General features: G+C 45.2%; 1 protein-coding gene across 1 annotated transcript; it reads left to right on the top strand.

Annotated features, from left to right (window-relative positions):
* The first annotated feature begins 45,111 nt into the window (after positions 1-45,111).
* Positions 45,112-47,754, top strand: LOC109775387 (F-box/kelch-repeat protein At1g23390-like). Its single transcript, XM_020334137.3, has one exon. The coding sequence runs from the start codon at positions 45,159-45,161 to the stop codon at positions 46,371-46,373; it is 1,215 nt and encodes a 404-aa protein (XP_020189726.1). The 5' UTR covers positions 45,112-45,158; the 3' UTR covers positions 46,374-47,754.
* Positions 47,755-72,089: the final 24,335 nt, after the last annotated feature.

Raw genomic sequence — 72,089 nt, 5'->3', positions numbered from 1 at the left:
CAGTTCATGGAAAATATGATGGCTCAGTTTCCTCGCCCCAATATGAACCAGCAACCAGCCCAAGTGACTCTTCAAGATTTCATACGCCTCAACCCAACCATCTACCGCAGCTCAACTCAGCCTCTGGATGCTGATGACTGGCTCCGTGACATCACCTATGAGATGGAGTCTGCTGATGTAGCCCCTGCCAACTATGTCACCTTTGCTTCCTTCTTCTTGAAGGGACCCGCAGCTCAATGGTGGGACAGCCACAGGCGTACTCTGCCAGCTGGAACAATCATCACATGGCCAGACTTCCAAGCAGCTTTCCGTGCCCGCTTCATCCCTCAAGGAGTCATGGACCAGAAGAAGCGTGAGTTCCGCAACCTCACCCAAGGCAACAAAACTGTCGAAGCTTATCAGCGGGAGTTTCTGAACTTGTCCCGCTATGCTGAAGAGGGCATTGCAACTGATGCACGCAGACAGGAGAAGTTCTGTGATGGCCTTCAAGCTGACATCAAGCTCGCACTTCTAGTGCATGACTTTGCTAATTTCGCCACCTTGGTGAACAAGGCCATCAATGTCGAAACTGGTCTGCAGGAATACCAGAGCTCTCACAGGCGCAACCGTGACACGGGCTCATCTTCGGGCCCGCCCTCACAGAAGCGTAAGATGTGGATCCCGAACAGCATGTACCGTCCAAATGCATCTGCCTCAAGGCAGACCTATGCTGCACCTCGTCTGCCTCCACCACCATCTAGGCAGTCAAGACTTCCAGCTCCACCATCCCAAGCTCCTGTTCCCACTCCGAATAATGGCTTGTGCTTCAGGTGTGGTCAACCAGGGCACCGTGCCAAAGAGTGCAACCAGAACCAGAATCAACTGGCCCTTCCAGCAACTGGCCGTGGTAACAATCAGCCCCGCAACAACAATACTAAGTCTTATGGTCGTGCTCATGCCAACCACGTTGATCTCAACGAAGCTCAAGACCAGCCTGCTACTGTGATGGGTACACTCCTCGTAAATTCAGTACCAGCATCCGTTTTATTTGATACAGGTGCATCGCATTCATTCATGTTAGAGGATTTTGCATACAAGCACGACATTAAATGTGAGGAGATGAACACCTCTGTATTGGTCAAAACACCCGTGGGACAGTGTCAAACCTCCTTGGTTGGCATCGATGTCCCCGTGGAAATCGAAGGGCTGGAATTCTATGCCTCTCCCATTATCCTGAAGTCGTCTAACATCGACCTCATTTTGGGTATGGATTGGCTGAAAGCGCATACTGCTTCTATAGTTTGCGCCACTAAAACCGTCCATCTGCTACATCCTTCAGATGAAATCGTTACTTACCAAGCTATTCTGGTGCAAAATGCCGAGGCAAGACTCTATGCATTGAATGCATTGAACGCTGCACCACTCGAGGGCATTGAAAACATTCCCGTCGTGCGTGAATTCCTCGACGTGTTTCCTGAAGAACTTCCAGGGATTCCCCCTGCTAGAGCTGTCGAATTCATCATCGACTTGAAACCAGGCACCACTCCTATAGCCATGTGACCCTACAAAATGCCGCCGCATGAACTCCTTGAGCTTAAGGAGGAAATCGACAAATCTCTTCGCAAAGGATTCATTCGCCCAAGTTGCTCGCCTTGGGGAGCACCTTCTCTCTTTGTCAAGAAGAAGGATGGGACAAACCGATTAGTACAAGACTACCGTCCTATAAACCAAGCTACCATTCAGAATAAATACCCTCTTCCTCGGATCAATGATCTATATGATCAACTGGCGGGTTCGTCAGTGTTCTCTAAGCTCGACTTGAGGTTGGGCTACCACCAGATCCGTGTTCGCGAAGAGGATATCCCAAAGACCGCCTTCGTGACTCGCTATGGTTCATACGAGTACACCGTCATGTCTTTCGGTTTAACCAATGCTCCAGCCACCTTCTCTCGTCTGATGAACTATATATTCATGGATTACCTCGACAAGTTCGTCGTGGTTTATCTGGATGATATCCTGGTATTCTCCAAGAACGAAGAAGAACATGCTGAACATCTTCGACTTGTGCTGGAAAAGCTACGAGAGCATCAACTATATGCCAAGTTCTCTAAATGTGAATTCTGGCTACCGGAAGTAACCTATCTTGGGCATGTCATCTCTAAGGATGGTATTGCCGTCAACCCCGAGCGAGTTCAGGCTATTCTTGATTGGACTCCTCCCAAGAACGTTAAGCAAGTCAGAAGTTTTCTCGGTCTCGCCAGCTATTGCCGTCGATTTGTCGAGAACTTCTCCAAGATCGCCAGGCCTCTGACTAACCTGTTACATAAGGGCGTCAAGTTCCAATGGACAGACAAATGTCAGGAAAGTTTCCAGGCACTCAAAGACAAGTTGACCTCTGCTCCAGTTCTAGCTCCACCTGATACTAAGAAGGATTTCGTAATTTACTGCGATGCTTCCCGTCAGGGATTAGGCTGTGTCCTAATGCAAGACCGCAAAGTGATTGCTTATGCCTCTCGACAATTGCGCCCTCACGAAGAGAACTACCCAGTTCACGACCTCGAACTTGCTGCTGTCATTCATGCGCTGAAGCAGTGGCGACATTACCTTCTCGGTAATCGTTGCGAGATCTTCACTGACCACCAAAGCCTGAAGTATCTGTTTACTCAGCCAGATCTGAACCTCCGTCAGCAGAGATGGATGGAGCTTGTCGCAGACTTTGACTTGGGTATTTCCTATACGCCAGGCAAGGCTAATGTAATGGTTGATGCCTTGAGCCGCAAGTCTTACTGCAACCACCTCCAGGTTCACAAAGTTCAGCCCTCGCTTGTTGAAGAATTCAGGAAGCTGAACCTCCATATTGTTCCTTCGGGTGCACTCGCTCCCCCTCCTAAGGAGTTTGGCAAGGTGAACCTCCACGTTGTTACCCAGGGTTCCCTCAATACCCTAGTTGCTAAACCAGATCTCGAGGACATCATCAAAAGGTTACAGAAGTATGACTCTGGAGCCCACAAGATTAAGCGCTACCTCGCAGAAGGAAAGCCCTCATTCTTCACCATTGCTGAAGATGGCACCCTATACTTCAAGGGCCGCCTAGTGGTACCATGTACAGAGAAAAACCTGGATATGACACAGGAAGTTATGAAAGAAGCTCATGATACGCCTCTATGTATCCATCCTGGTAGTACAAAGATGTACCAAGAAATCCGTCAGAGATTCTGGTGGTCTAATATGAAGCAAGACATTGCTCGTTATTTTGCCGAGTGTGACGTTTGCCGTTGTATCAAAGCAGAACATCAAAGGCCTGCTGGAACTCTGCAACCTATCTCTATTCCTGAATGGAAATGGGACCATGTTGAGATGGACTTCGTCACTGGATTTCCCAAATCACAGAAAGGTAATGATGCTATTCTTGTCGTCATTGACCGGCTTTCCAAAGTTGCACATTTTCTGGCAGTCAAAGAAACGATCACTGCTAGCCAGTTGGCAACGCTCTATATGTCCAGGATTGTTTCACTCCACGGTATTCCATTGGTTATCAGCTCAGACTGTGGCAGCTTATTCACTTCAAGATTCTGGGCAAGTTTCCAAGAAGCTATGGGAACTCATCTGTCATTCAGTACTGCGTTTCATCCTCAATCGCAAGGACAAGTTGAACGTGTCAATCAAGTTCTCGAAGACATGCTTCGAGCTTGCGTTATTTCCTTCGGCAAGAAATGGGAGGAATCTCTCCCGTATGCTGAGTTCTCTTATAATAATAGCTATCAAGCTAGTCTGAAGATGGCCCCCTTCGAAGTGTTATATGGACGAAAGTGCCGAACCCCTCTGAACTGGTCAGAAACTGTGGAACGTCCACTCTTCGGTCCGGATATTATCCAAGATGCCGAAGAACAAGTCCGCATTATTCGCGAGAATCTCAAGACTGCTCAGTCACGTCAGAAGAGTCAGTATGACCGTCATCATAAAGACATGGTCTATCAACCTGGCGAAAAGGCTTATCTCCGAGTCACACCTATGAAGGGTGCTCACCGCTTCGGGATCAAGGGCAAACTAGCTTCTCGCTATATTGGCCCATTCACTATTCTCGAAAGGCGTGGAAAAGTGGCATACCAACTGGAACTACCGCCGAACCTTTCTCAGGTTCACGATGTGTTCCATGTGTCACAGCTCCGCCGTTGCTTCAAGGACCCAATCCGAGCCGTGGATCATGAAGTGCTCGAATTGCAGCAAGACCTCTCCTATAAGGAGCATCCGGTCCGCATTCTCGACCAAGCTGAACGCCGCACACGTCAGAAGGCGATCAAGTTTCTCAAAGTCCAGTGGTCGCACCATTCTGAAGATGAGGCCACTTGGGAACGAGAGGATCGTCTGCGCGAAGAATACCCCGCACTGTTTCCTTCTACCTCCTAAATCTCGGGACGAGATTTCTTGTAGTAGAGGAGATTTGTAACACCCTGAGGATCATGCTACAGTAACTCTCTGTGATTAAGCTAATCATGTTGCTAATTAGGGCTTGATCACATTTGAAACACATTTCTTTTCAAACTCCTAATTCAAACTCCAATTTAAAAATTAAAGTGGAAAATAAAAGTTTTCAAAAAAAAATTGAACAAAAATGTTCGGTGGGTGCCAAATATTACACTGGTAATTATGGTGGAGAAAACACATTTTTATAAAATACCTAAATACTTTTAAATAAAGTAAAACAGAAAAGAAAGTAAATAAATAAAAAGAAAATACAACAGAAAACAGAACAGACAAAAGGAAAGAAAAAAAGAGAAGGCCCTTCCCCCCCCCCACTGGACCCCCCGGCCCAAACTGGGCCGCCACCCCCGACCCCCCCGGCCCAGCCCACCTCTCCCCCGCGTCCCCTTCCCTGTTCCCCCGACCGGGGTCGGAACAGGGGCCGTCCCCGCCGCACCACCTCGCTGGCGACGGGGAGGATAAGGGCGCCAGCATCCCCGCCTCCTCGGGCCTCTCTCCCACTCACCCCCCCCCCCCCCCCGCGCTCCCTCTCGGCCTCTGTGCCTCCCCCCCCCCCGTCAGATCCACCTCCCTCTCCCCTTCGATCCCCACTGCCCGCGCGTGCTCGCCGCCGTTCACCGTCGTACTCGCGGCCACCGTGCCCCGATTGCCCCGACGACTTGCCCGAACGGCTCCCCGCCGTCGACTACGTCGACTACGCCATCGGGAACGAGCCGAGCGCCTCTGCACCGCCCTCCACGAGCTCGTCTTCAACCTTCGGGTCGCCGGCGTTCGTCGCCGATTCCGGCTACCCCGCGCCCTCCCCGAGCTCACTGCCACTCCCTACGGCTCCGCTGTGAGCTCCCGCTTCTCGTCCCCCTCTCCGTTAGCTCGCCCCCGTTCCCTAGCTGCTCCCCCACGCGTGCCCGAACGCCGCGCCGCGGAGCTCGCCGCCGGCGGGTCTCCGGTGACCAAATGGTCACGGGCGTAGGCCCGCTAGCTCGACCGCGTCGTGCCGCACCCGCCTAGCTAGTTAGTTCGGCCGCTCGCGCGCTCTAACGCCGCACCCGTCCCAGCCCGAACCTCCTCGCCTCCGCCGAGCTCGTAGCGCTCGCCCCCGCCCGTTCTAGCCCCTCCGGCCACCCCCGTTGGACGCGCGACGCCGAGCCGCGTCGAACGCGCCCAGCCACGCCCCCGCAGACCCCCTGTGCGTGAAACCCGCGCCCCTCCCGAGCCGCGCCGCCGCGTTTGGCTCGTCGGAGTTGCTCCGGCGCCGGCCGCCGATGTGGCTGGCCTGGGGCCACCACCAGTGTCACTGCCAGTGGGCCCCGTGGGCCCCGTTGACTGGGTCCACCCAGTCAACGTGCTGACTGGGCAGGCCCAGCCACTGACATGCGGGCCCGCTGCAGAAAATAAAAATAAAGAAGAAAAGAAAATGTTTTTATAATTAAAACTAATTAATTAATCTAATCACTCACTGATAGGTGGGCCCAGTAGTTAATTAACTAAAAATTAATTAGTTTAATCTTCTGTTAACCCACTGTCTATGACAGGTGGGTCCCCCGTGTCAGTTTTGACCAGTCAACCCGGACTGTTGACCGCTGACGTCGCTCATACGTCATGCTGACGTCATACCCCTCTTTCTGTTAATTAAATAATTCCAGAAATTCAAATAAACTTTGAAAATTCATATCTTTTAAACCGTAACTCGGATGAAAATGTTTTCTATATGAAAGTTGCTCAGAACGACGAGACGAATCCGAATACGCCGTCCGTTCGTCCACCACACCTCCCTAACCTATCGAACTAGCAACTTTACCCCTCCGGTCCGTCTGTCCGAAAACGCGAAACATCGGGAATACCTCCCGGATGTTCCCCCCCTTCACCGGTACCACCTAGTGTCGCGTTAGGACACTCCTAGCACGGCTCATTGTCATGTCACGCATCGTCATGCTTATGTTTGCATGGTATTTACTGTTTCTTCCCCCCTCTTCTCTCCGGTAGACTACGAGACCGACACTGCTGCTGCCCAGTTCGACTACGGAGTCGACGACCCCTCCTACTTGCCAGAGCAACCAAGCAAGCCCCCCCCCCTTGATCACCAGATATCGCCTATTCTTCTCTATACTGCTTGCATTAGAGTAGTGTAGCATATTCCTGCTTTTCGATATCCTATCCTCATGCATAGCCTATCCTTGCTACTACTGTTGTTACCTTTACCTGCAATCCTACATGCTTAGTATAGGATGCTAGTTTTCCATCAGTGGCCCTACATTCTTGTCCGTCTGCTGTGCTATACTATCGGGCCGTGATCACCTGGGCGGTGATCACGGGTATATACTTATATACTATATACATGACACCTGTGATGACTAAAGTCGGGTCGGCTCGTAGGAGTACCCGCAAGTGGATCTTTGTGGCGGAGCGGCAGGGCAGGTTGAGACCGCCTAGGTGAGAGGTGGGCCTGGCCCTGGTCGGCGTTCGCGGATACTTAACACGCTTAACGAGATCTTGGTATTTGATCTGAGTCTGGCCATTTGGTCTATACGCACTAGCCATCTACGCGGGAGTAGTTATGGGTATCCCGGCGTCGTGGTATCAGCCGAAGCCTTCTTGACGTCAGCGACTGAGTGGCGCGCGCCGGATTGGACTGGAACGCCACTAGGCTAGGTCTGCTTCCGGCCGCGTACGCAACGTGCAGGTGTGCATAGGGCGATGGGCCCAGACCCCTGCGCGCATAGGGTTAGACCGGCGTGCTGACCTCTCTGTTGTGCTTAGGTGGGGCTGCGACACGTTGATCTTACGAGGCCGGGCATGACCCAGAAAAGTGTGTCCGGCCAAATGGGATCGGGCGTGTTGGGTTATGTGGTGCACCCCTGCAGGGAAGTTTATCTATTCGAATAGCCGTGTCCCTCGGTAAAAGGACGACCCGGAGTTGTACCTTGACCTTATGACAACTAGAACCGGATACTGAATAAAATACACCCTTCCAAGTGCCAGATACAACCCGGTGATCGCTCTCTAACAGGGCGACGAGGAGGGGATCGCCGGGTAGGATTATGCTATGCGATGCTACTTGGAGGACTTCAATCTACTCTCTTCTATTTGCTGCAAGATGGAGATGACCAGAAGCGTAGTCTTCGACAGGACTAGCTATCCCCCTTTTATTCTGGCATTCTGCTGTTCAGTCCACTGATACACCCCTTTACACCTATACCCATGCATATGTAGTGTAGCTCCTTGCTTGCGAGTACTTTGGATGAGTACTCACGGTTGCTTCTCTCCCTCTTTTCCCCCTTTCCTTCCTATCTGGTTGTCGCAACGAGATGTTGGAGTTCAGGAGCCAGACGCCACCGTCGACGACGACACCTACGACACCGGAGGTTCCTACTACTACGTGCAGGCCGCTGACGACGACCAGGAGTAGTTAGGAGGATCCCAGGCAGGAGGCCTGCGCCTCGTTCGATCTGTATCCCAGTTTGTGCTAGCCTTCTTAAGGCAAACTTGTTTAACTTATGTCTGTACTCAGATATTGTTGCTTCCGCTGACTCGTCTGTGATCGAGCACTTGTATTCGAGCCCTCGAGGCCCCTGGCTTGTATTATGATGCTTGTATGACTTATTTATGTTTTAGAGTTGTGTTGTGATATCTTCCCGTGAGTCCCTGATCTTGATCGTACACATTTGCGTGCATGATTAGTGTACGGTCAAATCGGGGGCGTCACAACGCCCGTCGCCGCCATCGCCCTGCCTCCGCCGCCGTCGCCGTGCCGCCCCTGCCGTCGCATGTGCCTCATCATCGCTGTCGCCGTCGCCGACGTCGTCCCCGAGCCCCCGCGCCCCTGCCCCTGCCCCGCCCCCGAGCGCGCCAGCCGGCTACTCCCCTGCCGTCGCCCGTGCCTCGTCGTCTCCGTCGCCAACGTCGTCCCCGAGCCCGCGCGCCCCTGCCCCTGCCCCGCCCCGGAGCACGTCGTCCGGCCGCGGCCCTGTGCCTCGTCGTCGTCGGCGGCGCCCCCACCATCATCGCTATCGCCGCACCCGCCGTCGCCCTCGCCGGCCACCCCCGTTGTGAGCCGCCGCCGCCCTGGCTCTCTGTATATGATTTTTTTTGTTCATATATATAATGTATATATGTATGTGGATATAGGTATGTATGGACGTGGCTATGTATGTATGGATATAATGTTCATAGCATTTTTTTGTTCATGTATGTTTTTTCATATATGTATTAATTTTTTTTATTTAGGTTTGTTAGTAGATATCGATTTTAGGTTAGTGCATTTTAGGTTGTTAGTACATATTGGTGTAAGAAGAAAAAGAAGGAGAGGAAAAAGGAAAATAATAAGAGGAAGAAGCAGAAGAAGAAGGAGAAGAAGAGGAGAAAAAAATAAGAAGCGGAAGTAGAAGAAAAAAAGGAGAAGAAGAAGGAATAGAGGAGAAGAAGAAAAAAAAGGAGAAGAAGAAGGTTGGGTTTCCCGACGCAGGTGGTTAGAAAACCCAAGAGAAGAGAAGGAAAGTGGAGCAGAGCGAACTGTAGGAGCTTAAGGCAAGGGTAAGAAAGCTAGAGGAACAAGATGTTGAGAACCAGCAGCTGCGAGATCTTACCAAAGATTTTACCCCAGAAGTTACCCCGCCATCTCAGCGGAGAAGCAGCGTGGCTTCCACCGAGCTCGTTCAGCAGGCTGACTTGACGGGTCCTAGCTACCCGATGGATTTTATCACGGATTCACACCAGTGCGACCTTATGACGCAATGGGATCAGCTCAAAGGCAAGGCGGTTGTCGGCTCTGTGTTCCCTCCTTCACCCGGAGCAACTTTTCACTGCCGTCCGATTCCACAAGGCTATGCTGTTGTGATGGTGGACGAAATAACGGAGGGATTTGAGGAGCTCCAGCTTGACCACCCTACAGGTGATGGGGAGACTCAGCTGGGTCTTGCTATGCATACTCCGCGTCTATGGTGGAAGGAGCACATCAAGCTTTTGAACTTCACGGCTCCTACTAGTCAGTTGGGCACTCCGCCTCCTCCGGCGAGTGATGAGGGCACTCCGCCTCCTGCTCCGGCGCGTGAGGGCGGCAGTACTCCGCCTCCTTCTCCGCCTGCTCCGGCGCGTCCGAGCAGCCCGCCTCCTCCTTCGCCTACTCGTAACCGACGGCGGAACACAGACGCCGCTGCTCCGGCTGCTCCGGCGCGTCATAGCTGTCCGCCTCCGGCTGCTCCGCCTCTTCAGCAATGAAAGAAGACAGCCGCAGCCGCTTCGGCTGCTCCGGCATCTAGTAGTACAGCTAGAGGCGGAAGAAAAGGGAAACAAATTCCCCAGCTCAGCGAACAAGCGAAGCAATCATGCCCCCCGCTCAATGTGTCTAGCGATATCATCGCTAATCTTTCGGGGGTGCTGCTCGGTACCAATCCTGGAGATTACATGGCCGATGACGATGCAATAATTTTTGGAACAATGGAGGTGGCCGCATTAAGATTCGAGCACGGGAAGCCTCTCGTCAGACCTGGTACTTCCCTAACAATGAAGATGCGAAGATTCCATGATTGGTACATGGACATCTGCAGGAAGTCTGGGAAAAATCCTTTGTCGCTATCGGTTAAAGAGGAGCACAACCTCGTTGGAATTGATTTGTTGTTAGTTCCATATGAGGAGTTCATCCAGTTTTTCAATCAAATAGCCCTCGATAAGACAATCATCACTTGCTACTGTCTGTAAGTACTACTTCTCAGTAATTAGTTAAGTCTCTATATATAGCTCAGCTCTTTCATTGCATGTATATATAATTATCCTCACGATATTATGCAGATTGAAGATCGCCGAATTGAAGAAAAGACAAGAAGGTGATATTGGGTTCATTAACATAAATCTCATGGATTAATGGAGTGTTAAACATGATGCCAGACAAACCGAGGCCAACTTGCTTGCATCGTTACATCGAAATCAAAACAAAGCTACAATACTCATTCCTTACGAATACAAGTGAGTGTTACTGTCTTGTGCATATTCGGTATCCCTTATTGCTCGAGCTTATAGTAATGAAATTGATGAGTGATGCATGCATGCGCAGGTTCCACTTTATTCTGCTAGAGATTAATCTTGAGCAGGGACTAGTAATCGTCATAGACTCCAACCCAAAAAATCCGGAGGAGTATGAGACCATGACTAAAATGCTCGAGAAGGAAGTTCAATCGATCATTATCGCACCATATTGGCAACTTTTTTCATTTCCTGATATCAAGTTCACCGCACAAGCTCCGGGACTGCCGGCGGAACTGTGATTTGACCACCCGAAAGTAAGTACTAGCTACTAGCTAGTTCCGCGCATCTCCCATTGAATCTATCTAGTTTCATCAGTACCATTTAGCATGCTTGCTTATCAGTTTGATTGGCCTCTATTTCTTGTAAAGTGGTTGTGGCAAGAACCCGGGAATGATTTGTCTGGATACTACATTTGCGACTTCAGCCACCACACCACCTATGAGCGGGGCTACTCTAAACAACAATATGAAATGCCTAAGCAATAATATTCACAATTTTATTTTATTACCATCATTTGTGTTCAGTTTCATTCATATATATGTATTGACCCCCTTCTTGAAATCAGATGTGGCAGACGCAGGATGAACTCCTACCACAAGATCGCATATGAGCAATTCAAGAGGTATTGGAGGGATTCTTTCTTGACCACGTCATCGACAAACATGGAGAATACCATGTGGAAGTTGAGTTCAGATGTTAGGGGACGTAAGAGATCTTATATTGTATATATATATATATATGTAGCCAGTAGCGTCGCATAGATATACGAAAACTTGTTGTTCGACCAATCTATCATAGAAGGAGAGGTCGATCACTTCTCTCTCTGTATATATGTTCATGACAATCTTCTGTACTTAATTAATGGTTTCCTTTATTTGCTTGTTAGCTAGCTAGCGTGTCGAGTTCTCTCTATACGTAGCATCGACCAAGCACGGAGATAAGAGAGGACACTCCTCTCTATTAGCTAGCTAACAGAATATATGAAACCCCTAAATTAACCCTACAAAACCCCCAAAACCCCCTACCCCCCTCCTTTCAGAAAAAAAACCCAGCCACTGAATTGCTGACGCGTGGAAGCCTATTGGTCCCGGTTGGTGACACCAACCGAGACAAAAGGTCCCCCTGCCTGGGCAAGCCGCTACGGCCACGTGGAGCCCCATCTGTCCCGGTTCCCGATCGAACCGGGACTAAAGGTAGAATGCTTTAGTTACGACCCTTTAGCCCCGGTTTGGGAACCGGGACAAATGGCCCTCACGAACCGGTTCGAATGGCCCTTTTTCTACTAGTGAGAGGGTCGAGGGTCGCCGAGAGGTCGAGGATCGCCGAGCGGTCGAGGGTCGGGAACTAGGGTAGAGGGTCAAGGGTCACCGAGGGGTTGAGGTTCAAGGATCGCCGAGGGGTCGAAGGTCGTCGAGGGGTCGAGGGTCATCTAGGGGTCGAGGGTCTCCGTTTAACAAGAATGCCCCCATTATGGATGTGCACAAGTTGATCCATTTTTTCTGATCTCATCTACGTAACGTTCTATATGTCACGTTGTCTTGTGTCAAAATATTGAAGAAAACCATGGCTTCGTCATTAGCCGGAAGTAACAGGGGCATGATGGTACAAAACTCACCAAAGTTATTTTGGAACGGAGTACCGGATAGGATAATCTGCTTTTTGCTATGAAGTTCAGCAAAGGCCTTCCAAATAGCGATATTCAGAAGGCTGTTGTTGAACTTCGTAACAAAAAGTGAATTATCCTATCTGGGACTCCTTTCCAAAATAACTTTGGAGAGCTTCATACCATCATGTCCGGGTTACTTCAGGCTAATGATGAATCCATTGTATTCTTGAATCCTTTGACACTAGACAACATGACATATAGAAGGGTAGATGAGATCAAGAAAAATATGGACCATTTTCTGCACATCCAGAATGGCGGCATTTTGTTAAATCCCTTGTTTGACATTCATGGGAGAGGCGGTCCGGACGTCGGACGTTCATGAGATAACTCCGGTAACTCTTCAACATGAGGGGGACCGTCGATCAACCCCCTCTCGCCCGACAAAACCCTAGAAGTGTCGAGGCCACCCCAAACCCTAGAAGCATTGCCGAGGGGTCGAGGTTCGAGGATCGCTGAGGGGTCGAGGGTCGAGGGTCGTCGAGGCGCCGAGGGGTCGAGGATCGCCGAGGGGTCGAGGGTCGTCGAGGGGTCGAGGGTCGAGATTTATCAAGAATGCCCCCATTATGGATATGCACATGTTGATCCATTTTTTTCTGATCTCATCTACGTAATGTTCTATATGTGTTGTCTTCTGTCAAACTATTGAAGAAATCCATGGCTTTGTCATTAGCCGGAAGTAACCGGGGCATGAAGGCACGAAGCTCTCCAAAGTTATTCTGGAACGGAGTCCCGGATAGGATAATCCGCTTTTTTGCTATGAAGTTCACCAAAGCCCTTCCAAATAGCGATATTTGGAAGGCTCTTGCTGAACTTTGTAGCAATAAGCGAATTATCCTATCTGGGACTCCGTCCCAAAATAACTTTGGAGAGCTTCGTACCATCAGGCCTCGGTTACTTCCGACTAATGATGATGCCATGGTTTTCTTGAATCCATTGACACTAGACAACATGACATATAGAAGGGTAGATGAGATCATGAAATTATATACTATTTTCTACACATCCAAAATGGCGCCATTTTTTTAAATCCATTGTTTGACATTCATGAGAGAGGTGTCCAGATGTCGACATTCATGAGAGAACTCCGGTAACTCTTCAACATGAGGGGGGACGTCGATCAACCCACTAATTAATATTCCTTGTTGTGTGATTAGCTAGCTGTCTATGTTTGCCACTATTAATATATCCATCTCTCATGTTTGTATATTAATTTTATTGTTGTAATATTTGCAGAAACTATGGATCAACAAAGAGACTTGGAACAAGAAGAGATGTTGGGGGACATAATCCGTGACGGACGTGATGTCTTGTCCTTTCTCAACGGCACCGTTGGTCTAGAAGGAGAGGAAGCTGGCTACCGTGATCGAACAATGGAGGAGGAAAGTAGTAATCATGATGCCTCCGGCGACCGAATGTCAGTGGAAGAAGGAGACCATGATGACGGCTCCGGTGACCGAACGGAGTCGGGATCAGCTGTTGCAAAGTCCAGCGAGGTATATATATACATATATTAATTAAGCCTGTGCTGACTAGCTAATTGATGCATTAATTGTTTTCATATGTACATATATTAACTCTTCTTTCTTCTTTTATAGCCCTCCGGATCGAGCCAAACTTCGGTAACGAGACGAGACCCGGAGAAAAGGTTGCGTGTGGATGAAAGGTTCATGATCACAGCAATCGCGGGCGATGGCCAACCGATTGAACCCACGCAGACCAAGGATGCATTTTCTGCTCAGTGCGGAGCTATTGCTAGGAACAGCATCTCGACCAGCCTCCAGCTATGGAATAATCCTAAGAAAGAAGACCCTCAAGTTTCTGATGTCACCGATAGAGAGAAAGATGATCTTTGGACCTCGCTAAAGGCAAATTTCACCCTACCGCCACAGGAGGATCCGAATAATCCAGTTATAGAGCCATTGATCAAGTCGTACGCTCTTAAGAAGATGGCAGAGCTATTCAGGAGGTGGAAGAAAGAGCTGAAATCAAAGTTTGTCGACAAAAAGAACACTCCAGGATTCGTCGGCCGATTTGAGAAGATAAGATATCACTGGCCCGCATTTGTAGCCTACAAGACATCGGACAAGAGTAAGAAGATGTTAGAGATAAACAAGATAAATGCTGCAAAGAAGCAGTGGCACCACAGCACGGGGTCAGGCGGCTACCTTCAAGCCCAGCCGTCGTGGGACAAAGCTGAGCAGGACATGAGTGCTAAAGCGGTCGAACCAGAGACATTGAAATTGCCTGACCATTCGAGGACTTGGTTCTTGGGGGTTGGGGGAACTTTGGACCCTGAAACAGGGAAGTGCCGTTAGACGGACGAGCAACTTGCAACAACCATCACGAAGCTTCAGGTAGCAATCAAGGGAGAGCAGGAAGGGACGGTCATTCGACAGAGAGAATGACTAGCTGACTGAGGCCCTCGGGAATCCTGAGTACCCTGGACGAACACGAGGCACGCCAGGCTCCGTTTCGTGGAAGATTGGGTTTCCCGACGTAGCCGGTTACAAAACCCAGGAGAGGAAGAGCAAACAAGAGCTGAGCGATATATAGGAGCTCAATGCAAGACTACTGAAGCTAGAGGACCAAGTTGAGAGCCAGTGAGCTACTGACCAACCATCTCAGCAGAACGAAGCTACCCCAGAAGCTACCCCGCCATCTCAGCGGAGAAGCAGCGTGGCTTCCACGGAGCTTGTTCAGCAGCCTGACTTCACGGCTCCTATCTACCCCGTGGATGCAATCACGGAGGCTCAACACTGCCAGCTTATGACTAAATGGCAAAACATCACCTTGAAGGCGGCTATCGGCACTGTTCTTCCACCTCCTCAACCAACGTAACTTTTCACTGCCGTCTGATTCCAGAGGGCTATGCTGTTGTGATGGCGGATGAAGTAATGGAGGGAGTTGAGGAGCTCGAGCTTGACCACCCTATAGGTGAAGGGGAGATTCAGCTGGGCCTTGCTCTGAAGTCTCCATGTCTATGGTGGAAGGAGTACATCAAGCTTCCAAACTGGACGCCTCCGCCTCCTCCTCCTCCTCCTCCGGCGAGTCAGGGCACTCCACCTCCTCCTCCGCCTCTTCCTCCGGCGCGTGAAGGCACTCCGGCTCCATCTTCGCCTCCTCCGGCGCGTCGGAGCACTCCGCCTCCTCCGGCGCGTCAGCCGACTCTGCTGCGTCAGCAACGGCGGAAGAGAGAGGCTGCCGCTCCAGCGGCTAGCAGTATCACAAGAAGAGGAGCGAAGAAGTTCAAATACGGTCCATCTCTCAAGGCTCCGAAAAAGTTACCTTATGAGAGGACCGACAAGGAAAACAAGGACATCATTCATGCCCAATTGAGGGACTTTTTTGCACCGAAACCTCCACCTCCGAAGGAAACGCACTACACCACAACACTAACGCAAGGACAGAAAAATTGTCTGGAGAAGTCACTTACAAGGGCAGACAAACTGCCAGGAGTGATATTCTGCCAGCAGATAGAACTGCCACGAGAACGGCTGCCGGGAATTATAATTGCCGGCATATAGAGATCTCCAGGCAGTTTTTTTGCCGCCATCTTTACATTCCCCCCGGCTGTTTCTATTCTCCCGGCAGACTTGTTCTCCTGGCAATTAATAGCTATCCCGGCAGCTAATGTGCCAGTGTTACAAGTACCTCGACCTATATGGCTATTCCACTATAGTATTGCATTTATTTCACATCTAGATACACACTGATGAGGCACCCATTCAAATAAGGCAGAAGGAAACTGCATATGTACTTCACATTTATATTATAAATTCTCATAGTCAAACATTTACATCATTACAATCTATGCTATTCACAGATTACACATAAAGAATTGCATCATAATTTAGCAGATGCAGTTTCAAGACGTCCAAGTTGTCCAGAATGGAACTAGCACAGAGAGTAAAGCTTGTAAGTCTTCTACTTGAGCTCGGAGCATATGGTTACAGCAAGCTATCTTAACCAGTCTTCGGGGACATCTCCAACCTGAACATGAAGAGAACAATTGAAAAGTACATGTATTATAAAACATGATCTGCATACATTTATTTACAACACTCGAAGAATATAATGAGTGCACCATTCCCACTTTTTTTATAACAAAGACGTCTACATCATCAAGAGAATTTCTCATCAACTTCCTTAAAGGCATCAAGTGAATATTCAATTTAATAGGAAACTATAAAATGTCAGCAGTTTCAGGCTTTTGACACACAAATTAAGCAAATCTAGTTGACCACAATTACATCATCTGATTACCTCTGATATTACTAATCCCTCTGTAAAGAAATATAAGAGTGTTTAGTCGGCGACTATACAGCGATTAGTCGCCCTGATTTCTAGAAAACGACTTGCCGATTAGTTGGCGACTATACAGCGACAAATCAACGACTCAAAAAGCATGCCGACTACATAGGACATGCAAAAGCTTAGTTCCAGAACATGCATACACTGGACATGTAAAAGCTTCCACTAATTGTATGTATAAAAAGACATAGCACATTCAGGACATGCATACACAGGCCAAGCAAAAGCTCAGTTCATATGTTCACGATAGTTTCATTTGCATGAAGCTTATAAGAAACCAAATGCTAAATGAAGTTTCAATGTTCTGAAATAGCAGCAAGCATGTATCCAAAAGAAAAATACTATATCCAAGACTTAACTACCATGATTACACTACTAGAAAACAGGGCATAGGTCACAGGGCAGTTTTCACATTAGCCCCGGTTCAGTCACGAACCGGGACCCATGGGGGCATTCGTCCCGGTTCGTGAGCCCAGGGGGCCGGCCGGGGCCTCGTAGGCATTGGTCCCGGTTCGTATGGAACCATTTGTCCCGGTTCGAGCCACGAACCGGGACTAATAGTCCTGGCTCCTGGCCCACAACCATTTGTCCCGGTTCTTGGCATGAACCGGGACAGAAGGCCCGGATTTAGTACCGATTCATGCCACGAACCGGGACCAATGAAGTGCCTATATATACCCCTCGCCCGCGAGCAGAGCACTCCAGTGCTCTGTTTTTCTCTGGCCGGCGAGGGGAGGGCTTTGTGGTGCTCTAGCTCACCTCCTATGCACATGAGGTGTTCGATGAAATGCCCGAGCCACACTAGTTAAGCTTTGTCCTCTCGAAGCTCGACCTCAAAGCTCCATTTTCCTCAAGATTTGTCTAGGTTTAGCGGCCCGTCATGTCCCATTCCCGTCTTCACCGCCGTCGACCGCCCGCGCCGATCTCGTCGCCGGCAACACCGTGGTGAGCCTCTTGTTCTTATCTTCTTTTTGAAAGAAAAAAATTCTTACTTTAGATAGATACTTGTCTAATTTTCTTACTATTTTATTCCTTCTTATTACATAGTGCGATGGTTTTGGTATCCGCCCCCGTCGGCCCTCGTCCTGTCTAAGATTCGGATGTGGTATATATTATCTTTTTATAACTATTTGATTCATTTATTGTTTATGACAAATATACCGACCAGCGTGACATAGATTTTATTTATCTAGGAGGTGGTTGAACCGGAAATTCTAACTGACCCTATTATCGAGAGGTTAAATTTAGTTGAAGAAGAAAACAATTACTTGAAGGAAAAAATAAAAAAATTGAGGAGGAGAAGATGATATTGGAGTTGCATGTTGCGGATGTCGTCGATGATCACAAGATCAAGATGGATGCAATGCGCTTGAAGATTAGAAAGATTAGAAAATATGCCATTCATACCGAGGCTTGGTATCATTATGCTGTTGGATCAATTGTTACCTTGGTTGCGATTATGATCGCATTTGTTTTCGCATTGAAATGTTTTACATAGTTTCAATGTATGGTTTAATTAATTAGATGCTCTGGAGAGCTATATATATGTTGTTAGATGAGAACTATGTATGTACTTTGGTTCTAATGTGATGATGAACTTCTATTAATTTGGTCACTTAATTATCTATTCATGATGTTCTGTAATGGTTTTTGACACACTTAATTATATATAATGCACGCAGATGAACCGGCAATGGATGTACGGTGACAGACACACCTCCGAGTACATTAAGGGCGTGCATGATTTTCTCGAAGTGGCTGAGGCAAACAAGCAGAATGGTTTTATGTGTTGTCCATGCCCTACATGTGGGAATACGAAGTCTTACTCTGACCGGAAAATCCTTCATGCCCACCTGCTTTACAAGGGTTTCATGCCACACTATAATGTTTGGACGAGGCACGGAGAAATGGGGGTTATGATGGAAGACGACGAAGAAGAAGAGGACGATGACAACTATGTGCCCCCTGAATACGGTGATGCTGCAACGGGGGGAAGCTGCTGAAGATCAAGAGGAACCAGACGATGTGCCCAATGATGCTGCAAGGGGGGAAGCTGCTGAAGATGAAGAGGAACCACCGCCCAATGATGATGATCTCCACCGGGTCATTGTCGATGCAAGGACGCAATGCGAAAGTCAAAAGGAGAAGCTGAAATTCGATCGCATGTTAGAGGATCACAAAAAAGGGTTGTACCCCAATTGTGAAGATGGCAACACAAAGCTCGGTACCGTACTGGAATTGCTGCAGTGGAAGGCAGAGAATGATGTGCCTGACAAAGGATTTGAGAAGCTATTGAAAATATTGAAGAAGAAGCTTCCAAAGGATAACGAATTGCCCGACAGTACATACGCAGCAAAGAAGGTCGTATGCCCTCTAGGATTGGAGGTGCAGAAGATACATGCATGCCCTAATGACTGCATCCTCTACCGCGGTGCGTACAAGGATCTGAACGCATGCCCGGTATGCGGGGCATTACGGTATAAGATCAGACGAGATGACCCTGGTGATGTTGACGGCGAGCCCCCCAGGAAGAGGGTTCCTGCGAAGGTGATGTGGTATGCTCCTATAATACCACGGTTGAAACGTCTGTTCAGAAACGAAGAGCATGCCAAGTTGATGCGATGGCACAGTGAGGACCGTAAGAAAGACGGGAAGTTGAGAGCACCCGCTGACGGGTCGCAGTGGAGAAAAATCGAGAGAAAGTACTGGGCTGAGTTTGCAGCTGACCCAAGGAACGTATGGTTTGGTTTAAGCGCGGATGGCATTAATCCTTTCGGGGAGCAGAGCAGCAATCACAGCACCTGGCCCGTGACTCTATGTATGTATAACCTTCCTCCTTGGATGTGCATGAAGCGGAAGTTCATTATGATGCCAGATCTCCTCCAAGGCCCTAAGCAACCCGGCAACGACATTGATGTGTACCTAAGGCCATTAGTTGAAGAACTTTTACAGCTGTGGAATGGAAACGGTGTACGTACGTGGGATGATCACAAATAGGAGGAATTTAACCTGCACGTGTTGCTGTTTGTAACCATCAACGATTGGCCCGCTCTCAGTAACCTTTCAGGACAGACAAACAAGGGATACCACGCATGCACGCACTGTTTAGATGACACTGAAAGTATATACCTGGACAAAAGCAGGAAGAATGTGTAACTGGGCCATTGTCGATTTCTTCCGACCAACCATCAATGTCGAAAGAAAGGCAAGCATTTCAAAGGCGAGGCAGATCATCGGAAGAAGCCCGCCATGCGTACCGGTGATCACGTACTTGCTATGGTCAATGATTTACACGTAATCTTTGGAAAGGGTCCCGGCGGACTAGCTGTTCCGAATGACGTTGAGGGACACGCACCCATGTGGAAGAAGAAATCTATATTTTGGGACCTACCCTATTGAAAAGAGCTAGAGGTCCGCTCTTCAATCGACATAATGCACGTGACGAAGAACCTTTGCGTGAACCTGCTAGGCTTCTTGGGCGTGTATGGGAAGACAAAAGATACACCTGAGGCACGGGAGGACCTGCAACGTTTGCACGAAAAAGACGGCATGCCTCCGAAGCAGTATGAAGGTCCTGCCAGCTACGCTCTTACGAAATAAGAGAAAGAAATCTTCTTTGAATGCCTACTCAGTATGAAGGTCCCGACTGGCTTCTCGTCGAATATAAAGGGAATAATAAATATGCCAGAGAAAAAGTTCCAGAACCTAAAGTCTCATGACTGCCACGTGATTATGACGCAACTGCTTCCGGTTGCATTGAGGGGGCTTCTACCGGAAAACGTCCGATTAGCCATTGTGAAGCTATGTGCATTCCTCAATGCAATCTCTCAGAAGGTGATCGATCCAGAAATCATACCAAGGCTAAGGAGTGATGTGGCGCAATGTCTTGTCAGTTTCGAGCTGGTGTTCCCACCATCCTTCTTCAATATCATGACGCACGTCCTAGTTCATCTAGTCGACGAGATTGTCATTCTGGGGCCCGTATTTCTACACAATATGTTCCCCTTTGAGAGGTTCATGGGAGTCCTAAAGAAATATGTCCGTAACTGCGCTAGGCCAGAAGGAAGCATCTCCATGGGCCATCAAACAGAGGATGTCATTGGGTTTTGTGTTGACTTCATTCCTGACCTTAAGAAGATAGGTCTCCCTAAATCGCGGTACGAGGGGAGACTGACTGGAAAAGGCACGCTTGGAGGGGGGAACTCAATAATATGCAGGGACGATATTCTTGGTCTGAAGCACACTACACAGTTCTACAGAACTCTACCTTGGTGACCCCGTATGTCGATGAACATAAGAACAGTCTGCGCTCCAAACACCCGGAGCAGTGTGACGACTGGATTACATGTGAACACATTAGGACTTTCAGCAGTTGGTTGGAAACACGTCTCAGAGGTGACACCACTGTTTGTGATGAGTTGTACTCGTTTTCCAGGGGACCATCTTCGACTGTATTGACTTACAAAGGATACGAGATAAATGGGAATACATTTTACACGATCGCCCAAGATCAAAAGAGCACCAACCAAAACAGCGGTGTCCGCTTTGATGCAGCAACCGAGAGGGGAAAGGACACATATTATGGTTACATAATGGACATATGGGACCAATTCCACCCTTTGGTCCCTGTTGGTGCCACGAACCGGTACTAATGAGGTTGTGGCCCCACGAGCACCTTTAGTACCTGTTCGTGGCACGAACCGGTACTAGAGTTTCTTACTAGCTAAGCAGTTTTTTAGTCCCACCTCGCTAGCTGAGAGGCACTAGGAGCGGTTTATAAGCCCTCAGTGCAGAGACGATGAAGAAGAGGCCAATGCTCACGTTGCTTAGCTTCAAGCCTTGAGGAATAAGGTAGACTGCATCAAGCTATGTGCAGTGCAGTCTACACTATTTCGAAAGGCTTGAAGCAAATCAACGCGCATTGCGCCTCTTTTTTATTTTTAATCATTAAAAGCAAAAAGAATTTTCATAAAGAACTTTTTTTGATAGAAACTTTAATAGCAGAAAGAATTATCATAAAGTAAAATAAATAAGTAATTAGAAACAAAATAAAATAAAATAAATAAGTTTTTTGTTGTAAGTAGAAATAAAACAAAATAAATATAGCAAAAAAGAAAATAAAAAAACTAAATACAGCAAAAAGAATTTTCATAAAGAACTAATGGCACTAATAGAAAGTTTATATGTTTTCTAAAACTAATGGCACTAACAGACAGTTTATAATTTTGCTGACCTAAAAGCAAAAAGAATTAAAAAATAAAGCAAAAAACAAAAGAAAATAAATAATGCAAAATATTTGAAAAACTGCCACCTATTGGGCCACCACGGCCTGAATACGACTAGAAACCCAACCTGGGCCAGGATTCAGGCCCGCAGAAGGCCCAATAGGCCAACAGACAGCACAGTGTGACATTAGGCCCGTAAGCCTGCATTTGAGAAGAGCTCGAGAGGGCAGCCACAGTGGAGCTTATAAACCACTCCGGGCCCTTCTCAACTAGCGAGGTGGGACTAAACTTTTGGCCGCGGGCAGCGCAAGGCCTTTGGTCCCGGTTGGTGGCACCAACCGGGACCAATGCCCCCCCTTTAGTCCTGGTTGGTGCCACCAACCGGGACCAAAGGCCGCCGCTTCCCGCCCTTTGGGCTGCTGAAAAGAGGCCTTTGGTCCCGGTTGGTGGCACCAACCGAGACTAATGCCCACCTTTAGTCCCGGTTGGTGCCATGAACCGGGACTAAAGGCTTTGCTATATAAGTCCACACTTAGGATATTTTCGACATACCTCGCCAGTTGCCCCCGACGCCGCCAGGCTGCCCATGCTCGCCGTCGCCGCCCGCTCCTCATCGCCGTCGCCCCGCGCCCTTGCCTCGACGGGTCGCCGCCCGGTGCTCGTCGCCGTCGCCCTGCCCCCACGTGCCGCCCCGCCTCGTCCTCCCCTGCTCGCGCGCGCCGCCTCGGCGCCCCGAGCCCCCCTGCCCGGCCCGCGCGTGCTCGCCGGCGCCCTCGCCGCCCCCGCCCCGTCCCGGCCCCGTGCGCCGGCGCCCTCGCTGCCCCCGCCCCCGCCGTCGCCATCGTCCGAGCCGCCCCCGCTGTGAGAGCCGCCGCCCCGGCTCTGTTTTTTTTATTAGTTTAATTTTTTTGTTCATATGTGATGTATATGTGTATGTGGCTATAATGTACATGTGAACGAAAAAAAATTGTATGTATGTAGATGTTCAAAATGTATGAATATATATGTCAAAAATGTTTTTTTGTTCATCGAAAGTTTTTTCTTCATATATAGAAAGTTTTTATATATGAAAATGGATATATATTCGATATATATGAGAAATGATGATCCACATGGAAAAGTTTTATATATGCAAAAGTTACAATTTTAGAAAAGTTTTATATATCTAGATAGGAAGGGAAGAAGAAGAAAAAGAAGGATAGGAAAGAAGAAAATAAGAAGAGGAAAGAAAGAAGAAGAGGAGAGGAAGAAGAGGAGATATAAATAAGAAGAGGAAAAAAGAAGAAAAAGAAGAGGAGAAGAAGAAAGGAATAGAGGAGAAGAAGAAAAAATAGAATATTTTCTATTTTTTCTTCTTCTCCTCTATTCCTTTCTTCTTCTCCTCTTTTTTTTCTTCTTTTTTTTCTTCTTTTTTTTTCTTCAATCCTCTCCTCTATTCCTTTCTTCTTCTCTCCTCTTTTTATTTCTTCTTCGTTTTCTTATGTTTTATCGGGTCTGTCGTCGTCGATATATACCCCTCCCGATAACTTCAACACGAGGGGGGATAACTTCAACACGAGGGGGGGTCGATATACCCCCTCCCCGATAACATTATTTTCCCGTGTATATATGTCGTCGTTGTCGATATAACCCCCTCCTGGTAACTTCAACACGTGGGGGGGGGTCGATATACCGCCTCCCCGATAACATTATTTTCCCGTGTATGTATGTTGTCGTTGTCGATATTACCCCCTCCCGATAACTTCAACACGAGGGGGGATAACTTCAACACGAGGGGGGTCGATATACCCCCTCCTCGATAACATTTTTTTCCCGTGTATGTATGTCGTCGTTGTCGATATAAAACCCCCTCCCGATAACTTCAACACGTGGGGGGGGGTCGATATATACCCCCTCCCCGATAACATTATTTTCCCGTGTATGTATGTCGTCGTTGTCGATATATATAACTCCCTCCCAGATAACTTCGACATGATGGACGGTCGATATGTATACCCCCTCTCGACCGTGATAACTTATACCACGGGAGCACCCCCCGGCCCTCTCGCTCGACCAAAACTCTCGAGGACACCCAAACCCTAGAAAAAAACGATGTCGGTCTCCTACCCCCTCCCGCCGCGCCCCTACCCTTGAAGCGTTGCCTAGGCCACCCCAAACCCGGAATAAGCTAGGTCTACGTTTGCACTAATATATCCACCTGCTGTCATGTTTGTGTAATAATTGCCATGTTGTAATATTTGCAGAAACAATGGAGCACGGACGAGATGAGCAAGCAGAAGATGTGTTGGGGGACATAATCTTAGCCGGAGGTGATATCTTGTCGTTTCTTAACGACAATGATGGTCTGGAAGAACAGGGTGAAGAAGCAGGCTACGGTGATCGAAGAGTGGAGGAGGAAAGACATGATTATGATGGCTCCAGTGACCCAATGCTGGTGCAAGAAGGAGCCCGTGGTGACGGCTCCGGTGACCGAACAGAGTCCGGCCAGGTAAATATATTAGTTAAGCCTGTGCTGACTAGCTAATTGATGCATTCATTGTTTTGGTATGTACACATATTAATTAACACTCGTCTTTCTTCTTTTTTCTAGCCCTCCGGATCGAGCACAACAGCGGTAAAGAGACGAGGCCCGAAGAGAAAGTTGCGCTCGGATGAAAGGTTTCAGATCACAGCAATCGCGCGCGACGGCCAACTGATTGAACCCCTCCGGACAAAGGATGCTTTTGCTGCTCAGTGCGGGGTTCTAGTTAGGGACAAGATCCCGATCAGCATCCACCAATGATATAAGCCTAAGAAGGAAGACCCTGAGGTGTCTTATGTCAATGATATGCAGAAAGATGATCTTTGGACTGAGCTGAAGGCAAATTTCACCCTACCGCCAGAGGAGGATCCGGAGAAGCCAGCTATAGAGCAATTAATCAAGTCTCATGCTCTTAAGAAGATGGCAGACCTATTCAGGAGGTGGAAGAATGAGCTGAAAACTTTTGTCGACAAAGAAGAGACACCAGAATTCGTCGGCCGGTATGAGAAGATCAGAGATCACTGGCCCGCATTTGTGGCCCACAAGACATCGGAAAAGAGCAAGAAGATGTCAGCGACAAACAAGCAGAATGCTGCGAAGAAGAAGCTTCACCATCGCACGGGGTCAGGTGGCTACCTCAAAGCCCGGCCTAAGTGGGCCAAGTCTGAGAGGGATCTGCTTGATAAAGGGATCGAACCAGAGACAATGAACTGGCCAGACCGTTGCCGGACTTGGTTCTTCGGGGCTGCCGGAACCTTGGACCCTGTATCAGGGAGGTGTCGTTGGACGGACGAGCAACTTGCAATACCCGTCAAGAAGCTTAAGCACTATATCGATGCAGCGCAGCAAGGGACGTTCGTTCCAGACAGAGAGAACGACGAGCTCACAATGGCCCTCGGGAATCCTGAGCACCCAGGACGGACACGAGGCACGCCAGGCTCCGTTCCGTGGAAGGCTGGTTTTCCGGACGCGGGCGGTTACAAAACCCAGGAGAGGAGGAAAAAAGTGGAGCAGATCCAAATTCAGCGTCTGCACGAAAGGGTGCAAGTGCTAGAGGAACGAGACGGCAATAGAGATGCCGAAACTGCCCCCGAAGCTACACCGCCATCTCAGCGTAGAAGCAGCGTGGCTTCCACTGAGCTGCCTCAGCTGGAGCATGCGGCTACTCCTAGCTACCCCGTGGATGCTATCACGGAGTCTCAACATTGCCACCTTATGGCGGAATGGCAGAACTTGAAAGTCAAGGCGGCTGTTGGCTCTGTTTTACCTACTGAACCCGGCGCAACCTACCACTGCCGGCCGATTCCAGAAGGATATGCTAGGGTGATGGTGGATGAAATAACTGAGGGATTTGAGGACCTCCAGCTTGACCACCCTACCGGTGAAGGGGAGACTCGGCTAGGTTTAGCTCTGAAGACACCATGCCTATGGCGGAAGGAGCTCATCAAGCTTCCGAACTGGACGGCTCCGGCGAGTAAGGGCACTCCGCCTCCTCCTCCGCCTCCTCCTCCGGCGAGTGATCAGGGCACTCAGCCTCCTTCTCCGGCGCGTGGCGGCACTCCGCCTCCTTCTTCGCCAGCGCCGGCGCGCCAGGGCAGCCAGCCTCCTCCTTCTCCGCCTCGTCAGCAAGGGCGGAAGAGACCCGCCGCCGCTGCGGCTGCTCCGGCGCGTCGTAGTCCTTCTCCTCCGCCTCGTAAGCAAGGAAAGAAGACAGCCGCAGCCGCTCCGTCTGCTCTGCCGGCGTCTAGCAGTACAGCTGCCAGAGGCGGGAGGCAATACAGATTCGGTCCTTCTCTGAAGACTCCAGAGAAGTTACCATATGAGAGGACCGAGGAGGAGAACGTGAAGATCGTGCGAGCCGAAGTGAAGAACTTCTTTGAAGGGGTCAAAGCAAAGAAACATCCACCTCCGGAGGAGAAGGTAGATCCGGTGAAAGCAAAGCGCACGCTGGCTGCCCTGACAAAACCACCAAAGTCTCCGCCAAGAGGCAACTATGAGCGCGTTCTTGGAAAGGCATATGCCGAAGCGGAGCGGTCGGGAAGTATTGTCAGTGATAAAAGGATGAAAGAACGATGAGCTGAGAAAAAATTGCCCAGCTCGGCGAACAAGCGAACCAATCGTGCCCCCCGCTCAAGGTGTCAAAAGACATCGTTGCTAATGATCCGGGTATGGTGCCCGGTTATAGCAATCTTGGAGATTACCTTCCCGACGATGTACATTATGAAATCATGGAGGTGGACAACCACAAATACCATTACGGGAAGCCTCTCGTCAAAGATGTCAGATCTCTAAGCACGATGATGCGAAGACTACATGATTGGTACATGAAAACCTGCAGAGAGTCTGATGGGATGAGTACTTTGACGCTGAGAGTTAAACCGGAGCATGACCTCGTTGGAATTGAACTGCTGAATGTTCCATTTGAGGATTTCTTCCAGTTTTACAATCTAAAGTCCCTCGATAAAACAACGATCACTTGCTACTGTCTGTAAGTAGTACTACTTCTGTCATTAAGTCTCTCTATATAAGTCAGCTCTTTCATTGCATGTATTTATACTTATCCTCACTATATTATGCAGACTGAAGATCGCCGAATTGAAGAAAAGACAAATCGGTGATATTGGGTTCATCAACACAAATCTCATAGATGCATATACGGTTGAAAAACATCCCAAAGAAGCCGATGCCAACTTGCTACAATCGTTGGTATTAAATCAAAACAAAGATATAATACTCTTTCCTTACAACTTCAAGTGAGTGTTATTGTCTTCTGCATATTCGGTTTCCCTTATTAGTCCAGGTTATGGTAATGAAATTGATGACTTATGCATGCATGCACAGCTTCCACTATATTCTCCTAGAGATTAAGCTTGAGCCGGGAGTAGTAACCGTCTTAGACTCAAGACGAAGAGATCCCCAGGACTATGCGAACATGACTCAAATGCTCCAGAAGTAAGTTAAATCGATCATTATCCACCATATCAGCAACTTTGTTCATTTCCTGATATCAAGTAATTGTTTTCTTTGTCTGGCAGGGTTTGGAGAAAATTCACCTCAAAAGCCCTGGGACTGCCGAACCAGCTGCAATTTAGACACCCGAAAGTAAGTACTATAGTAGCATGTTCCACGCATCTCCTAGTGATTAAAGCGCTAGTTTGATCAATACCATTTAGCATGCTTGCTTATCAGTTTGATTGACCTCTATTTCTTGTAAAGTGGTTGTGGCAGCAACCCGGGAATAATTAATGTGGATACTACGTTTGCGAGTCCATCCGCTACCATACCTGTCAGCGGGGCTACACTGAAGAACAATATGAAGTGCGTAAGCAATAATATTCACAATTTTATTTTATTACCATCATTTGTGTTGAGTTTCATTTATTCATATATATATGTATTGACCCCCTTCTTCAAATTAGATTTTTCGTAAGCGGGATCAACTCCTAGCAGAAGATCGGATGCGAGGAATTCAAGAAGAATTGGCGGCATTCTTCCTTGACCACGTGATCGCTGAAACGGAGAATACTATGTGGACCCTGTGTTCCTACAATATAATTAGGAGATTGTATTGTAAGAGATAATTATTGTATGTATGTAGCCGGTAGTGTCGGATAGATATACGAGAACTTGTTGTTCGACCAATATCTCGGAGAAGGAGAGGTGGTCGATATCACTTCTCTCTGTCTGCATATGTTCATGACGATCTTCTGTTTCCTTCATTTGATTACTAGCTAGCGTGTCTACTCCTCTCCATACGTATATAGTACGTAGCGTCAACCAAGCACGGAGATAAGAGAGGACACTTCTCTCTATTAATTAGCTAGCTAACACAATATATGAAACACCTAAATTAACCCCCCAAAACCCCTAAACCACCCCCTTTTAAAAAAAACAAAAACCTCAGCTCCTGCTAGGGGCTGACGCGTGGATGCCTATTGGTCCCGGTTGGTGGCACCAACCGGGACCAAAGGCCCTCCTGCCTGGGCTACCCGCACCGGCCACGTGGACGGCCTTTAGTCCCAGTTCGTGTAAGAACCGGGACTAAAGGGCTAGGGCATTAGTAACGACCCTTTAGTCTCGGTTCCAGAACTGGGACTAAAGGCCCTTATGAACCGGGGTAAAAGCCCCTTTTCCTACTAGTGTTATGACCTCTTTGTTTGCTTGTGGTCGCGCTGCTGCTTTTTCCATGAACTTAGAATCCACTTTCAGCTGCATACTCTGAAGCAAAGACTTTTAAGAAATCAACCATAATAGTCATTGGTAAATGGAAGATCCCTTCAACATTAAAGAACTTGGGCTATAGGATGGCAAAGATAGTACCAGTTGGGCCAAGATAAACAAACTGGACTCCTTCTAGTTACTGCTCTGAAGAAAAAGGGACAAGTTTGCAAAGTAATCTCACCTGTCAAATGCTCTCAGTTGGGGCAAAGAAGTAGAGGAGGCGGCACTTGGAGAGGATGTAGAGGAGGCCTACAATAGGTGACACTAAGCCCAAACAAATTACAAATATCACCTTGTAAAAATTAATAAGGGTTAAGATAGAGTCACCTAATAAAATATAAGTTGGAATACTATAGGAAATACACCCACTCAAATATGCACTGCATTTGTAAACAAGAGCAAACTGTTAGTAACATAGAGATATTAATTTAAGTGAAATATTGCATAGCACGTGCTTTGTCCACATATTTGCCATAAGTCTATATCATAAAAGCATAGCACATGTTCTGTCCAAATCTCGTATTTCGCAAAACACAAACAAAGATGGTACTACCTTGGGGCATCAACTCAACAAACAAGGACTTAAAATGAACTCCAAAGCTCAACTAAATAACCTAGTCAGGTTTTTGCTGTTATTAGAAGAAAATAAATAACCTTCAAACTGACAGAAAATTGATGCTTTGTTCTAATTGACAAAATAGTTCAGTACTGCTACTGATAGAATAGTTCCGTGCTGCTACTAAAAAGCTCATGTTTTTTATGTTATTAGATCAAAGAAATTAAAAATTGATGCTCTGTTCTAATTGACAGAGTAGTTGAGTGCTACTACTTCAATATTATTACACTTCTACACATTGTGTATAGCTGCACATCCAGAACAAACAAGAAAAAGAGGGAAGAAGTAGTAGAAACTATTTGTACACAGCTATGGGGAACATGTCCATGATGTAAGAACTCTGATATAACTATATACCTTCAGGTAAGCAGTACTAGAAGGCGCAAAAATTGTGTGAAACCAGTACAGCAGCTCTAGCGATGTCGATGCTCAGCAGCCAGAGCTGCCCGCTGGAGAGGAGGGCCAACACGGTGATCTGCTGCTTCGGGGGGCTTGTGGAGGAGGCGGACCCGTGCTCGGTGAAGCCTGCTCGGGGAGGAAACACACGATACGGGGTTGCAGCTCTGGGCGGCGATGGCAGTGGTCGGCAGTGGCTTGCGGTCCAGTGGAGGGTGGTGGATGGTTGGGAGGAGGGGGCAGCGCCGGTGGGTGGTTGGTTGGGGGCGGCGGCGGCGGAGGTTGGGAGCGGCGGTGGTGGTGGATGCTCGGGGGTGGCGGCGGCTTGCCGTGGTGAGGGGTGGAGGAGCTGCAGTAGTGAGGGGTGGAGGAGTGCTGGAGGTGGGGGCGGGGCGCGCTGGAGGTGGTGGATGCTTGGGAGCGGCGGCAGTGGTGGATGGTCGGGGGTGGCGGTGGCTTGCGGTGGTGAGGGCTGGAGGAGCTCCGGTGGTGATGGGTGGAGGAGCGCTGGAGGTGGCCGCATGCCGGCGGTGAGATGCACTAGGTCTTGTGGGTGGCGGGGCGGTCGATCTGGTGGAGGCAGGGCGATTTGGGGGTAGCACTGCGGATCTGGTCGCTGGAGGGCCGGCGCGTCTATTTCACGATGGGCCAATAATTTCGTCAAGTCGCGGGCTTTTTTCTGGCTGGCGCGCCAGGCCTTTTTACCGTTTCGCGCCGAAGACGGTCTCCAGTTATACAGTTATACAATCAAAAGGCCCTCAACAAAACACTCGTGACTTGCTACTATCTGTAAGTAGTACTTCTGTAATTAAGCCAAAGACGGTCTCCAGTTATACAGTTCTACAATCAAAGGGCCCTCACAAAACACTCGTGACTTGCTACTGTCTGTAAGTATTACTTCTGTAATTAAGTCTCTATATATAACTCAGCTCTTTCATTGCATGTATATATAATTATCCTCACTATATTTTGCAGGTTGAAGATCGTTGAATGCAGGATAACAGATATCTATGACATTGGGTTCATTAACCCAAATATCATACATGAATACACAATCAAACACAATGTCGAAGAGACCGAGGACAACTTGCTACAATCGTTGATTAAAAATCAAAACAAAGATTAAATACTTTTTCTTCCAGTGAGTGTTACTGTCATGTGCATATTCGGTTTCCCTTACTCGAGGTTAATTATATATATTAATGTAATTGATGAGTTATGCATGTGTGCGCAGCTTTCACTTTATTTTGCTAGAGATTAAGCTTGAAACTCGAATAATAACTGTCTTGGACTCTAGAAGAAAAGGTCCCGAGGAGTATGCGAACATGACTGATATGCTCCAGAGGTAAGTTCAATCGATCATTATCGCACCATATCGGCAACTTTGTTCATTTCCTGATATCAAGTAATAATTCTCTTTGTCTGTCAGAGTTTGGATATAGTTCACTGCCATTGCTCCGGTACTATCAAGGAGCTGCGATTTACACACCCGAAAGTAAGTACTACTAGCTAGTTCCGCGCATCTCCCATTGATTCTAGCTAGTTTCATCAAAACCATTAAGCATGCTTGATTATCAGTTTGATTGAACTTTATTTCTCATAAAGGTCTTGTGGCAGGAATCCGTGAATGATTTTTGTGGATACTACGTTTGCGAGTTCATCTACAACTCGATGAAATCTAAGCCGGGGGGGCTACTCTAAAAAAGATTTTGATGTACGTAAACAATAATATTCACAATTTTATTTTATTACCATCATTTGTGTTGAGTTTCATTCATATACATGTATTGACCCACTTCTTGAAATTAGATGTGGGAGATGCGGGATGAACTCCTACCACATGATCGCATACGAGCAATTCAAGAGGAATTGGTGGGATTCTTTCTTGATCAAGTCATAAATAAAGACGGAGAATACCATGTGGAAGTACAAATAGACCTTAGATGTTAGGGCCATGGTTTGTAAGAGAACTTATATTGTATATATGTAGCTAGTAGCGTTGGATAGATATACGGAAACTTGTTGTTCGACCAAAATCGCGGAGAAAGAGAGGTCGATCACTTCTCTCTGTATATGTTCAGACGATCTTGTGTACTTAATGGTTCCTTCAATTGCTTTCTAGCTAGTGTGTCGAGTTCTCTCGATACGTATGTGGTAGCTAGCGTTGACCTAGTACGGAAATAAGAGATCTCTTCTCTCTAGCTATTAGCTAGCTAACACAATATATGAAACCCCTAAATAATAACCCTCCAAAACCCCGTAACCCCCCCCCCTTCAAAAAAAAACAAAACCCCCAGCTCCTGAGCTGCTGACACGTGGATGCCATTTGGTCCCGGTTGGTGTTATCAACCGGGACTAAAGACCCTCCTGCCTGGGCTCGCCGCAACGGCCACATGCAGCACCATCTGTCCCAGTTCGTAAGCGAACCGGGACTAAAGGTGTTGGGCTTTAGTCTCGACCCATTAGTCCCGGTTCCAGAACCGGGGCATATGGGCCTCTGGAACCGGGACAAATGGCATATTTTCTACTAGTGAAGGGTCACGACTGCCTAAAGAAACATGCTTTGTATAATGTACATTGGGGTAGAAGCCTACGACTGGCCACTTTTAGTTCAAAACGGTCAAACATGAGGCATACTAAATAAACACACAAACAACATGGCGAAATCTATAGACGCATTCATTAAGGATAGTTTTTGTACATCCCACATGCTTCGGCATTCAAAAGTAGTATCTAAAAATACAAAGTTTCCTTGGGACACATGGCCTTGGTCATCCGGGCCCCTTCCGCTACCACGACGATGAACTGCTCCGCGGTTCGAACCTTCCCTTCAGGGGGTCCTGCGACAACAACCACTGCTTCAACAATCCCCTTATCCTTTCTGTAAACCTTGAGATTCATCAATAAAGTTTGTTTACCACTAAAAAAGAAGTAACTTAATGGTTTGAGAAATAAACTAAATTAATTTTTCATATAAAAAATTTCTCAAGTCAAATTGTCAGATCAGTATATGGTATTCCCTTTTTCCATTTGAACAAATGTATCCAAAAAGTCTTGTAGCATTGTAGAATTTTTCTTAAGAAAAATTCTTTAGTATTTATGAATAGACCACGCACCAGCCAATACTTGTATGCTTGTATTGTCTTCTTCAATTCATATTTTTCACTCTTTAGTACATCCTAACGACCTATGTTTATGGCCAATTCTTTTCAATTTTTCATTCCACATAAATAAGATGACATGCTAGTGATATGAGTTTGTGTTAGATGTATGATGTAGATTATTACATGAGTAATTATGGTGCAAACATGCATGACTTGGTGAGGTAATTAGGATGAACTATTTAAGAATAGTAGATTTGGAGGAGTCTAGAAGAAAAGAAGATTAATTACTAATAAGTGCAGAATTGCGCAATGCTTAGACAGTTAGGTTTCCTTGTGATGAAACCAGCTCATGAGGTTTAAAGTCTAAACTTTGCACTGATGCTCACATTTTCTGGATTTATTTTAGCATTTTCGACGACGTTCATTCAATGGGAGGTGACATTCTCGTCGACTATAAAGGTGTCTCCGAAGATCTCATAAAGATAGGCTGTGCCTACATGCATTCATACAAATGACTGTATAGCGGCGTGTATGTAGGTATCTGCATTTGTACTATTTGAAAAGAAATTGCAATGCCGGCAATCGATTTGTACAACAAGGAAAAAACGAGGATTTTCTATAACAGAGGGTACCAAGTGGAGCGAAACCTAAGATTTTCACAGTGACGAAAGATAATGAAGTCTTACTGCGTTGTTAAATTTTACTCTTGTCTTCACTTTTTTTGCAGAAAAAACATCCGAGCTATTCATCAACGGTCAAGGTAGTACAAAGAATATGGTAAATAAAAATTGCATTTAGGCCTGGAGACCACCTAGAGATGACTATATAAGCACTCGAGCAAGCCGAAGGCGTGCCACTGTCATCGCTCCTTACTCACCAGAGCCGGACAAACTTATTATAGTATATATATATAGTCACGAAGTTGTCGGGCGTGGACTAGGAGCACTCGGGGAAGACACTCACTAGAACTAACCTGCTTCTCCACTAATAGGAAAAAGCTTATACACAGAACTTTAGTTGTAGCGCGTGTCAAAAAAGCACGCTGGTGCTAAGTAGCAGTAGCGCGCCGCTGTAAACGGCGCTACAGATACAGTTGTAGCAGTAGCGCGCCTGAAGATAAAAGCGCTGCTACTAAAATTTCCACGCCTTAGCCGATAGGCTACACATAGTAATAGGGATCTACGTAGAACCGCGCTACTGCTACTTGCTTTGTAGCAGCGCGTTTACGATGCAATGCGCTGCTGCTAAAGGAAATAAAATGAAATGGAAAGCAAATAGAAAAGTAAATGAAAATGAAAGAAATAGAAAAAGGTGAAAGGAAAAAAATAAAATGTGAAGAAAAATAAATGAAAAAGGGGAAAATGAGAAAGGAATAGCAGTAGCACGTATCGAGGAAAACGTTGTAGCTAGCTTAGCAGTACCGCATTTCCTGGAACGCGCTACTGCTACTTCTGACTTAACCGCACGGTTGTTCTTCCCCACGGCCACTTGCCCCAAATCAAACTCCTCCCGCTGTCGCCGCCGCCGTCGCCCGTCGGCCACCGCGCGCTCTCCCGTCACTCTCCGCACACCCTCAACGCCGCCCCCGACCCCGGATTCGACGCCGCCCCCGACCCCGACCTCGACGCCGCCCTCCGCCGCGCGCCCGAGCCCCGACCCCGACCTCGACGCTGCCTGCCCCTCTCTCACCGCAGGCACCCGAGGTGAGCACGCCTACTCCTCCCCCTCCCCTACCTCTGCCTAGATAGGGTTCTTCAAATTTTAGTTGCATCAAATTAGTTAGGGTTCATCTATGGGTGGAAATGAATTGGATATGGATCCGGCTGGGATGTTCTCTTAGATGATGTTTTCTTAGATGATGAATAAACACTATTGTATTGCATAATAAAACGAGTAAATTTGACCACCTATTTCACTTTTAAGTTGGATAATTGGAATATCCGCTACCACTTTCCACCCCTAGGTTCATCAAATTAGATGGTAATTAGGGCAGTAGTTCCTAGGTACTAATTAGTTAGTAAGTACTAGGTACTAATTAGGTACTAGTTTATTTTTATTTATAGTAAGTTTATTTTTAGTAAGAACTAGTTGAATTAATAGAAATAGTTACTAAGAACTTGTTGTTATTTTTTTAGTTAAAGCAATTTTTCCCGCATCGACGTTGACGATGCCTATCCCGCATCCTCGTTGTCGAGTCGGCGGAGGACACCTACGTCACCAGATGGGCCATGTCCGGGACTGGGCTCCGCCGGGGTGGTACTGGGAGGCGCTACCTACCGGGGGCGCAGGTTGGTGAGGAGCCAGCCTGTCGTTGACCAGAACCTTCTTTGGCGGCGGTCGCATGGGCCAGTGACGGTCCAAAGGCTCGAGGACCCCGCGGAGGTGGTGCGTCACCGTGTCAGTGAGGAGGACGCGCACGTCCGTCACTACTTGTTTGCGTTGGAGCACAGGTTCTCCAATACCTGGCAGGTTCTCCAGGGATCTCACTGGAGCTATGATCCTGTGATGGTTCCTTCTCTGTGGGTGTCCACCGCCCGCGCCGATACCCGTCGTGCGCTAGGGTTTTAGTTGTATTAGTGATGTTATATGTATGATATTATTCGGGATGTATTAGTGATAATATTCGACGATGTACGGACGCATGAGATGATTTACTTTTGCTCATTGAATGCATGCTAATTTGAATGCATGCTAATATGAGTCCTATAAGATATTTTGAAATGTATATCTTGTGTTGCTCAAATAGGATATGTGCTTGCCCAAGTGGCCGGTCATGTTTGCAGGTTACACCTCCGAGTGGCCTATGTTTTGCCGGAGTGTTGATTTATTTCCGTTCCGGCAAATTTCAGGCGCTCGATATGTCCTATTTTAGCAAAGGTCATGCCGGATTTTTCCATGAATTTTGGTATGACTTGTGCCAGAATATATAGAACATCGAGTGCCCCGAATTTGTGTGTTGAGTATCCTAGAAGTTGTCTTCGATCGATCTTCAATTAATGTTTCAACTATGAACATAGGAAATGTCTAACGACGAAAAGGATTTCGGTATTTTAAAATACTGCGAAGACGAGCGCGGCCTGTGCGACGGAATCTTCCTAGATGATGATAGGCGCTTCAGCATCAAGCTGGACGAGAACTTCGAAGTGGATACACTAAGTCACAACGACAAGTCTATTTTCGTAATTAAGCATGACATCTGCTTCATTTGCTTCAACTTATAATTTAAGTTTTTTACTATTCTACTAGCGTATCCCCTGCGATGCAAGAATTTTTGTATTGGATAAGATAGGTTTCAGTCGTACTATGGAGGTAAAGAAAGTTTACTTAAAGACCGAGCATGGTTGTATTTTCCATGCAAAATTATACAACGCAGACGACTACACCTATTTTGGATGCAAAACTTGGCGAGCACTATGCAAGACATATGCATTTGAGCCTGATATGGTTATCACCTTTGATATTCGTCCGGAAGATGATATTGAAGGTAATATCGACATCTGGGTCGATGTGCAGACGCCTCCAGTTATACCATTATGTGAGTTTCTCAACCATATTTATGTCTTTGATATTGTTTATTCAAAAATAGTTGACAACTAATTTCTATTGTCAGCTTATTTCCGTTCAAGCAAACATGTCCAGCGCTTGGTAGACATGACCTACTACTATCCCGGGGCTGAACTAAACTGCGAGGAGATAAGTCATTATGTTTCATGGCTTGAGGATCTTCATACTGTCAAGACAAATTTTCTTCCTGCACTTAGAAATGTTAGTACTGAAAACGTGCGACCAATAGTGTTCGTACTGAACTACGGTCACATCTATTTAGAAAAGATGGTAAGATTTTTACTATTTGTCCTCAGTGCATCTTTTGCATACATTATTTATTAAGCTAAACTTCATTGCTATGTAAGTTACTATACGATGTTCTTCAACAGGGACTCCCGATGAATGTTGTGCCTCATGGGATCGAGACTAAAGGTACCATGAGTATTGTTAGCTTACGGCCAAAACATCCTACAATGCACTTTAGTGCATTCAGGATTTCTAATAGCGAGGAATGCTTAACAGTGAAAGACTGGACCAAAACTGTGAAGGAGGAGTGCAGAGAAGTACTAGGGTGCAGCAATCAGAAGCGCAGCCCACGATTGGGAGACAGGTTCATCTGCATGCTCCAACTTGATGAAGGAGGAGTGCTACACATGTTTTATGTTATTTTACCTGAGAGAGAGCAGCAGGAGTGATTAGCTAGCTAGAAATGAGTTTGAAGATGACGATGTGCTACACTATGACTATGATGATTAAATAGCTAGTGTTGGTGGTAATGACTATGATGATTATTATTAGCTAGTGTTGGTGGTGATTAGACAGCTACCGCATCTAGTGTTGGTGGTGATTCGCTAGCTAGAATGAGTTTGAAGATGATGATGTGTACTGTTGGTGGTAATGACTATGATGATGATTAAATAGCTACTGTTGGTGGTAATGACTATGATGATGATTAAATAGCTTGTGTTGGTGGATTAGATTCAAGTGGAGGCAACATGTGGTGCACATCGAAAATACTACTAGTCCAAACTACATCAAATTTGGATTAGTAGTATACTTTTGACATGCACCACATGTTCCCTCCACTTAAACCTAATCCACCTTCTTCATTTGACACACTGTTATGGACATATTGATATAACAGCCTCATAATTGGTATTGTGCCAAAATTTGTATAACGGCGTATAAATACACTAAATATTAAAAAAATGAGAAAAAAATAATAGTAGTGATGGAGAGGAAACACGCTACTACTAGCTATATTAGTAGTAGCGATGGTGTGAACAAACGCTGGTGCTATATGTATTACCAGCAGCGCGTGTAGCACGTGCTACTGCTAAGGAATAGTTGTAGCGTCTTATCAGTAGCGCGCCCTCCGGCGCTACTGATAAGCAAAATACCCGCGCTACTGCTAGGGTTTTCCCTAGTAGTGCTCGGCTGTCTAGGGATCGGTGCACAATTAGATGAAAAAAATTGTTGCTTAATAAACCGGTCCAACGTGGATTGGCACAGTGCATACCTGCTTGCCGACAATAAATTTGTTTCTCAAGCAAGATGCATGAGTAGATCAGCTACACGCAGGGGGTAAACATCCTGTGCGCCCAACAACTACATGCTCCCGTGCTCCAATTTTTAAAATAATAATTATAAGTGTTTCAAAAAATTGTGAATGTTCACAAGATATAAGTCTACATCCTGTGAAAATGTCAGAACCAAAAGCGAAATATACATTGAAAAAAGAAGAAGAAAAAAATGAACATGAATAGTGTCACAAGAAGACAAAAGCTAAAATGGCACTATTCACATGAAGATTTCTCTTTTTCATTTCTCATTGTATATTTTGATTTTGGATTTGAAAGTTTTAGATGACCTAAACACGTGTCTTGTGAACAACCACCAGTTTTTTTTGAAATTTTCTGAAACATTTAAAATTATCGTTTTAGCATTGGAGCATCGGAGCATGAAAGTGTTAGGCGCACTGGATATGTTCTCCCCCGAGAGAAAAAGCTCCATACGCGGCCATTGAATGCTGACACGAGAAGCGGCTTTTTGGCGCGTCATTGACTGATGTATTTTACTGTGGATGGAGTAAATGGCTAGTGGGTGAAAATGTGTTGTGGGGAAAAAGTATATAGTAGTGCGATAGAAAGAGAAAAATTACCGCGCATTATCAGAATCAAACTGTAGTGTAACTTGTGTTTATTAAATGCTGGTGCATAATTCCTTATTGGATTAGTGGACGAATGAGCACAAATACAAGTTAAGAGTAACCATAAAGAGCATGCTCTTGGAATTACATAGTACTGATAATCATGAGCCTAAAACGATCTTCGGGACGACCAGGTTGTTCAAACAAAAAATTTACATAGTAGTACTCGTATTCCTAAGGCAAAACTCACATTAGATACTTTGGAATAAAAATTACATAGTACTGAAAATCTTTCCAGCACCGTTGGCGGCAGCATCATCAGCTTGAGACTTTCAGGCTTAGAAGAACAGGACAACAAGCAGGAGCGTCTCTGCATTGAACATACACTAGTACAAAACAGGGCTTTCGTCACAGGGCAATATTCACATTAGTCCCGGTTCAGTCACAAACCGGGACTAATGTGAGCACTGGTCCCGGTTCGTGCGGCTAAGGCATTAGTCCCGGTTCACCTGGGCCCTGTAGTCCCGGTTGGTGCCACGAACCGGGACTAAAGGGTGTGATGCCCATTAGTCTGGGACTAAAGGTTAGTCCTTTAGTCCCGGTTGGTGCCACCAACCGGTACTAATGGGCTTTGAGGCATTAGTACCGGTTCATGGCACGAACCGGTACTAAAGGGCCCATCAAACTCTACCCCCCCTCGGACCGCCTTTTCAGATTTAGAAAAAACAAAAGAAAATGATGGAAATGTCAAAAAAATAAAATAAAATAAGTTCCCATGTGATATGTGGTCTAGTTGTTGGGAAAATTAACGAATATGAATTTCGACTTTATTTGCAAAATCTCTCTAGAATTTCTTAAAATGGGCATAACTTTTGCATACGAACTCGGATGAAAAAGTTTTTATATGAAAAATCATCTACTCGAAAAGTTACATCCGTATTTAACCAGGGGAACCCCGTTAAACATTTTCAAAATCCTCAAAAACCTAACAGAAAGAAAGATACGGGGCTTTTAGAACTGGAGAGGCAAAAAAATTCAAAAAATTTCAAATTGTGGTCAAACTATGGTCAAACAATGGTCAAACTAATTATTCTAGAATATTAGTGTTACTAAATAATTATTTCAATTTTTTGAATTTTGGTCAAATCTGGTCAAACAGTGGCCAAACAATTGTCAAACTAATTATTCCCGAAATATTAGTGTTACTAAATAATTATTGTTTTTTAAAACAATAGTTTCAAACTCAAACAGTGAAATGTGTCACTTCATGCTGAAGCTAAATTCCTGAGGGTTAATAGAATTGACATCTTACTATTGTAAGGAAAACAACAAGTGCAGACTTGGAAACGAGGGAGAATAGAACCCGGAAGTTAAGCGTGCTCAGGCTGGAGTAGTGAGAGGATGGGTGACCGTCCGGGAAATTAGATGATTTGAAATAATGAGGGGTGATTAGAGATTAGAGGATAAATTGAGCAGTGATGAGGGGTGGTGATTAGAGATTAGAGATTAAAATAATTCAGAAATTTGAAAATCAAAAAAAAAATTTAAAAAAAATTCGCAAAAAAAATTTTCTAAAAAAAATATCATATAGTAACACCAACCGGGACTAAAGGTGGAGCTCCAGGCTGCGTCCACGTGGACGGCCTTTAGTCCCGGTTTGTGTAAGAACCGGGACTAAAGGGGGAGGCATTAGTAACGACCCTTTAGTCCCGGTTCAAAAACCGGAACTAAAGGCCTTTTCTACTAGTGATAGTACATGGTGGTTGGGCTCTGGTACAGAATCTTTTGAGAATAAAGCAATAATTACACACGAGACATCAGAGATATGGGACAATAACTGAAGGCAATACGGAGAGGCTAATATAGCGGCTGCTAATCCCGAGGCAAGGGAGTGGGTATGATTTCAGTGGACGTCATCACCGAGTGCTCCTATGCAATTTTGGGAAGTTGTCGTGCTATGGTCCTGCGCACAAGAATAGAAACCGCCGCCACGAAATAGAAGCACATATCGGAAGGATCCAGTCTATAGACACATGAATAGAGACAAACGAAAACCGGATGCATGTGGATCTAGCGAAGACAAATGTGAACTGAATCCCACAAGATGCTGAGAGCATCTGTAACTTAAAAGAAAAAAATTGTCTCTCGACCATCTGTGACTTTTCGTACCGTTTGTTGTGATGATGCTGAGAGCATCGGTAAGGTCACTATAATGCGGTTGGTAACTGGACGAACTGATAGTTCCGGCGTACACAATACTTAGTTTACACGATTAGCTGATTTGCAGAGATTACATGTTTACGTTGTTTCCGTGTACGGAGGGTGTATAGATGATTCGTCAGGTGGGATCCCACGCGACACTCCGCACACCAAAGAGGAGATGACGCATCGATCACACGCGACACGTCAGCCATGTGATGGTCCCAAAGGATCGAACGCCTCGCCAGCCCTTGGATGGAGCTTATAATAGCACTTCGATTGACTGCCAGTCTGCCACGTCAGCATCAACCTTGTTGCGCACGTCTCAGTCCCACAGGAACCTTGTTGTAAAACACACTAAATTTTTTTTCTATCCCGTTGGACCTTTTCCTCATCCATAATAAAACACCACAGGCTTGCCTCCTCCTTCAGTCGGTGCCGCTGTTTTTTCTATCCCGTTCGACAGTTTGGGTGACGGAGGACCTCCCCCTCTAGCGGGAGCAGGGACCTCATTTCTTGTTCTTGTTAGGTTCAACATTTTGATTGGCACCGTGTGACGTCGATGTCCCTCAATAGAAATAATGTCCCACACATTCTAAAAATGGGGAGCAAAGGAAGAGGCAGGCTGAGTTGACTGCCAGTTCACTAAGTAGACTCACTCTACCGAGGGGCAGAACAAGATCAAGCCGATAAGGGGAAGCGCTGAGAAAAATCTTCTTCAACGCTCTGCGCCTTCAAAAAAGTAGTTTTGTTGCTTGCGCTTTAATTTAGGCGGCACAAGAAAAAGCCTTTTTCTTGTGCCGATTCTTCTTGTATCAAAATAAGAATCCTTTTTCTTCCTAATTCGTCACACCTCCACAGCCCTGCGACGACGGTAGACGGACCATCGAGATAGGAATAGAACGTGTGAGACATTATTTCTATTGAGGGACATCGACGTCGCACGGTGCCAATCAAGATGTTGAACCTAACAAGAATAATGTCTCACACGTTCTATTCCTATCTCGATGGTCCGTTTACCGTCGTCGCAGGGCTGTGGAGGTGTGTCTCCATCAGATCTCGCGGGATTCAGTCAGTGCTGGTCTTTGGAAGATCTGTTTGGATCCGGTCTTCGTCCGTCTTTGTTTGGGTGTTTATTGGTTGATCCTTCCGACCTACGAGTTTCTTCATCGGCGATGGTTGCTGCTCTAGTGTGCTAGTCCTATGGGTCCTTAGCACGATGATTTTTCAACTGTCTAGTACAACAAGGTTTGCCCGGCTCTAGCGAACGAGGGGCAATGACAACGGCACGCCTTCGGCTCGCTTTAGTGTTTGTCGTCGTCACTAGATAGTACACGAACCTGGTTGTAATTTTTATTACCTTTTATATTCTTTGTACCCATGATTGAAGATAAATAGATTGGAAATTTTTCACAAAAGAAAACACCAATGTTTCAAAAACGTAGCCCAAATATTTTTATCTCCTGTTGCAGACAATTGCAACAACACAACTGTTTCACAAACATAGTCCCAGTTACAAAATCGATGCAAACAACATGCATGCTTCGAAAACCTAACCCCCACTTGCAGACTATTCCAACCAGACGCATGTTTCAAAAACATAGCACAGTTGCAGAAGCGCACCAGAGGAGCGGACGGCTTCAGAGGTTTCGCCTTCCATGGCGTTTGCGGTGCTCTAGGAGAGGCGGCGGCTGCTCACCATGCAACTATTGGGACATGCAACGCTCCACGACCGGGGTGCTCGGGCTATCACGTGGCGACTGTGAGGCATGCCATACGCCACATCGGGGCTGGAGGGAGATGGGAACGAGTGGCAGAGGAAGGCGGCTGGAGGGCCGTGGAGGTGGCACTAATCACTAGCGACAGTCGCTGGCCAACCGGGCACCTGGATCTGGCACGATGTCGAGCACCTCCTGTCGCTGGCAGCTGCGAGGCCTTGCGCTGGAGTAGGTGTGGCGGGCTGCAGTGCTGTTGTCGTCATTGCTGGCCTTGGGGTCGTCGGCGACGGCGATGTCGACCTGGAGGACCTTGGACATGTCTGCAAGAGACCCTTGTTGCGCTTGACAGGATTGAAACACGGGCCATGTTGCAAACGTAACCTATGGCGTGGGTTGTTGTGGGTCGTTTGATCAAAAGCGGATCCACCGACGGTGGATGCGGTCCACATGCGTGCTGTTATCAGCATGGTGAGCCCTAGTCTTTGCGAACTTAAAAAGCTTATGAGATGCTGCAAAGTTACGCTATTTTTCCTTTCCTTTTTTCGCTAGATTACATGCTACGGTGTTTCCATTTCCGGAAGAGAGTACAGCTAAGATTAGTTGGGATGTTTTTTTCTTCTCTTTATTTGAGGATGGTTTCTTTACTGGTGTGATTTGGTGGGTAGGATGTGACGTAGCTTTACTGGACGAATCAACCACTGGCCAACTTTAGTCTTGCGAGGAAGATAACATATATACATCTATCTAAAAGATGCGTCTTAGTGTAATGATATGGTGCAAACCAACCCGTGAATGAATGGTTAGGAGGACAGTGCTATCCTTAGCCCAGCAGGGTTCAAGTTCTGGTGCTCATATTATTTTTGTATTTATTTCTGTTAGAGATACGACACGCAATCGAACACGATGAAGAACGAAATCAAACACGGGGACACAAGAAATTAACGTGGAAAACCCCACCAAAATGAAGGGGGGAAATCATGGGCTCCAGCCAGCAAATCTTCACTATATCGGGGGAGGTTACAAATGTCGGAGATTTATAACTGATCAATTTATCCCTTGCGGCAACTTAAAAAGGATATATATATATAGTAGCCGAGCACCGGCCTTGTAGCACCGGCGACGGCTTAGTGCGCCATGGCTTGCTGCAAAAGGGCTGCTTGCTGGAAGGGGTGAGGAAAAATCCATGCCTCCTTGACTGCAAGGCACTTCGTGCATGAGCAACAAAAAGATGTATGCGGTGACCTGAGAGATAGAGGAGAGCGACGTGAGATATTTTGGCTCTGGAAGAGATAATAATGAGAGGAAGACGTGGGCCAAGGTAGCACGTGGCAGATGGAAGAGGCGGTTGATGTTTGCGTGAGATCAGCCGGCGGAAAGGAGGCTTTCCGCTAATATATATCGGTTGAGATTTTTAATAAATTAAATTAATGAAAATATATTTCTGATTTTTATGAAATCTTAACCTTTTTTCTGGTTAGTCCATCATTTATTTTTAATAGACTACACAAAAGTGCCTGTGCATTGCAATGGAACAAACATACTACTATATGGTTCAACATCATTTATTTCTAACACATATTTACAGATATTTGATGTGATTAATTTATTTTCTTAATATTTAGTGGGTTGTAATAATTCTGGCTGATATTCATTTCCTTCAAATGTGTGCCTGATATATGGTGTTGCCAAAAAGTTTCAAAGATTGATGAAATACTCCTATTGACCATGATATGTGTGTCTTATATAAGGTATAACCAAATTTTTGTAGATATTGATCCGAGATTGATCCTGGTTGATTTCTTCCCAGAAAAATGTTACCAAGATACAAAAGAGTGATATAATTTGGCAGGTAAAATTTGCTTAAATAAATTGATGGGTAAAATACCAATTTAATAGTAAACAGATGATGTAAAAATGGGTGGAATGATGGGGCGTACGTGAGAAGTTCAATAAAATTATTGTGTGGTTAAGGAAACCCCGAATGAAAGATGAAATCTTATGTTTCTTTCTAAAACTAGAACAATGCCCATGTGTTGCAACGGGATATAATAACGCGATTGTGAAAATAAATCTTCATCAAATTCTACCCATGATTTCTCTTATATTTTGATCAGAAGTTTGGTAAGTAAATTAAAGTGGAATTAGTTGAGAAGGTAAATAAATTAAGGTGATTGATTAAGGAGGAAGGTTGGACGAAGGGGTGATGGGAAGAAAGGTGAAACGGAAACCTATGTAAAGTGGATTTCGGTTTCCGTTTGTTGCCGATTGCTCTGTCTATTGTTTTATCTTCGTAGAGTAGTTGGGTGCCGGATATGAGGTACACGGGCGTGTGGGCGAGAATTTGATGTTTGATCGGTCTCTGACCGCATACACGTCGGGGCACGTCCGCAGCATATAGAGGGCCGGACTGGGTAATCGCGGCCGTAGATGCTCTTACACCCGAGGGTTAGGCAGGGCCGGTCCTGAGATTTTATATACAATTTGGATGGGTATATCGGGTCCTTAATATAAGCATCATATAAGTTATAGTAATATACGCATAAATTTATTACCAACATGAAATATTAACAACAAACATTATAATAAATCCATCCTCACAACCATGGCCGTGATTTAGGATTAAGAATATGATAATACCTTGGATCGGTTGTATCTTTGCCGGTAATTGTACGATCGGGCGCTCTGCGATGACGTGAGCCGTATGTATGCATGTGCGGCAGGCGCTGGGCGATGTGCATGAGCGTGTGTGTGCTGGAGTAGAGATGGAAGAAAGGAGGTCATCCATGAAACGGCACCTCGCGTCGCTGCCTTCTTGCCAATCTGCGTCGTAGGCTACCTACACGTACGTACTCTAGGTGGGGGCCTGGATTTGGGGGGTTAGGTGTGGAATGTTGATCAAACTACCTAACTAGCCAGCTATTTGCATTTAGGGTGCTCGATATAGAGCTAGCCAGTTATTCGTGTACTAGTACTTTTGTCGTGGGCTCATATAATCGGATTTTGCAAAATGGAACTGGGCAAGCACCACACCGACCCGCCGGCGGTCGCTGCATTGTACCTTCACGGGGACGTGCTGGAGTTGGTGCTGGAGCGCTTGCCGGCGTCAGACTTGTCCGCCGCGGTAGCGGTCTCGCGCGAGTGGCTTCGCGCGGTGCGATCCGCCCTGCGCCGGCTCCGACGGCGGCTGCCGTGGCTTGTGGTCCACCTCCACGGCTGCCGTCGCCGGACCTTGGCGTACGATCCGCACTCAGGCGTTTGGCTGACGGTGCATGTGCAAGCCCCGCGCCACGCCTTGCCGTTGAACCTACGCCTCGTGCGGAGCGCGCGGGGGGACCGTGTCTGCGCGCTTTCCTCATCAGGGCTTGACGTCGCCGGCGATCCTCTTGGAACTTCCGCGTGCGTCTCCTTGAAGTCTCCCAGCGTGTGGCGTGTCGACCCGGTGTTGGCGGTGGTGGGCGACCGCATGGTCGCCCTCGGCGGCGCGTGTCAGCTTGCGCTTGCTGCGGGACAGGTCGCGGCGGCAGCGGAGGTTCATGAAAGCGGAAATTGGATCACTTGTGATCCGCTGCCGTCGAAGCTCCGGGAGTCCGCCGCAGCAACCTGGCTCTCGGCGGCCGCGACAGATCAGAGAGTCTACCTCACGGATAGAACCACCGGGTGGACGAGCTGGTTCGATCCATTGAAACGGCGGTGGGGTCCCACACGTTGCCTGAGACCAGACGCCAGCGTTTACACGTGGGGCGTCGCGCCTGGTCGTGCCGGCGCTGAGCGGCTGATGCTGTTCGGAGCGAAGCGCGAAGGCGAGGAAGCAAACAGAGTCGTTGTCCAAGCATGGGAGGTGGACGGCGACGCTCTGGATCTGTCCCCCGGCGCGGCGTACGACGCAATGCCGAGCGACATGTCGGAGCGGCTTTTCCCCCGAGACGAAGACGAGGACGGCGAGGAGATGATGCGATCGATCGGCGTGTGCGGCAACGCCACAGGAGGGTACGTGTACAATGCGGCCGAGCCGGCAAGTGGCGCCGTGCTGTACGAGCTGACGGAGCGGCAGGCCGGGACTGTCGTGAAGCGGTGGGAGTGGGTGCCGTGCGCACTGTCGGTTCAGGCCGAGTCACTGCACCGCGCCGTCCATGCGTGCTCGATGGTGGGATTGGACGAGCTGCAGCGGGGACGGGCATCAGCAGGACAAGCAGCAAGCAAAGCAAGTACAGACGCACACTAAATCAATAAGGGTTTATCTAGGTCGATTCATGCCAGCCATCTTTTTTTCTTTTAGAATACGGCCCTCCATCTTTGTAAGCAGTGTGTTATCCATGCGCTGTACTGGCCTGTTGCTTTCTTTTCCTTGTCTTGAGGTGGGCCTGTCTCTCTCTACCTTTTTTTTCGCTGGACTTGTCTCGCATCTCGCTTCATAGTCCTTTTAGGCTAGTTTGTCTATTTGTTTGGTTTTCTTGTAGTACAGGTTTGCTATTTCAGATCTGTATATGTATAATATGTTGCCTGCATGCATCTCCTTTTGTGCCTGTATATACCGTAAGATCGTTGATGCATGTTTGTTTGTCATTGTTTCGATTTGTGTTCACCCATGAAACAGTAAATCATGTATCGAATTGCTCGGTCCATTTGATTTGTCGCTATAAATTACACAATTTTTTGATCGAGATTGTTTTGTCCCGCGTGTCTAGTGTCACTCGCCCGTTGTCCATTTTGCGGCCCATTGCACTGTGAATTTTTTTTGTTCGTCCGTTCTTTGTGGTCTGTTTTCTTTCTCATGTTGTAGTTGAAAAGATGAGCCGTTTGTAGAAGTCGAAGAGATGAGCTGACCGCTGGTTCATCCGTTTTGTTCGCCTCTCTCGCTCTCCCCTTCCTCTTTCGTCTCTGGAGCAGAGGTGACCCGAGGATGGATCTACTTCTAAACACTACAATGACAAGAAACAGCCCAATTTTTTGCAAGACACTAATATGTAAGAGGGACGTCTTTTTTTTCTTGTCCTAGTTGTAAATCGATCACTCACATGCAGTTAGGTCCCACCCATTTTGGTCTCTGCTGTAAGTGTACTCCCTATATCCAACTCGATCTGCCTCTTTATTTTCTTGTCCTAGTATGCAACCGACCACCGACATGCAAACTTGAGCCCTTCTCTTTTATTTTTCTTGTCCAATTGCAAGTCAACCTTCGACATGTATCTGGGCCCGACACATTTTTAGCTTATGTTGAAAGTGCACGCTTGTCACGCAACTGGGGCCACCACTTTTATTTTTCTTGTCCCAATAGCAATTCAACCACATGCATGCAACTAGGGCCCAACCCATTTTTTTGTCCTAGTTACAAGTTGACTACCAACATGCAACTGGAGGTCCGGCCCCCTTTTTTGTCTCGGTTGCGAATTCACTCTAACAAGCAACTATGGGGCTCAACCAATTTTCCCTAGTTGCAAGTCCACCATTGATACGTAACTAGGCTCGACCCATTTCTTTGCCCACTTGCAAGTCAACACTTCAGGTGTAATTGGGTTGACCCATTTTTCGTCTCAACTGCAACTACACCCTCGACACATAACTGAAGGATCTCACCCTTGACTCACAACTACGGATTTTTTGTAGTCATAGTTTTCCTACTTGCAAGTACACCAACAACTGCAACTGCATGGGGACGTGTCCTTTTTGTAGTTGTACTATGACCCAATTGCAAGTCTACCCTAGACTCGCATATCGGGCTTTGTAGTAGTGTAGTTGCCCCAGTTGCAAGTACAACCTCGACTTGTTCGGGGCTTTGTAGTAGTGTAGTTTCCCCAATTACAAGTCCACCCTCAATTCGAAATTAGGGAATTTTTTTGTTGTAGTTTCCCCAGTTGCAAGTCTACCATTGACTCACAACTGGGAGCTTGTAGCCGTGTAGTTGTCTTAGTTGCAAGTCCACCCTCGACACACAACTGGGGTATGACAGCTTTTTGTCTTAGTTGCAAGCCCACCTCCGACATGCAACTGGGCCTTGGACCATTTTCTTGTAGCAGTCTTAAGTCGTCCGCCAACGCACGTCACAAGTCCATACCCGACATGCAGCTCGCCACGACACATTTTTCGTCCCAGTTACAAGTCTACTCTCAACATGCAACTGGGTGCACCTCCTTTTTTGTGTGAGTTACAGGTTCAACTTTGAGACGCAACTGTTTTGTCCATAGTTGTAAGGTCACCCTCGACACACAACTTGGAGACGTTTGCGCGGTGTGAAATCCGGCATATCTCGTAGTAGGGGTCCTAAGCTAGGCGTCTTGGAGCCCCATGCCGCATACAAGGAAGACTCCATGTCGTCTTGAAAATTTTACGTGTTATATTCATTAGAGCCATAACGGTGGACGGGTGCCGACCCATTTTTTGTCCCAGTTACAAGTCCACCCCAACATTCAACTGGGCCCGTCTCTTTTCTTGTGCTACTTTGCAAGTCCATCATTCATACGCAACATGGCCTGATCCATTATTTGTCTCAGTTGCGACTCTACACTCGACACGCAACTGGGCAAGTGGGGGATGTCTGTCAACCCATTTATTCCCTCACTTGCAAGTCCATCCTCAACATGCAACTGGGCCTGTCTCTTTTCTTGTCCTACTTTGCAAGTGCACTGTTCATGTGCAACTTGGCCTGGTCCATTTTTTGTTCCAGTTGCAAATCCACCCTCGAATACGCTACTAGGAGCCCGACCACTTTCTTCCTAGTTGCAAGTCCACCCCTGACATGCAAGTCCACCCTACAACCCAAGTTTGACTCGTAACTAGGCATGTGATTTGTCTTTCATCCTAATTGCCAGTGGACCATTGACTTGCAATTGGGCTTCTAGTTTCTCATTTGTCCCAGTTGCGCGTCCATCTTCCAGTCGCAACTGGGCTCATAGTCCTCCCAATATGGCAAGCCCACCCTTGCCTTGCAACTAGGAACGTTTTTTTTTCATCCCAGTTGCAAGTCCACCCTTGACTCGCAATTGGGACAGTAGTTTGTTTCATTCCAGTTACTAGTCGACCCTTGACTCGTAACTCGGGTCATTGTTTCATAGTTTTCTTAATTTCAAGTCCATCCTCTACTCGCAACTGGGATCATAGTTTGTTGTTGTCCTAGTTGCAAGTCCATCATTTACTTGCAACTGCGCCCATATTTTTGTTGTTGCCCCAATTGCATGTCCACCCTCGACTCGCAACTAGGCATGTGTTTTGGTTTTCATCTCATTTGCAAGTCCACCCTCAAGTCGCAACTGAGCACGTAGTTTTTGTTGTCTTAGTCACAAGTCCTCCCTCGACTCGTAACTGGGCCCGTGTTACAGGCCCACCTTTGACTCACAACTAGACCCGTGTTATGTCTTTCGTTCTAGTTGCAAGTTCATGTTTGACTCGCAACTAAGACCGTAGTTTGTTTTATCCCAGTTGCAAGTCGACCCTTGACTTGCAACTGGGCTCCTAGGTTATAGTTGTCCCAGTTTTAATTCCATCCTCGAGTCACGCCTCAGCTCGTAGTTCTCCCAGTAGGAAGCGCCGGATAGATCATATCGGTGGGGCCGAGTTTGACTTTAGGTTTAGGACATATCTGGAAATGAGAAAGTGGTTGATGTTTTTTTTGGAGCATATCACTAAGCATTTTGAGCAAGCAAGCCATTAAGCAACACCTCACCCCCTTTTAATAATGTTGGCTTTTCCTATGGACTCAATGTGATCTTGGATCACTAATATGAAAATGTAGAGTCTTGAGCTTTTGCCAATATGTGTACTTAGCATTTTGAGGGGTCCACATCTCTAGTCCATGCCATACCAACCATTGAACTTTCTGAAACATTGATCTTGAAAGGATATTAGTTCATTGAGCTATATGTTGTTATGAATTACCAAAACCACCTGGGGCTTAGTTGCACTTTCACTAACCCATTGCCATGGAATGGATTTTGTGGAGCTTGATGAACTTCAGGAACTATAAAAAAAGACACATCCGTGAATTATGGGCCGAACTACTTTTTTTCTCCATTCTTATGACACTTCTATGACGATAATTGTGACAAAACCACATATCATCGTAGATGTGTTTGGCTCCTACTATTATGACAAAAAATCATGACAGAGAATGGGCTTTTCGTCCTAGGCGGGCTAGGGACGCACCTGTATGACATTGTTTGGGCGGCCATGATGAAAAAAATCATGGTAGAATCAAGGGCGAGGAAAATTTCGGGGAGTTCCCGGTTATGGTTGGTGGTCGGGGCCGAGCGATGCACAGAGGTATGCGCGTTTCTCTCGTACACGTACACGCGTGTGCGCGAGGCGTTGGGCTCTAACTGAACCCGAGCGAGGCGTTCGCTTATTGAACACGAGCGAGTGCACTAGCTACGTTACTGGATGGAGCTGTCGATCCCTTTGCTGTTAATTGAAACCGAGTGATTCCTTCGCTACTGCTGCTAACTGAAGCCGATCGAACCTGCTGCCTCTTGATGAACAGTGACCATTGTTGGGGGTTGGATGAACAGTTTTCAGTGGGGGTTGGATGAACAGGACCCCGTGGTAGTAGTAGGTCGTTGTCGCTGGATGACCAGAACCCTAATCGAGGAGGCCGCCACACCCGAGCCGGTTGGGGGCGGATGAACAGGACCCCGTGGAGGGCTGGTTGAACAGTAGCCGATGGAGGCAAGATGAACAGTAGCCCGTGGATGAACAGTATCTTGTGGAGGTAGGAGGAAGTCAACGGTGGTTGAACAGTAGCAAGTGGAGGCTGGAGGAAGTCGACGGTGGATGAATAGTTGCCCGTGGAGGCTGGAGCGAGTCAGTAGACGGTGGATGAACAGTAGCCCGTGGAGTCTCGTTTTGTGGTACGCCACATCACTCCCGATGAACAGGACCCCGTTTCAACCGTAGGCGCTCCAACACAAGTCTGTTTCCTCCGTTTTGCGGTACGCCAAAACCCTCCAGATCAACAGGACCCTGTTTCGACCGTAGGCACTCAAACAGAAGGCCGTCTCCTCTGTTCTAAGGTATGCCAGACCCTTCCCGATGAACAGGACCCTGTTTTGACCGTACGCGGTCAAACAGAAGATCGTTTTCCTCTGTTCTGCGGTACGCCAGACCATGTTCTGGCTGTTCCAACCAAGCTGGTTGGCTCCCGATGAACAGGATACTTTTCGCCCAGTTGCTTCGCTCCCGTAGAACACGACGCATTCCGACCCAGTGGCTTCGCTCCCGATGAACATGACGTGTTCCGACCCAGTCAAGAGACTCCCGGTGAACACGACGTTGTTTCCTCCATTCCGACCTAGCCGGTTAGCTGCCGATGAACATGACGACGTTGCTGCCGTCCATTGCCTCTCCATGTACACGAGACCTGGCCGTCCGTATGCGCGAGTACGTGTTTCGAGACCCCGCTCGTATGTACGTACGTGGCCATATTTTTTGGCATGTGGTTGTATGTACGTGTACATGGTTTATACGGGACAACTGAACTGCTACGTGGGAGACTCTACTATGACATGTGCCGCTATTTACTCGGCCACGGTTCATCATTGCAGAGCGACCGATCGACCGTTATTTACGTACACGTTCGTGACAAGAGAGGCAACAGTATGTACGCTTCGACCAGGTGGGTCCCAGCTGTTAGGGAGGATAAGGACACACTTCCTTGGTGCGAAGATATATCTGCTGGGTCCCAGCTGTCAGGGGGAGGAATCATTTTTTCCGCGTAAATGAATAATTTTTTTGCCCGTAATATGGACACACTTCCTTGCGTGCGAAGATGTAGCTGATGGGTCCCAGCTGTCAGGGGGAAAATGTTTTCTTCACAAAATATGGTGGCCCTTCTAGTGGGTCCCTGCTGTCAGTTGGAGGAATCATTATTTTGCGCGTAATAAGGAGGCACTTCCTTGCTGCGGCCGTGGACCCAGCTGTTAGTGTCTCCACATACAGTCCTCTTCCGATGGAAGTCGTTCCTTGACCACGTTGACCCTGCCGCGCCGAGAGCACCAAGGCGGTGGACGATGGCGAGGCCTAGGAAGGGAATGACCCAGAGCCGAGGAAGACTCGACAATTTTTCCCACGTGGACGGGAGTACGAGGGTTTACTGGTTCAGTTGTAGTGTGAGGCTGCCGTCGCCGGATAATAATAGTAGGTATGGGTGAGTTCAGGGATGGCCAGCCGAGCGATGGAAGTAGGGTGGGGCGGTGAGGCCTGTGCGGCAGCATGATGTCACTTGAACTACGTCGGTATTTCCCCAAAGAGGTAGGGATGATGCAGCACAGCTATGGTAGGTATTTCCCTCAGTATGTGATGTCTACTACGCAACCTTCTTCTTGTAGACGTTGTTGGGCCTCCAAGTGCAGAGGTTTGTAGGACAGTAGCAAATTTCCCTCAAGTGGATGACCTAAGGTTTATCAATCCGTGGGAGGTGTAGGATGAAGATGGTCTCTCTCAAACAACCCTGCAACCAAATAACAAAGAGTCTCTTGTGTCCCCAACACACCCAATACAATGGTAAATTGTATAGGTGCACTTAGTTCGGCGAAAAGATGGTGATACAAGTGCAATATGGATGGTAGATATAGGTTTTTGTAATCTGAAAATATAAAAACTGCAAGTTAACTAATGATAAAAGTGAGCGTAAACGGTATTGCAATGCTAGGAAACAAGGACTAAGGTTCATACTTTCACTAGTTCAAGTTCTCTCAACAATAATAGCATAATTAGATCATATAACAATCACTCAACATGCAACAAATAGTCACTCCAAAGTCACTAATAACGGAGAACAAACGAAGGGATTATTGTAGGGTACGAAACCACCTCAAAGTTATTCTTTCTGATCGATCTATTCAAGAGTCTGTAGTAAAATAACATGAAGTTATTCTTTCTGTTCGATCTATCATAGTGTTCGTACTAGAATAACACCTTAAGACACAAATCAACCAAAACCCTAATGTCACCTAGATACTCCAATGTCACCTCAAGTATCCGTGGGCATGATTATACGATATGCATCACACAATCTCAGGTTCATCTATTCAACCAACACAAAGTAATTCAAAGAGTGCCCCAAAGTTTCTACCGAAGAGTCAAGACAAAAACGTGTGCCAACCCCTATGCATAAGTTCATTGAACCCGCAAGTTGATCACCAGAACATACATCAAGTAGATCACGTGAATATCCCATTGTCACCACAGATAAGCACGGCATGACATACATCAAGTGTTCTCAAATCCTTAAAGACTCAATCCGATAAGATAACTTCAAAGGGAAAACTCAATTCATTACAAGAGAGTAGAGGGGGAGAAACATCATAAGATCCAACTATAATAGCAAAGCTCGCGATATATCGAGATCGTGTCGAATCAAGAACACGAGAGAGAGAGAGAGATCAAACACATAGCTACTGGTGCATACCCTCAGCCCCGATGGTGAACTACTCCCTCCTCATCATGGAGAGTGCCGGGATGATGAAGATGGCCCCCGGTGAGGGATCCCCCCTCCGGCAGGGTGCCAGAAAAGGGTCCCGATTGGTTTTTGGAGGCTACAGAGGCTTGCGGCGGCGGAACTCCCGATCTATGGTACTCCTCTATGTTTTTAGGGTATATGGACATATATAGGCGAAAGAAGTCGGTCAGGAGAGCCACGAGGGGCCCATAAGGGTGGGGGCGCGCCCAGGTGGGTTGGGCGCTCCTCCCTGCCTCGTGGCTTCCTCGAAGCTTCCCTGACGTCTACTCCAAGTCTTATGGATTGCTTCCGTTCCCAAAATAACTCTCCCGAAGGTTTCATTCCGTTTGGATTCCGTTTGATATTCCTTTTCTTCGAAACACTGAAATAGGCAAGAAAACAACAATTTGGGCTGGGCCTCCGGTTAATAGGTTAGTCCCAAAAATAATATAGAAGTGCTTAGTAAAGCCCATAAACATCCAAAACAGATAATATAATAGCATGAATACTTCATAAATTATAGATACGTTGGAGACGTATCAGCATCCCCAAGCTTAATTCCTGCTCGTCCTCGAGTAGGTAAATGATAAAAGAAAGAATTTATGAAGTGTGAATGCTAGCAGGTGCACACGTTTGATCAATGATAATTTCAGTCACCTTTTCTAGCATCAATATATGTCATAATAGTAGCTCATCTCATAAAACTTTTCATGATCAAGCTATTCAAATGTTAAAGCATAAACCATAAACTTTCTTGAAAACTAGCAAACTTCATTCTCAGTCATCAAACAATTGCAATTCATCTTATTTTCAGGAAGGATCTATGTCAGAGCTTTGATTTAGCAAATCCCACATACTCAACTATCATATAGTCTTCCATGATTGCTACCACTCAAAGCATATTTTTAGAACAAATAGCATCCATCAAACACAGAGAAAGATAGGGGCTTAATGTTTCGCCTCCCAACTTATTTATCATATAGATAATTGTCAACAGTAATAATTCATGATCAAGTATATTTGAATGGCCATATATGCTTAGATCTTTCCCCATCACATGATGCTTGCCAACTAAAGAGTAGGTTGGAATGAGAAGGAATACTACTGACTCTTGCATAAAAGTAAAAGATAGGCCCTTCGCAGAGGGAAGCAGGGATTTGCAGCGGTGCCAGAGCTTGAAGCTTTAAAAGAGAGATGAAAATAATTTTGAGAGGTATGCTTTCATTGTCAACATAACAACCAAGATTTCCCAGTTTCTTCCATACTAGATACATTATAGGCGGTTCCCAAACAGAATGGTAAAGTTTTTACTCCCCCCTCCACCAACAATCATCAATCCATGGCTTGCCCGAAACAACGGGTGCCTCCAACTAACAACAATCCTGGGGGAGTTTTGTTTGCAATTATTTTGATTTGATTTTTGATCTTTGGATCATAGGACCGGGCATCCCAATTACCAGCCATTTTTCTCATGAATGACGAGCGGAGTCCACTCATCGTGAGAATAACCCACTTAGCATGGAAGATACTGACAGCTCCTAGTCGCTACATGAGCGATTTGGGCATACAAAACAGATTATTATTTGAAGGTTTAGAGTTTGGCACATGCAAATTTACTTGGAACGGCAGGTAAATACTGCATATAGGTAGGTATGGTGGACACTCATGCAAGAAACCTGGTTCAAGGGATTTGGATGCACAAGCAGTTTTCCCGCTTAGTACAGATATTTTGGCTAGCAAAGGATTCTAAATAGCAAGCACCACATGTTGGAGGATCTATAACAATATAACTTCTATATAAATATACCCAAGCATAACTCATTATGTTGTCTTCCTTGTCCAGTTTCAACTAATCTGCTCAGGTTTGAAAATAATTAATGGGGCTCACAATCATAGAAGATGTCTAAGATAGTATATTTATATGTAAAATCTCTCTTCCTTCAATATTCTGTCATGAATTGTGCAAGTGACCAATACAATGTTTGTTAACCTTCAATAAATTTACCACCTATACTTCTTAGATGTGAAGTCATTACTCCCAATGGGGTAAGCATATGAAACATATATAACTTCAGATTTATGACATTCAACTCATTCAACCATTTACACATAGGATAGAAGTGAAGCACACGAGTAAATGACAAACTACTCCAAAAAGATATAAGTGAAGATCAATGAGTAGTTAAATAATTATGTAGCTATGTGAAGACTCTCTCTCATTTAAGAATTTCAGATCTTGGTATTTTATTCAAACAGCAAGAAAAATAAAATAAAATGACATTTCAAGCATAGCACAACTCATGTGAAGAAGCAAAAACTTAGGTTCAACCTATAGTAACCGAAAATTGTTGAAGAAGAAAGGTGGGATGCCTACCGGGGCATCCCCAAGCTTGGATGCTTGAGACCTCTTGAAATATTATCTTGGGGTGCCTTGGGCATCCCCAAGCTTGAGTTTTTGTGTCTCCTTAATTCCTTTCATATCTCGGTTGCCTACATCTCGAAAGCTTCATCCACACCAAACTCAACAAGAACTCGTGAGATAAGTTAGTATAAACCAATACAAAAACCTTATCATTTTCTACTGTAACAAATCACAAAAATTATTATTCAACATTTCATACTAAATGTCTCTGCATATTTAATACTCCTATCCTCAAATAGAATCATTAAACAAGCAAACATATGCAAACAATGCAAACAAAACAGCAATCTGCCAAAATAGTACAGTCTGTAAAGAATGCAAGATTCATCATACTTCCCTAACTCCAAAAATTATGAGAAAAATACTACACTGTAGAAGATTTATCAGAGCTCACTATTCAAAAAGTTTCAACAATTTATCATATTCTGACTTTCCTAGGGAATTTTTGCAACAGCGGTAAACTTTCTGTTTTGAAACAGCAACATGTATACTTGCAAAATAAGCATGGTAAAGGGTATCCTTGACATTTTTATTGAAAATATAGATGCAAAACATTATTCTAAATAAAAGCAAGCAAACACTAACAGAAGAAAATGACGCTCCAAGCAAAACACATATCATGTGGTGAATAAAAGTATAGCTCCAAGTAAAGTTACCGATGAACGAAGACGAAAGAGGGGATGCCATCCGGGGCATCCCCAAGCTTAGGCTCTTGGTTGTCCTTGAATATTACCTTGGGGTGCCTTGGGAATCCCCAATCTTAGGCTCTTGCCACTCCTTATTCCATAGTCCATCAAATCTTTACCCAAAACTTGAAAACTTCACAACACAAAACTTAACAGAAAACTCGTAAGCTCCGTTAGTATAAGAAAATAAACCACCACTTATGTACTGTTGTGAACTCATTCTGAATTCATATCGGTGTAATATCTACTGTATACAAACTTCTCTATGGTTCATACCCTCCGATACTACTCATAGATTAATTAAAATAAGCAAACAACATAATGAAAACATAATCTGTCAAAAACAGAACAGTCTGTAGTTATCTGTATCATTAGAATACTTCTGTAACTCCAACAATTCTGAAATAAATTGGTGGACGTGAGGAATTTGTCTATTAATCATCTGCAGAAAGAATCAACCTGAAAGCACTCTCCAGTAAAAAATGGCAGCTAATCTCATGAGCACAAAAGTTTCTGTTTTTTACAGCAAGATCGCATAGACTTCACCCAAGTCTTCCCAAAGGTCCTACTTGGCACAAACACTAATTAAAACATCAAACCACATATAAATAGAGGCTAGATGAATTATTTATTACTAAACAGGAGCAAAAGCAAAGGACAAAAATAAAATTGGGTTGCCTCCCAACAAGCGCTATTGTTTAACGCCCCTAGCTAGGCACGATGATTTCAATGATGCTCACATAAAAGATAAGAATTGAAACATAAAGAGAGCATCATGAAGAATATGACTAGCAGATTTATGTCTGACCCACTTCCTATTCATAGGGATTTTGTGAGCAAACAACTTATGGGAACAATAATCAATTAGCATAGGAAGGCTAAACAAGCATAACTTCAAAACTTCAAGCACATAGAGAGGAAACTTGACATTATTGCAATTCCTACAAGCATATATTCCTCCCTCATAATAATTTTCAGTAGCATCATGAATGAATTCGACAATATAAATATCACATAAAGCATTCTTTTCATGAGGCACAAGCATAGAATTTTTATTACTCTCCACATAAGCAAATTTCCTCTCATGAATAGTAGTGGGAGAAAACTCAACAAAATAACTATCATGTGAAGCATAATCTAATTGAAAATTAGAACCATGATGACAAGTTTCATGGTTATGTTTATTCTTTATGGCATACGTGTCATCACAATAATCATCATAAATAGGAGGCATGCTTTTATCATAATAAATTTGCTCATCAAAACTTGGGGGACAAAAAATATCATCTTCATCAGACATAGCATATCATTAGCATCATAGGTATTCAAAGAATTCATACTAGCAACATTGCAATCATGCTCATCATTCACATATTTTATGCCAAGCATTCTATGTAATTCTTCTTCTATTACTTGAGCACAATTTTCCTTGCCATCATTTTCACGAAAGACATTAAAAAGATGAAGCATATGAGGCACCCTTAATTCCATTTTTAGTTTTCTTTTATAAACTAAACTAGTGATAAAACAAGAAACTAAAATATTCGATTGCAACATGTAAAGATATACCTTCAAGCACTCACCTCCCCGGCAACAACGCCGGAAAAGAGCTTGATGTCTACTACACAACCTTCTTGTTGTAGACGTTGTTGGGCCTCCAAGTGCAGAGGTTCATAAGACAGTAGGAAATTTCCCTCAAGTGGATGACCTAAGGTTTATCAATCCGTGGGAGGCGTAGGATGAAGATGGTCTCTCTCAAACAACCCTGCAACCAAATAACAAAGAGTCTCTTGTGTCCCCAGCACACCCAATACAATGGTAAATTGTATAGGTGCACTAGTTCGGCGAAGAGATGGTGATACAAGTGCAATATGGTTGGTAGATATAGGGTTTTGTAATCTGAAAATATAAAAACAGCAAGGTAACTAATGATAAAAGTGAGCGTAAACGGTATTGCAATGCTAGGAAACAAGGCCTAAGGTTCATACTTTCACTAGTGCAAGTTCTCTCAACAATAATAACATAGTTAGATCATATAACTATCCCTCAACATGCAACAGAGAGTCACTCCAAAGTCACTAATAGCGGAGAACAAACGAAGCGATTATTGTAGGGTACGAAACCACCTCAAAGTTATTCTTTCTAATCGATCTATTCAAGAGTCCATAGTAAAATAACATTAAGCTATTCTTTCCGTTTGATCTATCATAGAGTTCGTACTAGAATAACACCTTAAGACACAAATCAACCAAAACCCTAATGTCACCTAGATACTCCAATGTCACCTCAAGTTTCGTGGGCATGATTATGCGATATGCATCACAGAATCTCAGATTCATCTATTCAACCAACACAAAGTAATTCACAGAGTGCCCCAAAGTTTCTACCGAAGAGTCAAGACGAAAACGTGTGCCAACCCCTATGCATAAGTTCATTGAACCTGCAAGTTGATCACCAGAACATACATCAAGTAGATCACGTGAATATCCCATTGTCACCACAGATAAGCACGGCAAGACATACATCAAGTGTTCTCAAATCCTTAAAGACTCAATCCGATAAGATAACTTCAAAGGGAAAACTTAATTCATTAGAGAGTTGAGGGGGAGAAACATCATAAGATCCAACTATAATAGCAAAGCTCGCGAGACATCAAGATCGTGCCGAATCAAGAACACGAGAGAGAGAGAGAGATCAAACACATAGCTACTGGTACATACCCTCAGCCCTGAGGGTGAACTACTCCCTCCTCGTCATGGAGAGCGCCGGGATGGTGAAGATGGCCACCGGTGAGGGATCCCCCTCCGGCAGGGTGCCAGAAAAGAGTCCCAATTGCTTTTTGGTGGCTACAGAGGCTTGCGGCGGTGGAACTCTCGATCTATGGTGCTCCTTGATGTTTTTAGGGTATATGGACATATATAGGCGAAAGAAGTCGGTCAGAGGAGCCACCAGGGGCCCACGAGGGTGGGGGGCGCGCCCAGGGGGGTTGGGCGCGCCTCCCTGCCTCGTGGCTTACTCGAAGCTTCCCTGACGTCTACTCCAAGTCTCCTAGATTGCTTCCGTTCCAAAAATAACTCTCTCGAAGGTTTCATTCCGTTTGGACTCCGTTTGATATTCCTTTTCTTCGAAACACTGAAATAGGCAAGAAAACAACAATTTGGGCTGGGCCTCCGGTTAATAGGTTAGTCCCAAAAATAATATAAAAGTGCTTAATAAAGCCCATAAACATCCAAAATAGATAATATAATAGCATGAATACTTCATAAATTATAGATACGTTGGAGACGTATCAGTATGAAACCAAGGTATCAATCCAGTAGGAGAACCAAGCAACACTATGTAAACGGTACCTGGACACAAAGAACAAAAACTTGGAACCCGACGCTTATAAGAGGTTGTCAATCCCTTTTCGGGTAACAGTGCAAGAAATTGTCAAGTTGACGGGATAAAAATTGTGATAGATTGGATAAATAGATATCGATAAAACGCGAAATATCAGATGCAAATAAAAAGTGCAGCAAGGTGGTTTTGGGTTTTTGAAACAATAGATCTGAAAGTAAAAGCAAATAAAAATATATCTCAAAGGCAAATAATTGATAGGAAAGCAAATATGATAAAGAATAATCCCGGGGGTAGATTTCACTAGTGGCTTGTCTCAATAAATAGCACACGGTGGGTAAACAAATTACTGTTGGGCAATTGATAGAAAATCGAATAGTTATGACGATATCCAACGCAATGATCAGTATATAGGCATCACGTCCAAGATTAGTAGACCGACTCCTGCCTGCATCTAGTACTATTACTCCACACATCGACCGCTATCCAGCATGCATCTAGTGTATTAAGTTCATGGAGAAATGGAGTAATGCAATAAGAACGGTGACATGATGTAGACGATATCTATTCATGTAGGAATAGCCCCCATCTTGTTATCCTTAATAGCCACGACACATGCGTTAGGAACACCAGTGGAGACCTCCGTGGGGATGTACCCCACGTTGCCCAGCTCCATGATGGTGCCCTCCATCACGAGGGAACCAACCCAGTGCCCTTGATGGTGTCGGGCATTTCTAAGAATGGAAGGTGGGACGTGCTGCGAAAGGAGGATGGCAAGATTGGATCTGAGTGCTAGGGCTCAAGAGACTTCTGGCGGGGGAAATAAGAGTGTGGTTCTTTTTGTTGCACTTTTTGCTCTTATAAGTTGGCGAAATGCCAAGAGCCCCCCTGCTGATCCGGTGAAATCACCCACCCCCCTAAAATATGCGATTATGCACAGCAGTAAAAAGATTACTTCATGCCACGATGTGGGTGAGCAGTAACTGCTTGGCCAGCCGCATGTAAGCGCCTCTTCAATAAAGTTCTCAGGCTAGTAAACACTGTTCACACCTATACGGCCAGCCTTCGAGGCTAAGCACTATAAGAAATATGTCAACTTGTGACCTTCTGTCAGTGACCCTGGAAGAATTGTTCATAAATCTACGACCATTTGACACCAATTGGTCAAAAGCTGTTCGGCGGGCTCCAAACCCTGAACTATAACGACCACTTTGGTGAGAAAGGTCGTAATTTCCTTACACGAAATGGTCATAAAGCAGACAACACTGGTCCGCTGACTTATTTCTAGCTGATCACGACCAATATAGATGGTCATAACCTTGTAAATTATGGTGGATTGCTATGACTAGGCGCCACCTCACCAGTTTTGCCTATGTGTCATGTCCATGTGTCAATTTTTGCCATAGGTTGTGGAGCAACCTATATTTCTGTCATTCCCAAAATTCCCAAAAAAATCTCATAAATTCTTTGGGTCCTATCTTCATCAAATATGTAAAAAACCTTCCTTGCCTAGTTCAAAAATAATTCAACAGTATTCATTTTCCTATTCTGGTCAGAACAACACTTTGTGAAGGAAGTGCTATTTATATATTGTTGATTGCCCACAAAACTTTTGGGCACTCTTTCCTATCTAATTCATTGCCTCATAACAAAATTCAGCTCCATTTGCCTAGTAAATCTTCCTCGGCAAATTTCCAAAGTTTTTGTGCACCTAGAACCTTTGTGAAAGAAGTACTATCTATGCATATCCTAATGATTTGAATTTTTGCCACATATTCTATATGCCTATGTAACTTACCTACATAAAATTTGAGCTCATTTGATTTAGCCAATTTCTCTCACTAATTTTCCAAAGTTTCTGTCCAAAGAAGAGCATTGTGAAGGAAGTGCTATTTATATATTCTTGATTGCCTCAAAAATTTTGGGCACTCTTTCCTATCCAAATCATTGCCTCATGACAAAATTCAGCTCCATTTGCCCAGTAAATCTTCCTCGGCAAATTTCCAAAGTTTTTCTCCACTTAGAACCTTTGTGAAAGAAGTACTAGCTATGCATATCCTGATGAGTCGAATTTTTTCCACATATTCTATGTTCCTATGTAACTTACCTACACCAAATTTGAGCTCATTTCATTTAGCCAATTTATCTCACTAATTTTCTGAAGTTTCTGTCCAGAGAAGAGCATTGTGAAGGAAGTACCACTTTGGCATGTCCAAATGGTATCCATTTTCTACAATGCTTTCCTATGCCCAAATAACTATCCTCCACCAAATTTCAGCTCAATCCATTCATTATTTTGAGCCCAGCTTCAACATTCATATTTATGTCCAATGTGGTACTTTGCAAAGCAAGTACCACCTAGGCTCCTCCTTTTGAGCTGAAAATTTGTGAAGACAGTCTTCTTAGTAACTGATCAACCTCAGCCAAAAGTCACGCCCATTAGCCATGTGCATTTCCCATACCGCTAATCAAACACGTGGCTGCTAATTCATGTTTGAGCATAATTCGGCCTCCTCGTGAGAATCTTATGTTGTAATTTTCTTCCTAGCACCTACCTGGGAAGTGCCCAACCCACTAGACATGCCTAGGCTGCCCAGAACACATGGAAACGCCACGGTCATGCAGTGACCACTCGGCGGGCATGCGATTTTACGCGCTCTGGAATTGGGGCCCACGGCCACTGTCCAAACCTCGATGTATCGCCATCAAACCATGTATTTCTGATTAAATAGATACTTATTTACCTAGAAATGATTTTTGTAAAAATAAAGAGCAAACTATGAGCCAGCTGCAGTTCAAATTTGACCCACTTCCTACTGAATCGGCGGAAAGTTGTCTTTCTCACGAGAGCTGGATCAAAGATTTTCACACCCAACCATTTTGTCAATTGTGTATTAAGTATGTCCTAGTATTTTATAAAATTGATTTGGTACAATTTTACAACAAATATTTGGTAGGTCCTTCACAAAAAAAGCTCATTTTGGGCACTCAAAAAATGGAAAATGATTTATTCGTGCAAAGAAAATGATAACTTACTTAGGCAACATTGTTTGTCATTCCAAGATGCACCCTTGTGCACAATATGAGATCCTTTGAACACACTATGGCATGAATCTGGCCATAAGATTGATCATTTGGCATGAAAGCAATGAATCTTCACACGTGATAGCTCATTTTTGAAAACACTTTTTTAAAAGAATTGCCGTATTGCAAGTTTATTATTTTTCCTAGTAATTTGGTCACATATATTGACACAATGCGAAGGTTTTCCAATTTTTTGATTTTTTGAATTTTTTATGCCCGTTTCAAAATGCGGTCAAAACGGCGGGCATGACCATTCCTAGCTAGTGGTTGAATCTTGGATTTTTTTTGTGTTTCTATGATTAAATAGATAATTATGTGCCTAGAAATGATTTTTGTAAAAAATAAAGAGCAAACTACGAGGCAGCTGCAGTTCAAATTTGACCCGCTTCCTTCTGAATCGGCGGAAATTTGTCTTTTTTATGAGAGGTGGATCAAAGCTCTTCACACCCATCCATTTGGTCAATTGTGCATTAAATATGGCCTAATATTTTATAAAATTGATTTGGTCCAATTTTGACACAATTATTTGGTGGGTTCTTCACAAAAAAACCTCATTTTGGGCACTCAAAAAATGGAAAATAATTTTTTTGTCCAAACAAAATGAAAACTTCCTTAGGAAACATTGTTTTCCATTCCAATATTCAACCTTGTGCACAATATGAGACCATTTGAACAAACTATTTGATGAATATGGCCATAAGATTAATCATTTGCCTTGAAAGCCATTGATCTCCACACATGAGAGCTCGTTTCTGAGAACATTTTTTAAAATAATTATCGTATTACAAGTTTATTATTTTTCCTGGTACCTTGGCCACATATAATGACACAATGAGAAGGTTTTCCAACTTTTTGAATTTTTTGAATTTTTCATGCCTGTTTGAAAATGCGGTCAAAACGGCGGGAATGACCGTTCCTAGCTAGTGGTTGAATCTTGGAATTTTTTTGGGTGTTTCTCTGATTAAATAGATACTTATGTACCTAGAAATTATTTTTGGAAAAAATAAAGAGCAAACTATGAGGCAGCTGCAGTTCAAATTTGACCCGTTTCCTACTAAATCGGCAGAAATTTATCTTTTTCACGAGAGGTGGATAAAACTTTTTGACACCGAGCCATTTGGTCAATTATGCATTAAATATGGCCTAATATTTTATAAAATTGATTTGGTCCAATTTTGCAACAATTATTTGGTGGGTTCTTCAAAGAAAAACCTCATTTGGGCACTCAAAAAATGGAAAATGATTTTTTTGTCCAAAGAAAATGAAAACTTCCTTAGGCAACATTGTTTGCCATTCCAATATGCACCCTTGTGCACAATATGAGATCATTTGAACAAACTATGCAATGAATGTGGCCATAAGATTAATCATTTGGCTTGAAAGCCATTGATCTCCACACATGATAGCTCGTTTCTGAGAACTTTTTTTTAAATAACGTATTACAAGTTTATTATTTTTCCTGGTAACTTGGCCACATATAATGACACAATGATAAGGTTTTCCAATTTTTTGAATTTTTTGAATTTTTCATGCCCGTTTGAAAATGCGGTCAAAACGGCGGGAATGACCGTTCCTAGCTAGTGGTTGAATCTTGGATTTTTTTTGGTATTTCTCTTATTAAATAGATACTTATGTACCTAGAAATTATTTTTGGAAAAAAATAAAGAGCAAACTATGAGATAGCTGCAGTTCAAATTTGACCCGTTTCCTACTGAATCGGCAGAAATTTGTCTTTTTCACAAGAGGTGGATAAAAGTTTTTTACACCCAACCATTTCGTCAATTGTGCATTAATATGGCCTAATTGATTTGGTCCAATTTTGCAACAATTATTTGGTGGGTTCTTTACAAAAAACCTCATTTTGGGCACTCAAAAAATGGAAAATGACTTTTTCGTCCAAAGAAAATGAAAAACTTCCTTAGGAAACATTGTTTGCTATTCCACTATGCACCCCTGTGCACGATATGAGATCATTTGAACAAACTATGAGGCAGCTATAGTTAAAATTTGACCCGCTTCGTAGTGAATCGACGAAAATTCCACCTAGTATGAAACTACCTCTAGTTATCTGAGGGAACCGTACTTAAACATTGTCATTAAAAGAGAAGGGGACTTACCGCTGGGCGTCGTGGTGCTGCGTTGGAGCTCCCCGATGCTGCAATGGAGCTTCGCCGGGCACCGTGGTGCTGCGTTGGAGCTCTTGGCGCGCCGTTGCGAGCAGCAATGGAGCTTCATGGGGATGTCATCGGTGCTGCGTTGGAGTTTTTTCACGCTCGATGTTGTCGTGACATATTGATGTGATCAAACGACCACAAATGCGCAGATCGCGAGGCTAGCTAGGCGGATGATTTCTAGAAAAAATCATCTGACTGACTCGAAGTTCTTTGGTTTTATTGTTAATTAATTAAGACCTATTTACATCGTCATAGCATCATCAAAGCCTATGCTTCCTTCTGATTGGTCTATGGACATGTCACGCAGATCAAGCATCAGAGACCGTCGGATACTCCAGATTCAACGGCCCACACCCCCTCACCCTCTCACCCCTCATCCCACCCGCAAAAACCCTAACTCATATGCCCTCCAGCCGCCGCTGCCCCCTTCTCCCTCCCATATCCAATCCATCTCCCTCGCCCTCCCGCCCCCGGCCTCCATATCCATTCGTGCGCGCGTCGGCCACCTCCCTCCAGCGGAGCTCGACCCCCACCTACCTCCGGCGCCGCTGCTCCCCGTACCCCCCGCCCCGCCTCGCCTGCCCCTCCTCCCTCCTCCTTCGCGCCTCGCCCGCCCTGCCCGGCGCACTGCCGCTCCTATTTCTTGCCTCCAAATCGCCATTGCCCACAGTAGCAAGGAATCAAGATCCAATCCCCTCCCCTCCACTCTTCCCCCGCGGCAACAAAGATCCAGCCAGATCCTCCCACGTCCATGGCGACCGCCGGCAACGCCCCCGCTCCCCAAGCGGATCGAGGCCACCATCCTCAAGCGTGCGCGCGACGGAAGCGCCTTCACCCGCTGGTAACTACCGTTCCCCGCTCCCTTCTCCCGCTCCACTGCTTCTTCGATGACCCTCCCCCGCTCCCTTCTGTTGCTCCGTTGCTTCTCCGATGAGTGAGTGATTGAGTGAATGAGTAGTTTGTTTGGTTGGTTTCAGCAAGGATGCAACCTCATCGACCTGCACAGCTGCAGCCTCGACTGCAAGATACGTCTGAACCTCAGCCGTGGTGCCGCGTCTGCTTACTGCCTCGCTAACCCTGATAACCCACAAGTGTAGGGGATCGCAACAGCTTTCGAGGGTAGAGTATTCAACCCAAGTTTATTGATTCGACACAAGGGGAGCCAAAGAATATTCTCAAGTATTAGCAGTTGAGTTAATTCAACCACACCTGGATAACTTAGTATCTGCAGCAAAGTATTTAGTAGCAAAGTAATATGGAAATAATGGCAACGGTAACAAAAGTAATGTTTTTGGGTTTTGTAGTGATTGTAACAGTAGCAACGGAAAAGTAAATAAGCGAAGAACAATATGTGAAAAGCTCGTAGGCATTGGATCAGTGATGGATAATTATGTCGGATGTGATTCCTCATGCAATAGTTATAACCTAGGGTGACACAGAACTAGCTCCAGTTCATCAATGTAATATAGGCATGTATTCCGAATATAGCCATACGTGCTTATGGAAAAGAACTTGCATGACATATTTTGTCCTACCCTCCTGTGGCAGCCGGCTCCTAGTGGAAACTAAGGGATATTAAGGCCTCCTTTTAATAGAGTACCGGACCAAAGCATTAGCACTTAGTGAATACATGAACTCCTCAAACTACGGTCATCACCGAGAAGTATCCCGATTATTGTCACTTCGGGGTTGTCGGATCATAACATATAATAGGTGACTATAGACTTGCAAGATAGGATCAAGAACTCACATATATTCATGAAAACATAATAGGTTCAGATCTGAAATCATGGCACTCGGGCCCTAGTGACAAGCATTAAGCATAGCAAAGTCATAGCAACATCAATCTCAAAACATAGTGGATACTAGGGATCAAACCCAAACAAAACTAGCTCAATTACATGATAAATCTCATCAAACCCATCACCGTCCAGCAAGCCTATGATGGAATTACTCACGCACGGCGGTGAGCATCATGAAATTGGTGATGGAGGATGGTTGATGATGACGACGACGACGAATCCCCCTCTCTGGAGCCCCGAACGGACTCCAGATCAGCCCTCCCGAGAGAGATTAGGGCTTGGCGGCGGCTCCGTATCATAAAACGCGATGAAACTTTCTCTCTGATTTTTCTCTCCGCGAAATGGAATATATAGCGTTGGAGTTAAGGTCGGTGGAGCTCCAGGGGGGCCAGGAGACAGGGGGCGCGCCCAGAGGGAGAGGGCGCGCCCCCACCCTCTTGGACAGGGTGTGGGCCCCCTGGCCTTGATTCTTTCGCCAGTATTTTTCTTATTTTCCAAAAATAATCTCCATGGATTTCCATGTCATTCCGAGAACTTTTGTTTTCTGCACAAAGATAACATCATGGCAATTCTGCTGAAAACAGCGTCAGTCCGGGTTAGTTCCATTCAAATCATGCAAGTTAGAGTCCAAAAAGGGCAAAAGTGTTTGGAAAAGTAGATACGTTGGAGACGTATGAACTCCCCCAAGCTTAAACCTTTGCTTGTCCTCAAGCAATTCAGTTGACAAACTGAAAGTGATAAAGAAAAACTTTTACAAACTCTGTTTGCTCTTGTTGTTGTAAATATATCAAGCCAGCATTCAAGTTTTCAGCAAAGATTATGAACTAACCATATTCACAATAACACTTAGGTCTCATGTTTACTCATATCAATGGCATAATCAACTAGCGAGCAATAATAATAAAACTCGGATGACAACACTTTCTCAAAACAATCATAATATGATATAACAAGATGGTATCTCGCTAGCCCTTTCTGAGACCGCAAAACATAAATGCAGAGCACCTTTAAAGATCAAGGACTGACTAAACATTGTAATTCATGGTAAAAGATATCCAGTCAAGTCATACCCAATATAAACTAATAGTAAGGCATGCAAATGACAGTAGTGCTCTCCAGCGGGTGCTTTTTGATAAGAAGCTGATGACTCAACATAAAAGTAAATAGATAGGCCCTTCGCGGAGGGAAGCAGGGATTTGTAGAGGTGCCAGAGCTCGGTTTTAAAATAGAGATAAATAATATTTTGAGCGGTATACTTTCACTATCAACGTAACAACCAAGAGATGGCAATATCTTCCATGCTACGTACATTATAGGCGGTTCCCAAACAGAATGGTAAAGTTTATACTCCCCCTCCACCAACAAGCATCAATCCATGGCTTGCTCGAAACAACGAGTGCCTCCAACTAACAAGAGTCCCGGGGGAGTTTTGTTTGCAATTATTTTGATTTGATTTGCTTAAAGCATGGGACTGGGCATCCTGGCTACCAGCCATTTTCTCGTGAATGAGGAGCGGAGTCCACTCCTCTTGAGAATAACCGACCTAGCATGGAAGATATAAACAGCCCTAGTTGATACATGAGCTGCTCGAGTATACAAAACAGAATTTCATTTGAAGGTTTGGAGTTTGGCACATACAAATTTACTTGGAACGGCAGGTAAATACCGCATATAGGATGGTATGGTGGACTCATATGGAATAACTTTGGGGTTTATGGAATTTGGATGCACAAGCAGTATTCCCGCTTAGTACAGGTGAAGGCTAGCAAAAGACTGGGAAGCGACCAACTGAGAGAGCGACAACCGTCATGAACATGCATTAAAATTAATCAACACTGAGTGCAAGCATGAGTCGGATATAATCCACCATGAACATAAATATCATGAAGGCTATGTTGATTTGTTCCAACTACATGCGTGAACATGTGCCAAGTCGAGTCACTCAATTCATTCAAAGGAGGATACCATCCCATCATACCACATCACAATCATTTTAATAGCATGTTGGCACGCAAGGTAAATCATTATAAACTCATAGCTAATTAAGCATGGCATAAGCAACTATAATCTCTAAATGTTATTGCAAACATGTTTACTCATAATAGGCTGAATCAGGAATGATGAACTCATCATATTTACAAAAACAAAAGAGGTCGAGTTCATACCAGCTTCTGTCATCTCGATCAGTCCATCATATATCGTCATTATTGCCTTTCACTTGCACGACCGAACGGTGTGTATAATAATAATAGTGCACGTGTGTTGGACTAAGCTGGAATCTGTAAGCATTCAATTCAAGACAGGAGACAAAGTAATATGGGCGCTAAGTTAAATCAACAATCATGCAAATAAGAGCCACTAAACATTTTCATTATGGTCTTCTACTCTCGACCCCCAAAGAAAAGAAAATAAATAAAACTATTTACATGGGAAAGCTCCCAACAAGTAAAAGAAGAATGAGAAATCTTTTTGGGTTTTCATTTTGATTCTACAAGCATTGAAATTAAACTAACTAATTTTTTTGTTTTTTCTAAAGTTTATCAAACACACAAGAAGAAAGCTGGGAAAATAAATTAAACTCGCATGGATAATACAATGAAAAAGTATGAGCACCGACAACTAGAATAAGTGTGTGAACATGAATGTAAAGTCGGTGAGAAATATGTACTCCCCCAAGCTTAGGCTTTTGGCCTAAGTTGGTCTATGCCCATGGATCGCGACTACTCTCCCCGGTGTAATGAGGAGTGTCATCGTATTGCCACTGATTAGCGATCTCCTTCGGATCCCACTGATAACAGGATGGACGATAAGAGTCCAGCGGAGGTTCCGGCTCAGGCTCTGGAGCGGATGTCTAGCCTCGATGCGCGTACATAGCCTCCCGCAAGACAAGGTAATGGCCTGCAGTTAAATCAAACAAAGAAGGCGCAGGCAGGGTAATAATCTCATTGTGTTTCTTATTAAATCTCAGGTTATCCACAAGCATCTTATCATCGTTGTCAACAATAAACTCATGCGCTACCATGCTTCTGTAATCTAAAAAGGTAGAGGGCAGCAGTGTTTCATCTTTCTCATAATGCCTAATAGGTATCTCAAAATGTCTAGCAAGGCGTGCAGCATAGATACCTCCAAAAATGGGGCCCTTTGTACGGTTAAGCCTCATCCGTTTAGCAATAACGGCACCCATACTAAAACTGTTATCACCAAACAAGGCTTGGAACAGAATAATGATGTCAGGAACACTGAAGTTTCCACTATTTCCACGACCAATTAAGCATCGACTAGCAAATATGGCAAAGTAGTGTAAAACAGGAAAATGTATGCTAGTGATTCTCGCATCGGAGCCCTTCCTCGGTTCCTCTACAATAATGGTGTTAATAAAACCTTCCACCTCTTTACGATGTTGTTCATCTAAGGTGCCCTCAAATGGTATTCTACAAACAGCACAAAAATCACGTAATGACATTTCCTTAGCCTCATCATAAATGAAAAGATACTGAAGGAGGTGAATTCTTAGAATGATAGTAAAAGTTTTGCACGAAAGTATTGGTAAGTAAGAGATACTGTTTGATCCAGTCGTGGAGGAAGTTGGTGAGTCCCGCAGTTTCAGCCAATAAATAAAAATCTTCATAAATCTCGGCTGCTCTCAAGAAATTATCACATGGCCACTCACACGGCCTTACTTCCGCTACGCGAGGAAGATTATACTTGGCCTTTTCTTTCTCCTTAGCTTGTTTATCCTTAGAGCTTTGACTAGAAGAGCCCCTCAATAACCTCCTCATCATTTTCTGAAAATTTCTGAAATATTTAGTAACTTCAAAATAAAAGTGAATCAAACTAAACAAGATTGATAGCAACTACTCCTACAAGTGCCTAGAGCCTATATCATGCATTAGAATTACTTGGAACCTCATAAGTTTGACATGCAAGCTCAAGAACAGGATCACCTATGCAGCAAAAATTTGCAATGAATAAAGAACTTGAACAAAAACTAATTGGACCAATGGAGGAGTCACATACCAAGCAACTATCTCCCAAAGCAGTTTTTCGAATGGAGCTTTGAGCAAGGAGATCGAAAATCACAGCAAAATGAGCTAGAACTCGTGCTTGAGCTGGATGGGGATTCTGTTGGGAGAAGGATGGAGTGTGTGGGTGCAAGAATAAGTGGAGGGGGGCCACCGTGGGCCCATGAGACAGGGGGGCGCGCCCTGTAAGGGTGGGCATGCCCTGGACCCTCATGGCCAGGTGCTTGCCCCCCGCTGTGTTCTTAGTGCCTAAAATCCTCAAATATTACAGAAAAATCATACTAAATTGGCAGGGCATTTGGAGCACTTTTATTTTCGGGATTTTTTTTATTGTATGGAAAATTCAGAAAACAGACAGATAATACTATTTTTGCTTTATTTATTCTAAATAACAGAAAGTAAAAAGAGGGTACAGAAGGTTGTGCCTTCTAGTTTCATCCATCTCATGATCATCAAAATGAATCCACTAACAAGGTTGATCAAGTCTTGTTAACAAACCCATTCCGAGTAACACGGAACTGGAGAAATTTCGAATAACACTAGGTTACCTCAACGGGGATATGAACATCCCCTACAATAAGAATATCATACTTTTTCTTGACAGTAGGAAGAGGAAATTCAAAACCTCCAATAATAATAGTTGGACTTTTTCCAATAGAATTGATGCTATGAACTTGAGGTTTTTTCCTCGGAAAGTGTACCGTATGCTCATTACCATTAACATGAAAAGTGACATTGCCTTTGTTGCAATCAATAACAGCCCCTGTAGTATTCAAAAAAGGTCTACCAAGGATAATCGACATACTATCGTCCTCGGGAATATCAAGAATAACAAAGTCCGTTAAGATAGTGACATTTGCAACTACAATAGGCACATCCTCACAAATACCGACAGGTATAGCAGTTGATTTGTCAGCCATTTGCAAAGATATTTCAGTAGGTGTCAACTTACTCAATTCAAGTCTACGATATAAAGAGAGAGGC

This window comes from Aegilops tauschii, chromosome 1 (genome assembly GCF_002575655.3).
Source record: "Aegilops tauschii subsp. strangulata cultivar AL8/78 chromosome 1, Aet v6.0, whole genome shotgun sequence".
NCBI classification, from domain to species: Eukaryota; Viridiplantae; Streptophyta; class Magnoliopsida; order Poales; family Poaceae; genus Aegilops; species Aegilops tauschii.
Note: the sequence above shows the minus strand (reverse complement) of the source record. Positions and strands in the feature narration are given on the sequence as shown.

Bases quoted from the DNA above. Each gene is read 5' to 3' on its own strand.
- LOC109775387 (XM_020334137.3), top strand. From the start codon at position 45,159: ATGGAACTGGGCAAGCACCACACCGACCCGCCGGCGGTCGCTGCATTG.